Here is a 72,089-nt window from a genome sequence, read left to right as displayed (position 1 = left end):
TTGGCACAACATCAACTAGCCAAATTTGTTGACACACATAACATCTTACATGACAATCAGGCTTCCAGACAGGATATAGTACTGAAACCGCTCTGGTGGAGGTGGCGGAGTCTGTAAGAATGCCAGTTGACGCTGGAGCATCTGCTATACTGATCCTGCTGGATCTGTCAGCGGCCTTTGACACGGTCGCATATTGCATTCTGCTAGACAGCCTTGAACAACTTGGAATTCGGGGCACAGCACTTGCGTGGTTCCAGCCCTATCTCTATGACTGCTCCCAAAGTGTGTTTCTCCCACCTCATCAAGCATCGCCTAAGCCTTTGAGATGCGGTGTACCACAGGGTTCAGCTCTAAGTCCCCTACTTTTTAACACCTACCTTGTACCTCTCTTCAATCTCATAGACACCTGGGATGTGAAGGCTGTCTTGTATGAGGATGACTCCCAGCTGGTGTTCTCTTTTAAGGATCACTTGAAGGATTCATTTACTAGAATAATGGGGTGCAGGAAGGACATTGCCAGCTGGATGAATAACAACAAACTGAAATGAAATGCAGACAGGACCGAGGCCCTGTTCTTTGTTCAGTCTTCCCCCCCTCCCTACAGGACTCCGGTGGCCAGCTGAGCTGGGTACCCCGCCCCTTCCGGCAAAGATGGGCAGGAATCTGGGCGTCAAGTGGGACCCAGACTTATCCTTTGAAACGCATATACGCCATGTCTCGTTGATGTGTTTTGGAAAATTGAAAATGTTAAAAAAATTCCTCCACCACTTGCCGGAGGAAGAGTTGCAGGACAGTAGTTCATGCCACTGTGAGATCTCAGCTGGACTATGCTAACAGTAGGTAAGTGGGTTTACCCAGATACTTGATCCAGAGACTGCAGATAATTCAGAATGCGGTCTGCCACCATATCACCCCTCACATCAGGTTTCTACACTGGCTTCCAGTAACAAAACATATTGAATTCAAATCCCTGACATTAGCTTTTCGGGCCATGCATAATATAGGACCTAGATACTTTAGAAATAGGCTTCGCCCATACCAATCTTCCCGAACTCTGAGATCTAATTCCCACTTTCTATTCTGCGTTGCCCGCTTCGCAAAAGCTAGAAAAGGAGCAAGATCCTTCACAGTCAGGGCCGCCATGTTATGGAATGCACTGCCACTACATCTGCACATGTCGGACTCTGAATCCGAGTTCCGTAAGAACTTGAGAACGTGGCTCTTTGGTCAAGGCTAGTTGCGAGGCCCAGGTTGCTAACCTGACTTTCCGCACAACGCCGGGGCACCTCTGTTTGAGGTAGGTGTTTACTCTATACAAATAACTTTATTATTATTATGTATTTGTTACTAAAAAGTGCCATTACACAAATGCAGGATGCCTGGTCAGTCTCCTATGTCTGGAGATACAGTTATTCTGAGAGGACATGGTTCGCCAACTTTTCCTGTTTAACTAAATTTTATGTGTAGTAAAAAGTAACAAATCCAACTTCAGCATGCCTAGCTCTTGATATTTTTTAATAAGTTTCTCTTCACTTGGGAAATGAACGTGAAAGGGTGAGGAGCACTAGGAACAAGCTGCATAACCCCTGACCGTACTTGTGATCGCAGTGTAAAGGCTATGGTGTTAAAGCAGCAACAGGATCTTCTATTGTTATTTCTGGTCACATGGTGTTATATAAGTTTCTGGCATGTCAACCAACTTTCCCGGATCAACCGACGGATCATCACAGGCTGTTTCTGGAGTTGATGTTGGCCATCTTTGTGTAAACATGAGCCGATGTAAAAAGCATCAGTGAGGAGGGAAAATGAGAGAGGGCAGAGGTGGTGCAGGGTGAAAAGTTTCTGGTGGTGACGATCCGTACTCGAAAATTCTCAGCATACATTTAATGTCAAAGTTTTGCTAAATAATGTTTTCATTTTTCCTTGAGATTGTTCGTGTGATGTCATCAGTGATGTCATCAGTGATGTCACTGACCATGTCATGAATGATGTAATATGTGACATCATCAGCAGTGGATTGCGGGTGCGCGATATATAGTTAGTGCAACTAACTATATATGGAATTTCAATGGTTTTGTGTGAGTAAAATAAGGTTTTCTAAATGCTAATTCCTAACTATATATGGTCTATAACCTATGGTTTTTTCAGTGAATTTTCAAGGTTTTGTAAATGCTAATTCCTAACTATATATGGTCTATAACCTATGGTTTTTTCTGTGAATTTCATTGGTTTTTTAACAGCTAATATCTGTAGCTGTAAAATGTATTCTTCTTTAAATCCAAAAATATATTTTATATGTTTATGAATAATTTTTTTTTTAAATATTTTTTTTTCTTCGTTCCCGCTTCGCGAATCGGGAAGCTTCCCGTTAGCTGACCTTGATGCCGCGAAATAGACCGCGAGCCGGTAAACGTTTCTTTACCGCAAGTGCCGCGTTAGAAAACAACATCGTGACGCCTCCCGTCCGCATGACGTTTCACGTTGTCGCGTGATACGTCATATGACGTGCTACGTTAGCGAACTGGTATGCGAAGCGAGTCGCAAAGCGCAGGTTTCTGGAAGCAAACCGGGAGGCCCTGCAAAGCGCTTAACGTAAACACAGCAGGTCATGTGACTTGGTAATAACACTTTTCATTGGTTCATTTCACTTTTGGTTTCCTAATGATGTAAGACTAGGTCATATAATCTAAAATGAACACTTTTGATTGGTTGAGAACTCTTGTTTTTCCCAAATGATGAAAATCCCTCCTTCTTTCCTCACTCTGACTTTCATCATTGTGAGAGAAAGACCCTTTGTGATCACTGAGCAATGGCTTCTTTAGTAGCTTCAGCTGGTGCTTCCCCACCACCTCCACCACATCCAAGGAAGAGTGGACCACCTGCTCAAGTTATAATTCAACAAGAAGAAGAAGAAGAGGAACAGGACGACGAGCACGAAGAGATGCAGTTTTTGCCTGAGCAGCCCAGGACGTCTCACCGGAAAGAAAACTTCATTTGGCAATTTTTTTAAATTCCCAAAGGTCAGAAAAAAGTAAATGCAAGATACGTAACTTGCCTTATATGTCAAGATAGACTGTCCAGAGGAACCGAGAAAAAATACAGTTTCGGAAACTACACAATGCATCGCCATATGACTAGGTGGCATCCTAACAACTACAGTGCTGCACAGTTTCGGAACGACCTAGATAATCTCCCTATTATGGCCAGAAGATCTGTTGTACCGGAAGTAACGGGACCAGAGGGCAGGGAGATGGTGCCAAATATACAAATGAAATTTGGTGAAGTAAAACACACCTGCGTATTTTGCGATGGATTCATTTCCTACGGAGAAAAAAGCATCACTCTGATCAACAGAGCTATTGACTATCATATGCAAGTTTGTACGAAACGCCCAAAATAATAAATACTTCTTTTTTTGTTTTGTTGCTCCTGTTGAGCCCTTTACAATGAATCGTTTTCATTGCCCCCTCCAAGAAAAACCCCCAAAAATATAAAACTGTTCAGAAAAATTCAAAAAAAGTAAAAAAATGTTCCGAAAAATAATAAAAAAAATATAAAACAACAAAAACAATTAAAAAAAAAGTTCTTTTCAGAACTACCTCCCCGTTATTAAAAAATTGGTACAATATTTGGAACTGTGCCAACCTCTATTTCTCTTAGTTCGCTTCCCAGTTCGCTCGCCGGTACGCGAACTAGAAGCGAACCAAAAACAGTAAGTATAAGGGAAGGAAACAGACACTTATGTTAAAAGAAAGACAGCTATAGGGGAGTAAACTAGAGATACTATTACCCGTAATCCACTGCTGATGATGTCACATATTACATCATTCATGACATGCTCAGTGACATCATCAGCAGAGGATTGCGGGTTTTTTGGCAACGTGCCTTATCCACGGTTTAATAACGCTGCCTTTTGCTTTATATAAGTTTTCAAATTGTATGAAATATATACCAATAGGTCGTTATGAACCTTTAGGTAGTGCTTTTCTTCATGAGGTCTGGTCGCTTCCATACACATACAGATGTTTCAAAGATGATCAAGAAGTTTATCTGAATGGAGAGGAATGCACTGAGACGCCAGATCATTCACTAATGTGTAGGCACATACAGTTACACGGTTCATGCAACAAACACCGACCAAATATGGCTTGCGTGTTGCAAGGCACGCCAGTTCCTGCTATCATCCCCACGTTCAAGTTGTTGGAAAATGGTAGTTATTTGATGCTCAATAATGAAGATTGTTCTGAGTTAATTAAAAGTATTCCTTTTATCGTAACAGTAAGTGAACGGGTTATTTGCTGCAGAAATGTTCTATTTCCTCCCACACATGAACATAGGGAGTTTTCAATCTGGCCACAAATACCAACCTTGGGACAGATTTCAACGGCATGGCAAGAATAAGAGCTCTTTTGTCTCAGAGAGAGGTGGCCTTGAGTTCGGCCCGTGAAACTTTCGTGCTTCACATAGCGAACACCCGTACAGAGGTGCAGACCCTTTTCAATTCAGATTTGCCTTTCAATTTCAGCAAGATGGTTCCGACTATCTTTAACGCATCCTCCACAAAGACCCTGGCGCACTTTTTTAAAGTTGTTACCAGTGGTCTCGTGACTTCATTTGAGAAAATCTTTGGAGTCATCCCTGCTTCCTTTCATTCTATTTTCTCCACTCTGGTTCGTGGATTGGCATTTTTACTTGCATTACCAGCGGACGCTCTTGTGCTTTTTTACATTTTTAAATATGGATGTCCCTCCTATGCAACCTCCCACCCTGCAGCTGCTGACACTGTTCCGCAATCGCATGCTAGAATATTATGGCACAATGCCGTTGGCGATATTAAGCACGGCATATGGATTATCTTTTCGATTCTCCTACTTCACCTGTGTCCAGCCTGTATTTCACTGCCTGACCTGTGATTTCGATTGGGCCATTGATTTGTGTCTCTGCGGACCGGTTTCTCCTGACGTCGACTTTAATCAGCTGATGACTCCTATCATTACTCACGAGTTGGTTTGTCCTGGCGAAAGGATTATGGCTGTGGCATTGATGCATGGACTACTTGGTCCCTGGAATTTACTGGCGGCAGCACAGTCTTTCTTGGAACAGAGCTTTCTTGAAAACCCACCGAGCTGTCCTCTGATGGTGATAGAGGATCCGGTGCTGGGAGAGCACGTATGTTCTTTTCCGCTTTTAAATTGGATGGCTGAACTGTTTTCGGATGAAGACGGTGACTTCCTATTGGAGGCTGTTGCAGCTTATTTTGCATACACAGTTATGTCATAGACCTTTTTCATGTTTGATATGCTGAGTACTAGCATTTCATTGACAATTCATTGACTTATTTGTCAAGTTTTTATTATTTACCTTGCCTATTGGCTTAAGACTCGATAAAGTACTTGGCTGTTTTATTTTTCTTTAGCATTAAATTTTCCTAGTTTTTAATGCTTTACCTTGCGGACCGTCCACATATAAACTTGCAATCTGCTCTCATGAGATGGCACTTCTATTATCTTATTCAGTTCGTTTCCGGATCATGGGGAGGTGTCATCTAGGTCCTGGATATCTTTACACCGTGTTAAGTTAGCATGGGCTCATTACCGGTTTAAACGCCATTTTTCCTTTTTTGCAACTTCTGCACACGACACTTAGTTGTTGCTTTAGCTTTCCACCTAGTAGTTCATCGTGGTTTACATGAGAATAATATTTTATTGCTCTACTATCTGCTTTGCTTGTTAAACTATATCTGTACAGCGAGTGCTAAAGTTTCAAGAACAACACGATACAGAATTGTTATGAGGTCTGATCTCCACGACTTCATACTCATAACATAAGTGCAACTTCTGCCAATTCTGGGCATGAGGCGGGTTTTATATTGCTTTGCCGAACACACATACACAACAGTTGATGCGGTTCACATGAAGAGAGAGCTGGTGTATGCTGATGTGATTCCTTCAAATCTAAGACACTAAAGTATGGGCACGCCCTAAACCAACACAAAGAGACCTTCTTAGCAAATAATATAATATGTGTATTAGGGAGGGTGAGATATAAGCAGCCGCGGGCCGTGGAGGGAGTTACGGTGAGGCAGGGAGGCGGGGAGGGGGAGAAGCAGGGTGGAGCCCTCTCTACCTTGCCCCTCCCCCTCCCCGCCTCCCTGCCCCACCGTAACTCCCTCCACGGCCCGCGGCTGCTTATAAGTGTTGCTAACTCTTATTCATTTACAGCATGTTAACATACTGTCACCATTCGCTTTTTATGTACTAGTAACTATGCTGGTAATTTTGCTACTGATAATATGTGTACTTGTATTCTCCACCCTGCTTCTCCCCCTCCCCGCCTCCCTGCCTCACCGTAACTCCCTCCACGGCCCGCGGCTGCTTATAAGTGTTGCTAACTCTTATTCATTTACAGCATGTTAACATACTATCACCATTCGCTTTTTATGTACTAGTAACTATGCTGGTAATTTTGCTACTGATAATATGTGTACTTGTATTATCTAAGATACTACGCCTGAGAAGACGGCATTAGTAAATAAACATTTCAAATACACATGTGTTCTTCTTAACTCCATGTTCTGGTTTCTAAGAAATATATAACGACCGACTGTTCATGAGTTCCACGTATCCTGAGGTACTATAAGTTCATATTCTGGATTGTCTAAACATTGAGAGTTTGTTATATCCAATGTGACACTGTACCTAGCTTGCTAAGGAGTTTTTGATTACTAACGTGAGTTTTGGGACACCCTAATTCGCCGAGGTTCCAATCCTCTGTCCACAGTTCTGTGTGAGAACAGAAACCCTGCGACAGGGGCACCCCCGACCCTTGCTGGAGCTTCATCACACTTGCGATACAACTCCAGCAATGCGCCACCTTTACGGCACAGATACATCACGCATCTGTGCTGTTTTTGCCCCATGATGCGCCGCATTGTAAATGCAGCACACCATAGGTGACGGAACAGCGGCACAGAATGACTAACACATCCCTGGTGATGCGCCAGTCATCATAAATGTATCCCTATGCTTCTTATCTTGTTAGAGATGAACCGCCATATGTATCATCAAAGTTTTTTGCATTTCCTAAATAGCGAACTTTAAGGAATAAATAGCGATTCTTTACCATTCCTAGTTTGCGATTAGCTATTTGCTAATTACAAATTACCCATTCATTTCCTTCATTTCCATAGGGCGGTTGGACTCACTTTTAGCTCGAACGGCTGAATGGATTTCCACGAAACTTGGCAAAATTGTAGGGACTGGTAGCCCGATGTGCCTTTGCTATGTCTCAAGATATATGCTCCAGTGGTTTTTACGAAAATTAACTTTGAAAAATATATATTGGGCTACATTGGCCTATATATATGTTGGAGCCCAAATGTAGCCCAATGTAGCCCAAAGATGGCCGCCAGACACACAAAAAAACAAATGTAGCCCAAATATCAGCCAGATGTAGCCCAACTATAGCCCAGTGACAGAATGACCAATCAGCTTCGCAAACCTCCGTTACGCGAAGCGGAGCGCTGTTACAGATATATATCTTTTTTTGAACGTTAATTTCTCAAAAATCCACTGGAGCACATATATTGAGACCTAGCAAAGGCACATCGGGCTACCAGTCCCTAATATTTTGCCAAGTTTCGTGCAAATCCATTCAGCCGTTCGATTATTATTATTATTATTTTTTTTTGCCCCGCGGGGCCCTTTTAAAACCTCCACATCAAACCTAGGGGGTCAGCGAGGATCTACTATGCCCCCTTATAGTTATTTCCCCCTTTGTTTTGACCTCCTCTTGTCTCTCGATCCTACCGAGAGACAAGATGGCGGCCGCTACGGACTTTTTGGAATGTTGACAGACGCCGGAGAACCAATCAGCTTCGCTTCACAAAGCTCCGTTGCGCGTAAAGTACGCGTCCTGGGACGCTGCCAGGTCCGCTGTTACAGATATATATCTTTTTTTAAACGTTAATTTCTCAAAATCCACTGGAGCACATATATTGAGACCTACAAAAGGCACATCGGGCTACCAGTCCCTACAATTTTGCCAAGTTTCGTGCAAATCCATTCAGCCGTTCGGGCTAAAAGTGAGGCCAACCGCCCTATGGAAAACTCAATGTTAAAAACACGTTTTGGGACCCCCCTTTTTTCTCGGCCCCCCCTTGACGAACCCCCCCCAAATTTTCAAGGGCTGCTCAGAAACAAAATGTGCCATTTTCCTGAAAATTTCAGCCAATTCCGTCCACAAACGCCAAAGTTATTAGACATAGAATTTTCAAAAATCCCATAGAGAAAAAATCCTAACTATATATACCTACTGGCGACCGCCAGTAGGTAATATATATATATCTGCTCCAAAAAAGTCCCAAACCGCAATCACGCGGAAAATGAGGTGGCAGCACTCCCAGGGTATGTACACATATTTTATTCAAAGAACGTGCTTTCGGCACTCGGCCTTCTTCTGTTGTTCAAAATCATATTGAATGCAACGTTATTAAATCTAGATGATAGGATGTCTATCCGATGCATATATTGCAATGACCTTTTTACCCATTCCAAGATGGCGATCAAATTTTGTTATCGAGTCCTATCTCTATGTCCATATGTCATGTGATGATTTTAAATGGCAGTTGTTTGCCGTGACTTGTGATTCATTACTGAAGAAGGCCGAGCGCCGAAAGCGCGTTCTTTGAATAAAATATGTGTACATACCCTGGGAGTGCTGCCACCTCATTTTCCGCGTGATTGCGGTTTGGGACTTTTTTGGAGCAGATATTATATGTCGGGTGCACCCCCGACAAGGCAGGCACCAGCCTTCGAGTGCGGGAGGCAGGTGTAAACGGAGCAGTCATATATATATATATATATATATTACCTACTGGCGGTCGCCAGTAGGTATATATAGTTAGGATTTTTTCTCTATGGGATTTTTGAAAATTCTATGTCTAATAACTTTGGCGTTTGTGGACGGAATTGGCTGAAATTTTCTGGAAAATGGAACATTTTGTTTCTGAGCAGCCCCTGGAAATTTGCGGGGGGTTCGTCAAGGGGGGGCCGAGAAAAAAGGGGGGTCCCTAAACGTGTTTTTAACATTGAGTTTTCCATAGGGCGGTTGGCCTCACTTTTAGCCCGAACGGCTGAATGGATTTCCACGAAACTTGGCAAAATTGTAGGGACTGGTAGCCCGATGTGCCTTTGCTAGGTCTCAATATATGTGCTTCAGTGGATTTTGAGAAATTAACGTTCAAAAAAAGATATATATCTGTAACAGCGGACCGGGCAGCGCTCCGGTTCGCGGACTTTACGCGTAACGGAACTTCGCGTAGCGAAGCTGATTGGCTCTCCGGTGTCTGTCAACATTCTAAACAGTCCGGAGCGGCCGCCATCTTGTCTCTCGGTAGGATTGAGAGACAAGAGGAGGCCAAAACAAAGGGGGAAATTACCATAAGGGGGCATAGTAGATCCTCCCTGACCCCCTAGGTTTAATGTGGAGGCTTTAAAAGGGCCCCGCAGGGCAAAAAAAAAATAATTGTTTTTTGTTTTTTTGCGTGGGTAGCGCCCGGTTCGCGAACCGGGAAGCGTTCTGGGCAGCGTACTATAAGGAAAAAAGAATGATAGACTTTTCAAATACTGTATGTTAATTGATTGTTGGTTTTGTTGATTATTTTTTTATTTTTTTATTTTTTAAGCAATTATTTATTATTGTGATTGTGTTTGAAAATTTAATAACATTTCTAACATTTAACTAGTTTATGAATTACATATAAAAATGATTAAAGACTCAAAAATTTTTTAATATTACATACAATTTTATTTTTCGGATTGTTTTTCAAAATTTAATAGAACGTCTAGCATTTGACTGTCCGATATGTCCTCTTGTTGAGTGAACATAAGTTCCCACATTTGACCGTCATCATAATGAAGTAAATGATCCACAGATTCTACACATTGAACTAATTCATGGTCCCGTGATTCATCCATGAAATCTGAGTCATCATTGTCCTCAATATCTTTTTCTGTGTTGTTCTCCAGAACAATTTCGAAGGAAACATTCTGCTCACCTTCCATTTTATTGCTGTAATTTGCATAAAAAATAAATATATCAGTAGAGATAGGGCACTGTTGGGTTTAAGTTCAGACAGGTACTTGTGAGTTTATAACAGAGAAGTAATCTATGGGCACTGTATGGTTTCAGGCGTGAAGTAGTACTATTAAAAAGTGCCTGTGAAGAAGCCTAAGTAAATTCATAATTATACCACAGAAACCTAAATCAATCCATAATTATAATAAAGAAGCCTTTCTCAATGTCTAACTCTTACAGAGGGATAGTATATAACTATCTGAAAATGTTTTCAAATTTATAAAATAATATCTCACCTTCTAAAAACAAGTTTAAGTTGTGAGTGAAAATGATCTTGCAATGTAGTTCAGGAAGTAGTAGTCAAAATGGCTGTGTTTCTCTCTCTTCCTTTATATATATTCAGGTACATAACCAATCAAATGTCAGGTAAAAAAAGTAGAAAATGAAAGTAACATTTTAATTGGTTGTCAATTCCAACACTTCAGATGTGTTTTGTGAAGTAATTTACCTCAGGGTATTTAGAGAGGTCTACAGGCTAAATGGTTAAATGGAATTTCAATCAAATTTGTGAAAATGGTAGGCATTGGTATGTAGTATGAGCTAATCTATATTTGGTGAAATTGTCTCCAGTCGCTTTTCTGTAAACTACTTTCCCACCTTTTTTGATGGTGCGCTTCCCAGGGAGCGACCCGGTACGCGAACTGGCGAGCGCCCCGGTTCGCGAACCTTAAGCGTTACGGGAGTCCACCATTTTGTGTTTCGGTCGAATTAAGATACAAGATGGAGGGCAAATAATGTTCAGAATGGGTGGAAGGGGGCACGGTAGACTTATCTTGACCCCCTAGGTTTTCTGAGGGTGGCTGAGGAGGCCCATATGTGCGAAAAAAAAAACATTTTTTTAAAAATTTAGCGAGGTTAGCTCCCGGTTCGCGTACCGGGTAGCGCCCCAGGGAGCGTACTTTGTTGAAAATTAGTGAAAAATGTTAGAGTAAAATAATAATTGTGAGTGATCAGATGTAGGGTAGCTCTGAGAAGAGCTTTTGGGTTCATGGTACATTTAGGTACTTATAAGTAGGTACCAATGCACAGTCTTAAATTCAGAATGAAAATTCTGTTGCCCTCATCTGAGAAGTGAACTCCATCTCCTCTGTAGATATCTTGCATGTAGTAACGCAAGTTATTGTTGTACACGGAGCCCATTCCATGGTCTCTCATGTAAGCTGAAACAGATTTGTTTACATGCTTCCTCGACTTCTCAATTTGTGGACAAAATTGGTTTGACCACCTCCAGTTCTGTCTTTGGCATATATTTGAATATACCAAGGCAGTCTGAGGAAAAAGTGCCATCAATTGCTCAAAGGTGTCCTTTAAAAGCATTTCCAGACCTACCCCAGTCAAAGTGCCCAAATCATTACCTCCACAGTGCACAATTAACAGGTCAGGTTTTGGCAAATGCATAAAGGTTTTCACCAATGGTATCAATTGGTGACATTTTAATCCTCTGTGGCCAAACCACTTAATTTCCACATCTTGTAAATTGAGGTTAGGTAAATTCCTGTTCTCAGCATACCTCTGAGCCCAATAGATGTAACTATGTCCAACAATCCAGACAGAAAACATGGTGAGAGAAGGTTCTACTGCAGTCAGATGAAGTGTGGCAATGAAATGGCAGTTGAAAAAATAAGAGTTTAAAATGAAAAAAACTGTGGAGTTTCTGTGTTAATGAAGCAGTAACAGTGATTGGTGGATTTTGATTGCTGAAAACAGAAAGTTAGGGTGCATGGATGAGCTGTTTGAAAGATGTATTTTGAGTGGTCAAGAAAAAATCATTAAATGAAAGAATGCACTGGATATGAGGTGCACTGAGAGTTCAGAGTTCAATTGCAACATTGTTGTGTGAACTTGCAAACACCAGAGGTCTTCCAAGAGGTGGTTGCCATGCAAAAAAGGCAGAAAGGGCAGAGGGGGGAAGGGTTTTCATTTGAAAAAAAGTGAGGGAAGAGTTTTGATTGGGTGACATGAGAGATATGTGTGAAGAATTACAGCATTTCTGTGCTTTTGATAGCTGCAGACTCTGGAGTGCATACCTTTTGCTCTGCTGAAGACAAATTGGTGTGTTTCTGAGACTGTTTTGAAACTCAAAGTATTTGCTAAGGTGAGAAAAGATTTCTTTAATTTAGATAGAGAATAGTGTGCTTTAAGGAGAAAATTATGAAGAAAGTTGTGTTTTTCAAATGTTGCTTTGTCTCAAGTGTTTTACAAATAGATTTTGTTTCTTTGAGAAAATGTAATTGGAGAAAATGTGAAGTATTAGTACTGACAGGGTGTTATTGTGCATAGGAGCTGTGGAGTCTTTTCAAATTATGACTTGAAAATCGTTTTTGAGGAAAATGAATGGTTATAATATTTATGACAAGGACATAATGGTGTATGCTTCTTTATAAGGCAATTGAGTGTCTCTGATGTTATTTTTCCCATTTTAATGTAAGACCTTTCTCTGTGGAGCAAATTGCTTGTAAATATGCTCCCACCTGTGCATGGCAAATTTAGATTTTGAATGTTTGCGTTACATAGCCATGTTAAAAGTGACACAACCATGCTGGAAAGGCAATCAAAAAACGCTTTCATGTGTCTTAAGGACATTTTAAGTCATTTCTCCATGTGCAGTGTTTTGAAATTATGATTTGAAAATCGTTTTTGGGGAAAAGGAATGGTTTTTAAATTTATGACAAGGACATAATGGTGTATGCTTCTTTATAAGGCATTTCAGTGTCTCGGATGTCATTTTTCCCATATTACATTAAAAGACCTTTCCCCGTGGGGCACATTCCTTGTAAATATGCTCCCACCTGTGCATGGCAAATTTAGATTTTGAATGTTTGTGTTACATAGCCATGTTAAAAGTGACCCAACCATGCTGGAAAGGCAATTAAAAAACGCTTTCATGTGTCTTAAGGACATTTTAAGTCATTTCCCCATGTGCAGTGTTTTCAAATTATGATTTGAAAATCGTTTTTGGGGAAAAGGAATGGTTTGTAAATTTATGACAAGGATATAATGGTGTATGCTTCTTTATAAGGCATTTCAGTGTCTCTGATGTCATTTTTCCCATATTACATTAAAAGACCTTTCCCCGTGGGGCACATTCCTTGTAAATATGGTCCCACCTGTGCATGGTAAATTTAGATTTTGACAGTTTGAGTTACATAGCCATGTTAAAAGTGACCCAAAAACTTGCAAAGGCTTTAAAAAAACACTTTCATGTGTCTTAAGGACATTTTAAGTCATTTCCCCGTGGGCAGTGTTTTCAAATTATGACTTGAAAATCGTTTTTGAGGTAAAGGAATGTTGTTAAAATTTATGTGCGCCATATGCCCCCAAATTTCTTTTTCAGGGGTGCAGCAGGGTGTTCTTGAGACACCCCTGCACCTTTGGAAAAATTCCTAATTTGCGATGAGCTAATTGCTAATCGCAAATTGCACCTTCATTCCTATGGGCCTCCTGGCCCATGGAAATGAATGGGTAATTTGCAATTAGCAATTTGCTCATCGCAAATTAGGAATGGTAAAGAATCGCTATTTATTCCTTAAAATTCGCTATTTAGGAAATGCAAAATAGTTTGATGATACATATGGCGGTTCATCTCTAACAAGATAAGAAGCTTAGGGATACATTTATGATGACTGGCGTAATGAAGTGGACATCACTTACTTCATTGGTAGAGCTTTACATGTATTATCTCCTCTGTATTCTTCATCAAGCGTAACTTTCATCTGCAATCCTGAGTAGGCCTCACCTTAAACAAACCTCTGGATAGGGCACACCTTATCGTCATCCTGAATTAATCATTTAAAATGCTAGGGACAGATTTATGATAGGTGTATGCCTCTTTTGCGCCACTGTGCGTCACTTTTGTGATGCAGCGGCGGTGCAAAAGATTTGCTATGAGGCGACAAAATTACAAATTGATGCATTTAGGCAGATGTGTCATGGTGTAAAAAACACCGTGCCACATGAAACTGATGCAGCAGTGATGCAAAAGATGCACCATGTTGCAAGACAGGCCTCACTTGGGGCCATATGTATGAAGCTAATTAGCATTTGCAAAGGCCGAAGTTCTGTGAATTTCGGCCTTTGCGAATGCTAATTAGACAAATGGTATGTATCAAACAAGTTTGATGCAAAATAAGGAATAGCAAAATTTGCTATTCTTTATTTTGCGATTGCACTGAAGGATTTGCAAATTTTGTGATTTCTTAAATGCAATGTATCAAACAAAAAATATGCAAAAAATGCCATTAAGGATTTGCAAATTACCACCAACTTCTAGTTGGTGGTAATTTGCAAATTCTTTTCAAAAAGCTTTTTTTCCAAAAAACAAAAGGTGACATATGACGCCCATACATGCCCTTAGGGCATGTATGTGCGCCATATGCCCCCAAATTTCTTTTTCAGGGGGTGCAGCAGGGTGTTCTTGAGACACCCATGCACCCTTGGAAAAATTCCTAATTCGCAAATTGCACCTTCATTCCTATGGGCCTCCTGGCCCATGGAAATGAATGGGTAATTTGCAATTAGCAATTTGCTCATCGCAAATTAGGAATGGTAAAGAATCGCTATTTATCCCTTAAAGTTCGCTATTTAGGAAATGCAAAATAGTTTGATGATACATATGGCGGTTCATCTCTAACAAGATAAGAAGCTTAGGGATAGATTTATGATGACTGGCGCATCACCAGGGATGTGCCAGTCATCCTGCGCTGCTGTTCCGCCACCCATGGTGTGCTGCATTTACAATGCGGCGCAGCATGGGGCAAAAATGGCACAGATGCGTGACGCATCTGTGCCGTAAAGGTGGCGCATTGCTGGAGTTGTATCGCAAGTGTGATGCAGCTCCAGCAAGGCTCAGGGGTGCCCCATCTCCACAATGTTGCGTCAAGACCTATGCCTGCTTCAAGCAGGCGCAGGGTTTTGACGTAGCTTTCTCCTATCTGATTGTAAATGCGGCACACCATGGGTGGCAGAGCAGCGGTGCACGTTAACTGGTGCATGCCTGGGGATGTGCCATTTAACATAAATCTGCCCCTTTATATTTAAGTATGTGCAGGGGACACAGAGTCGGTGAGGCTTATCCAAGGTTAAGAAGAGATGAGTCCTGTTCACTGAAAAATTAGACATAGGCTTCACCTGCTCAGCATCGCTGGACATGGCTATATAATAGCTGCAAAATGTTACTCTTGTTAAACAATTTTACTATTATAATCTCTGAGATTTGTCTCTTACTCTGCAACATCTCATTGTTGTTATCTTTCTTTAAAGATAAAGACAACATCAACATGAGCGACAATCAGCAATCAGTTGATTTTGACCTCATCATTGAACTCGTAATAGAAACATCAGTGGATGTTGATCCCTTGGATGATTTAAATCCTGAGGATGAAGAAGAACGTGATGAGGATGCAGATTTGTCCGAATTATATGACATAGGATGGGAAGCTGACGTGCTTGAGCCTATGGAACTATAAACATTTATTTTAAAAATTTATAATAAATAAAAAGTAAAAATGTAAACCGTTTAATTTAAAAATAAAGACACCTTCAAAAACAGGTTATGTGTAGTGTCTTCAATAAAATATTAAAATATGCTCATAAAATTAGATCAGATTCACATATAAAATAGCACAGGTAACATGAATATAAATTCCATTTCTTTTCTGCTATTTCTGTATTCTAAATTTGCCAAGCACTAAAAAATCTTCTATGTAAAAATGTCAAGTAGTGTTTTAAGTTTTTGATTACTGTTATTGATTTACTGTTGGGTAATAGTGGTTAATAACATTTTTTAATATATTTTACCACAGATTCAACTGCAGATCATTTCAAGATTTCACCATGCCAACGAAAGAAAGACTGAGAAAGGCTGCAAAACGTCAAAGACAGCAGGGCAATGAAAAAAAGCAGCAGTCCTCTAATAAAAAGATTTGTCAAGTCACCAAGAAAGCACCGGGTAAGAGTACAAAAACATTCATAAGAAATATTTGTAGTAAAAAAAATATTACTAAGAAAATGTTTCAGTCCAGAAAAAGAGAAGCAATTCAAACGGAAAGGAAAGGCCAATGAAAAATGTTACTGCTAGAGCAAGAGATAACTCTGTGCATGATATTAGAAGGAAACAACAGTTTAGGGACATTCGTAAACGAATGTTCCGCAACAGGATAATTGGCAATTTGTTAAAAAATATTAAGAAAGGTCAACAGAAAGTGGTTTTTTATAAGAGAAAAAAAAAAGTTGAGAAAGTTATTGATCAGGCATTTGAAATTAAACGTAAGTTATTTATTTTGATAATCAATAGAATTAGGAAGCTAAACAAGGCAATTTATGATTTCAAAAGAAATAGTAGATGGAAGAGAATAGTTAATCGTAGTAATTTTTGTGAAGTTATTTCTGGAGAATGGATGCATAGTTCAAGCTGTGAGGCATTTTTTAATGAGGAGAGTTATTTCCAGGATAATGACTTGGTGCATGCAGTTGACACCAGTGGTCGTGCTTATGAAGTGAAAGATGGTTGTCCAGTTGAAAAAGAAAAACTTGTGACAACAGAGGCAGAAGAGGTGTTAGGTAATGAGGTTTTAGGAAGACGTGCTAAGGGTCCTGTGTACACCTGGAAGTGTAGAAGTATTTGCAGTGTGCGACAGGATTCCATCAATTTGCTTTGTGATTTTGTACGGTCATTTAATAAGAAAAGTTTGAAGCAGAAAATGAGGTTGTTGCAAGAATTAGATCCTTGCAGAGTGAGAGAAGTGACAGGTTTGCATGGTCATTCACTGGCTTGTCTTTCCAGGAGAGTATGCCAGAGTGTTTTTCATCATTTCAGGATGCTAGCAGTGCATCATAATAAAGTGAGGAAATTAGTTAGAATGTTGTATTATGCTAAGAGTCCAGCAATTATGCTTAAACAATTATGCGCTGCTCTTTTGCATGGTTCTGAAATAGATGTGAAGAATATATGTGAAGAAATTGAGTTTTGTTACTTTGGAAGTAAAGAGGAGAATGTTGAAATTGACCAAGAAGCGGGTAATGTGGAAGATAGTGTACAGGTTTCCAGTACAGATAATTTCCAGAGGGAAATTGCGACGTTTCAGGTCAAATCAAGTGAGAGGCCAAATTTCACTTGTGTGTGTTGTCGACGCACTTATTATAAGAATCAGACTAAGTTAGTGGATTTATATGCAAAAAGTGAAAGGGAAAATAATAGTGAATGGAAGGATTTCACAACATACTTGATGGTAGAAAATTGTTTTGATTTGGGATTGGATCAACGTGTGTGTACTTATTGTTGTTGCAAATTAAATCAAAACCAGATGCCTGCTAGAGCAGTTCATAATAATCTGGAATTGGTTGAGATTCCTTCTGAATTGAAGGATTTAAATACTTATGAATCTATTTTGATTCAAAGTATCCATCCCTTTCAGGCTATTGTAAGAATGGAGCCAAAGACAGGGAAATTGCCTCCATCAGATTTACAGAGAGGATTAAAGGGAAGAGTTGTTTATTTGCCTCTAGATTTGAAGAAAAACATTAACACAATTGGAGTAGAAAAAGTGGAAGAGGAACCTCTGGTTATCTTAGTTAATGGGGTTCCGACAAAGAATAAGAAAATATGGCAAGATTTAGTGGATGTTAGGAAAGTTAAAAAGGCAACATTGTATTTGAAAAAAAATAATAAATACTATAAGAATGTATATGTTGCAGAAGAGGAAGTAAGTGAGGAAGAGGATAGCGATTTGTGTGCCGGTCAAATTGAGAAAGTAGAACCCTCTACTAGTGAAGAAATATATGAACATTATAGTGTTCATCCTTTGCATTCCAAGGAAGTCATGGGGAATGCTATTGAGTTGTTTCAAATGAAACAAGCCAAAGGGAGTCCCATTAGTGTTTGGGAGGAAAGTTTGGAAGCTCGGTGTTTCCCACAGCTTTTTCCAACAGGTCAGGGTGGAAGATATGATGAGCGACCTCATCAAATTCCTGCTTCTGAATACCGGACTTTGCGATTGTATGCAGGAGATGCTAGGTTTCGACAATGCATTCCTTATTTGTTTCATCTCCTGTTTGAAAGCGATCTGTCTGGACTGTCATATGCAGTGAACCACATCTTGAAAAGTGGTATACACATTCAAAACATCTCGGCAAGTGACTTTATGGATAAAGTCAATGTCCAAGACAGTATTTTGGATTCTCACCTGATTAATCTTATGGCGTGTCAGCGTGGTACTAATGAGTACTGGTACCGTCGTCATGGTGATTTAAAATGTATGCTGAGGAACTTAGGAACTCCCACATGGTTCCTCACTCTGAGCTGTGCCGAGTATGGCTGGGAAGACTTACTTGAATTTCTACGAGAGGCAAATGCTAACGTAGAAAACATCGAATTCAAGACACCCGGAGAACTGTGCTCTTTGGATCCAGTCAATGTATGTAGGTACTTCAATCATAGATTTGAAGCTATGATGTCTTTCATCATGAATAAGAAGAATCCACCTCTTGGAGAGGTGTTGGATTTCTTCTGGAGAAAGGAGTACCAAGCAAGAGGTGCTCCTCATATACATATGTTGCTGTGGATCAAGGATGCACCTAAATTTGGAACGGATCCAGAAGACTCAGTGATGAGTTTTATACAACAGTATTCTACGTGTGCTGTTCCAAACGCAAAGGAGAAGAAAAGCCTAAGAGAAAAAGTTCTGCGTTTCCAAAGCCATCGATGTGGAAAGTACTGTCGTCGTAAATTCCGAAACAAGGACAAGTTCTACACCAAATGTCGTTTCGGCTTTCCACGACCGGTGATTTCTAAAGGAAGAGTAAACAGTTTGATGTCTTCGCTGCGACATAATGTGATGAAGAAATCACCTAAAAACACATACAATTTGAAGAGGAACGAAGAGTCCAAGTACATCAACGACTACAACCCGGTGATTTTGTCCATGTGGAATGCTAACATGGATATACAGTTTGTGGCTGATAACTGTATGGCTGTGGCTCGGTATGTGACATCTTACATCACCAAAAAAGAGAAGACAGAATTGAAGGATATGTGGGAGGACATTTCCCATGAAAAGAGCCTCAGCAAGAAGTTGTACAGTTTCAGTCTGAAGATGTTGTCGCATCGAGAAATCGGAGCGTACGAATGTTCTGACCGGTTGTCTTCAGCAAGTCTCTATGCCAAGTCCAGGAGTATCGTTTGGGCGAGTCTTGGTCTTGCTGCAACGCGTAATCGAGTTCTCAAACCTGTGCGGGAAATTGAGTATTTGGCGGAAAAGGAGCCAAACAGTACCGACATTTTGAAGACCAACATGTTGGATACATATTATCCAAATCGAAGCATTCACCTCGAGAATGTTTGTCTGTATGAGGTTCTTCAAAATTACATATTCAAGAGGAACATCAAAGAAGATACTGAGAAAGGAGTGTATGCTGTAATAGGAAGTGAGGGATGTCTGGTCAAGCAAAGAAAATGCCACTTGGTAAACCATCGAAAATTGAGTGGCGAATCTCCTGAAAAAAAGGAGTTTTTCTATTTAGCACTTTTGCAACTTTTCAAGCCTTGGCGTGCAGAAGAGGAACTGCTTGGAGATTTTCTCTGTTACGAAGACTCTTTCAATGCCGCCAAGGAGACCATAGAATGTCCTGCTTTTCCCAAATATGTAGAAATGTTGAATGCGGAAATTGAGCAGGAAGCAATGATTGCAGCCGAGATTGCCAGAGACAGTTCTCAGGACAGTCAGAGTTCTGCTTCATTGAGTCAGGATCCACTAGGAGGACCTGTTATCGAAAATGAAGCTGCCACTGCTATGAATGAAGTGGAAAGAGCCATGGCACATGCTCAGGAGGATGCGGTTAACTTAGAAGAGTTGGAAAGACAACTCAACGTTGAGCAGAGGAAAATATATGACGAAGTTACCATGCAAATTGATCATGGATTAAGTCATGACAAGAAAGAGTGCTCATGTACGTCGTTGAAGCCTGTCCGACTGTACGTGAGTGGAGAAGCGGGAACTGGAAAAAGTTTCCTTATTAAAGCAATTTCATGTTATTTGCAGGAAAGGACAGAGTCATCGCTGTCTTGTGTTGTCACCGCTCCAACTGGACTGGCACTCCACACCACTTGGAGTCAAGCTAGCCGGGCTGAAGAGAGGTGTTACCTCGAAACCGGTCCGGTCCTCGGATGCTTGATTCCGTTCTGGGAAGGACATGGCGTTTGTAGTTCGGACTGGACTGTTCCCATGGGGCAACAGGGTCAGAGCTGATTTGCATATCGCCATTGTCTAACCCAGGGTGGTGTGGAGTGCAAAAAAACGATGGATTTGGGCCCAGATCTTTTGACTGGGGGAGTGTGTGACATTGATCCACATTCAGTCCATCACTTGTTGTTTTTGCAATTGCCGCCCTAAGTGCGCTGGGGATGCCCAGACGTGGGTCCCAGGCACTCCACACCACTTGGAGTCAAGCTAGCCGGGCTGAAGAGAGGTGTTACCTCGAAACCGGTCCGGTCCTCGGATGCTTGATTCCGTTCTGGGAAGGACATGGCGTTTGTAGTTCGGACTGGACTGTTCCCATGGGGCAACAGGGTCAGAGCTGATTTGCATATCGCCATTGTCTAACCCAGGGTGGTGTGGAGTGCAAAAAAACGATGGATTTGGGCCCAGATCTTTTGACTGGGGGAGTGTGTGACATTGATCCACATTCAGTCCATCACTTGTTGTTTTTGCAATTGCCGCCCTAAGTGCGCTGGGGATGCCCAGACGTGGGTCCCAGGCACTCCACACCACTTGGAGTCAAGCTAGCCGGGCTGAAGAGAGGTGTTACCTCGAAACCGGTCCGGTCCTCGGATGCTTGATTCCGTTCTGGGAAGGACATGGCGTTTGTAGTTCGGACTGGACTGTTCCCATGGGGCAACAGGGTCAGAGCTGATTTGCATATCGCCATTGTCTAACCCAGGGTGGTGTGGAGTGCAAAAAAACGATGGATTTGGGCCCAGATCTTTTGACTGGGGGAGTGTGTGACATTGATCCACATTCAGTCCATCACTTGTTGTTTTTGCAATTGCCGCCCTAAGTGCGCTGGGGATGCCCAGACGTGGGTCCCAGGCACTCCACACCACTTGGAGTCAAGCTAGCCGGGCTGAAGAGAGGTGTTACCTCGAAACCGGTCCGGTCCTCGGATGCTTGATTCCGTTCTGGGAAGGACATGGCGTTTGTAGTTCGGACTGGACTGTTCCCATGGGGCAACAGGGTCAGAGCTGATTTGCATATCGCCATTGTCTAACCCAGGGTGGTGTGGAGTGCAAAAAAACGATGGATTTGGGCCCAGATCTTTTGACTGGGGGAGTGTGTGACATTGATCCACCTTCAGTCCATCACTTGTTGTTTTTGCAATTGCCGCCCTAAGTGCGCTGGGGATGCCCAGACGTGGGTCCCAGGCACTCCACACCACTTGGAGTCAAGCTAGCCGGGCTGAAGAGAGGTGTTACCTCGAAACCGGTCCGGTCCTCGGATGCTTGATTCCGTTCTGGGAAGGACATGGCGTTTGTAGTTCGGACTGGACTGTTCCCATGGGGCAACAGGGTCAGAGCTGATTTGCATATCGCCATTGTCTAACCCAGGGTGGTGTGGAGTGCAAAAAAACGATGGATTTGGGCCCAGATCTTTTGACTGGGGGAGTGTGTGACATTGATCCACATTCAGTCCATCACTTGTTTTTGCAATTGCCGCCCTAAGTGCGCTGGGGATGCCCAGACGTGGGTCCCAGGCACTCCACACCACTTGGAGTCAAGCTAGCCGGGCTGAAGAGAGGTGTTACCTCGAAACCGGTCCGGTCCTCGGATGCTTGATTCCGTTCTGGGAAGAACATGGCGTTTGTAGTTCGGACTGGACTGTTCCCATGGGGCAACAGGGTCAGAGCTGATTTGCATATCGCCATTGTCTAAACCAGGGTGGTGTGGAGTGCAAAAAAACGATGGATTTGGGCCCAGATCTTTTGACTGGGGGAGTGTGTGACATTGATCCACATTCAGTCCATCACTTGTTGTTTTTGCAATTGCCGCCCTAAGTGCGCTGGGGATGCCCAGACGTGGGTCCCAGGCACTCCACACCACTTGGAGTCAAGCTAGCCGGGCTGAAGAGAGGTGTTACCTCGAAACCGGTCCGGTCCTCGGATGCTTGATTCCGTTCTGGGAAGGACATGGCGTTTGTAGTTCGGACTGGACTGTTCCCATGGGGCAACAGGGTCAGAGCTGATTTGCATATCGCCATTGTCTAACCCAGGGTGGTGTGGAGTGCAAAAAAACGATGGATTTGGGCCCAGATCTTATGACTGGGGGAGTGTGTGACATTGATCCACATTCAGTCCATCACTTGTTGTTTTTGCAATTGCCGCCCTAAGTGCGCTGGGGATGCCCAGACGTGGGTCCCAGGCACTCCACACCACTTGGAGTCAAGCTAGCCGGGCTGAAGAGAGGTGTTACCTCGAAACCGGTCCGGTCCTCGGATGCTTGATTCCGTTCTGGGAAGGACATGGCGTTTGTAGTTCGGACTGGACTGTTCCCATGGGGCAACAGGGTCAGAGCTGATTTGCATATCGCCATTGTCTAACCCAGGGTGGTGTGGAGTGCAAAAAAACGATGGATTTGGGCCCAGATCTTTTGACTGGGGGAGTGTGTGACATTGATCCACATTCAGTCCATCACTTGTTGTTTTTGCAATTGCCGCCCTAAGTGCGCTGGGGATGCCCAGACGTGGGTCCCAGGCACTCCACACCACTTGGAGTCAAGCTAGCCGGGCTGAAGAGAGGTGTTACCTCGAAACCGGTCCGGTCCTCGGATGCTTGATTCCGTTCTGGGAAGGACATGGCGTTTGTAGTTCGGACTGGACTGTTCCCATGGGGCAACAGGGTCAGAGCTGATTTGCATATCGCCATTGTCTAACCCAGGGTGGTGTGGAGTGCAAAAAAACGATGGATTTGGGCCCAGATCTTTTGACTGGGGGAGTGTGTGACATTGATCCACATTCAGTCCATCACTTGTTGTTTTTCCAACTGGACTGGCAGCACATAACATTAAAGGGATTACTTTACATCGTTTACTGATGCTGCCAGTGGAGCATGACAACAAATTACAATATCACAAGCTATCTGGAGATGCTTGTTTTGAAGTTTCAAGAATCTTGAGGAAAATGAAACTTCTTATCATTGACGAAGTAAGCATGGTTTCCAATGTCATGCTTGCCTTTGTGCATTTGAGAATGCAAGAAGTTCTCAAAACAGAGTATGATGTGTTATTTGGTGGCAAACACATCATTGTTTTCGGAGATCTTCTGCAGCTGACACCAGTGAAAGGGCAACCTGTGTTCAAAATGCTCACGCATGAAGATACCAGGAAGTGCCTAGGCAGCATTGGCAACGTCAATATATGGTTAAACTTCAATTATGCTGAACTGCATGAAAATATGCGTCAGGCGAAGGATGAAGTTTACAAGACTATTCTACAAGATGTTAGAATTGGAAAAGTGACCGAGCATGGGAAAGAAGCTTTACATGCACGATTACTGTCAAATTTATATCCAGAACAAGATGTTGTGCCTGAGAATATTTTTCAGAAAATTACTGAGAAGAAATCTGGAATATATTTGATGCCAACTCTTGCAGAATGTGCCAAATTCAACAACAAAATGTTGCATTTAGAAAAGCAAGAGATTGTGAAACTGGAAGCTATTGACAGAGTAGAGCATATGGGATGAACAATTATTTTGTCTGAGAATCTGAAAACAAAATTGGATTCATTAGAGAAGAGTATATCTAAAACTGCAGGTTTTGAAAAGACTCTGAATGTGTGCTTGAACTGCCGTATAATTTTAAGAAGGAATTTACATGTTGAAAGAGGTCTGGTAAATGGATCAATGGGTAATGTTGTTGATTTTGTAAAATACAGAAATAGAGATGGAATTGAATTTTTAAAAATTAAATTTGATGGCATTGAGGAAGTACAGCTAATTGGTCGTTGTTCTTGTAGATTTTTGCTTGTAAAAGACTTATATGTTCGCCGTAAGCAGTTTCCTGTTTGCTTGGCATATGCGGTGACAATCCATAAATCGCAAGGTTTAAGTGTAGACAGTGCATTGGTGAATATTGGCAGTTCTGTGTTCAAGGAGGGTATGGCATATGTGGCATTGTCACGAGTTAGAACTTTATCGGGATTGTACTTGATTGAGTGTGATGTCACAAGCATTTGTGCGGATCTAGATTGTGTTAAGGAATACAATAGGTTAAGAAGAGAGTATGCGCCACATTTGCCTCAATATCCTTTGTTTGAGAAACGTGTGGTAGGCCGGAAACGAAGAAATGTGACCAATACTGGGGAGGTTGTAGCAAAAAGACGAAAAGTCGATGAACCTGAAATTATAAGCAGAAACAAAAAGGATTCTGTTGAAGATGTTGTTGGTTTTCAATTTGAAAACAGTTCTGGTGTCAACTGCTATGCTAATGTAGTGGTTAATGTTTTGTTTTCTCTAGAAAATGTAAAAGAAGAGATTGTGGTCAATTCTGATCAAAGATTTTGCAGTTTGTTAAATTCTGTCTTAGAAAAATGTAGCACTGATAGAACAAACATAGAAAGTGTGTCTGAAATTCGAAATCTGTTAGACAGATGTTCAGGCCAAACACAATTCTCTCAAAATATTCAGCAAGATTGTCAGGAGTTTTTAATGTATATGCTTGATGTATTGCATGCTGAAGGTGTAAATGTAGATGTAGATCAGCTGTTTGGGCTTTCTTATCAATGGCAGCATGACTGCGAGAACTGTAGGGTATCAAGTACTACTAGTGTAGACTCAGAAAGATTTATATATTTAACTTTGCCAGACAGTAAATCAGTCTCCTTTAATAAGCTAGTAAAAGCAGCTGATCACAACATGGAGTGTAGCCAATGTAAATCTGAAATGATGTCCACATTATTTATACGAACATATGGCCAGTATGTCATTTTAATGTTCCAACGATGTAGGCCTGATGGAACAAAATTGACAACTTTAATTAAAAATTTTGTGGCTTCGCAGTTGTCAATATCAGGAAGGACTTTTGTAACTGCAGCAATTATATATCATGACGGTCCTTCAATAACATCAGGACATTACACAGCTTATTTAAAGTCTAGAAATGGCTGGTCATTCTGCAATGATTCTGTTTTAATTTTCAAAAAAAAATTGCCGTATGACCAAATTTTAGGGAAAGAATCTCGGGATGTGCTCTGAGGAATTTCAAGAAGTTCTAATGGCTCCTACACGATTTGGCCTTGAGGATAAGTGTAGTTCAGAGACATAACTTCTAACCATAAGACTGGACGTCATGGAGAAATAAGTGCACTTTGAATGAGTTCAAAAAAACTATTTATTTTTATAAGCTAATTGAAGCAGCCAATCAAAACATAGAGTAGAGGGAATGTAAGTCTGCAATGCTGTCTACTGTTTAACATTGCTTTGTGATTAAAAGTGATGTAGAGAATTAAATAATTGTAGTAGTCATAGAGGTAGTGTAAGTCTGCTTCATAGTAAGCAGTATCAGTGTCATAGGAAATGTAGAACATGACTGAGGAAGAAGGGGAAGATATTACTAGTCCAGGATTGTGAAAATGATCTTCAACATTTTAATTCTGAAAGTTGCGGAATCGCCAAATGACGGGATTGGCTTACAAGAAATCCAAGAGTTATAAATGGCTCTGACAAGATTTGGCCTTGTGGAAACTTGTGGTAGAGAGCAAGAAGTCATTTATTGTATGTAACATGTTTTTCAAAACGATGGAGGTTTTCTTTCAGAAAGTGGCGGGCTGAAAGTAATAACAGCACAACAGAGTGTAAGCTGTTCATAGGACATCCTTTGACGTCATGGAAAGTAAGTTAACTTTAAGGAGTTCTGAATTCTGATTTGTTATGTTGTATGGGTTTTTTAAACACAATCATTTTGATTGTGTTTTTTTTTCCCCGCTGTTATATGATGAATACCTTCAAGTCACTGTTTTTAGTGAAATTTGATACATTCTGAGAACAGCAAAAATAAACCATTTAACATGTATAATTAATTCTGTACTGTTTCCATTTATGATGTACATTTAGAACTGTGTAGGAGGCATGGAGAAGGAGAGGCTTCTGTAAGTGTCAAAGTTCTTGCATACAGTTCTCATATTCTACGTAGTCTTTCATATGATAGACTACATTTCCACAATGAGATACCTAAGCAAAGGAAACACAGGTCATATGATTGTGGAATGAGCAAATTTTTTTTCATGTTTTTCAATTATAATACCTGTGTTTCCTAACATTACACACCACATTGTGTAGATGAGGTTTAGGCCTGTTCCTGGAGACAGAGGAGGTCTGACATTTGTTCAAGAGTGCAGTGGACATTACTCACTTCGTTGGTAGGCCTCCACATGTATTATCTTCTCTGTATTCTTCAACAAACCTAAATTCCATCTGCAACCCTGAGTAGGACTTACCTGAAACAAATCTGTGGATAGGTTACACCTTATTGGCATCTTGAAACAATCATTTAAAATGTTAGGGTCAGATTTATGGTGGCCGTGCGCCTCTTTTGCTCCATTGTGGGTCACTTTTGAGTAAAAGATGCACCATGTTGCAAGATAGGTTTCAGTTCATCTCCAGCAAGATACCATCAGTTTAAAATGTATATAATTAGCATTGTGTAGGGGGCATGCAGAAGCAAAAGCTTTTATAAGTGTCAAAGTTGTTGCATGCAGTGCTTCACTTCTAGGTACTGTTTAATATGCTGGACTACATCTGCACTATGGGATACCTAAGCAAAGGCAACACAGGTGATGTGATTGTGAAATGAGGAAAAGAAACTCCACATTTTTCAATTACATCACCTGTGTTTCCTAAGTTTATGAATGACATTGTGCAGATGAAGTTTAGGTCTGTCCACGGACACAGAAGAGGTCTGGCCTTTGTTCAAGAGTGAAGTGGACATGACTTACTTCATTGGTAGGCCTTCACATGTATTATGTCCTCTTTTCTCTTCAAACAACTCGAAATTTCATTTGGAACCCTGAGTAGGTCTCACCTCAAACAAACCTCTGGATAGGACACATCTTATTGGCATCCTGAAGCAATCATTCAAAATGTTAGTGTCTTGCGACACTTTTCTGAGACAACAGCAGTGCAAAAGATGCACCATGTTTTAAGATAGGCCTCACTTCATCTGCATCAAGATACTGTTAGTTTAAAATGTATATCTTTAGGACTGTGTAGGGGGCCTGGAGAAGCAGAAGCTTCTGTCAGTGTCAAAGTTGTTGAAAAACTGTTTGTCCTTCAATCTTTTCCCTTGTCTTTTGTAATTTTTAAATACATGTTTTAATATTTTTCAAATGTTTGTTCTCTCTTTCACAGATTGAAAGTATAAAAACAAAAAGTGAGTAATTTAACGACAATTATAAGGTAAATGTTTTGTATTCTTTTTGTTACATTTCTATCACATTCACCTACTATTAGTTCCACAGCTTCATTTCTTTAACCCTCAGTTTCCTGCCTTTGCTACTTTCCTCATTCCTTTCTCTATTACCTACTTACTCAACTCCTTCCACTCTTTTTCTCAGTCCCTCTCTTCTCATAGTTCCTCACTCTTGTTCACTCACTCCGTCTCTATTACTCTTAGTGTCTTTGACTGATCACTCTTTCACTACTTGTTCATAATGCTTTCTCTGTGTAGTTGAAGCACACTAAGGGGCATATTATGAACACAGCCAATAAAATTATTGCTGTTTTTATTGGCAGAAAACTGGTGCAAAAGTGGTTTTAGCGGCAGATTTCTGCTGCAAAAGCGGCTTTGGTGACATATTTCTGCAGATAAAAGCTGCAAAACTTTTATTGCCTATGTTGATGATATGGCTCTATGTTATTTACATTTCTTTGCTGTTTCAATTAATCTTTTTCTGTTATTTTTTGTTTTCTGTTTTCTATTTTTTCTCTCTGTTATTCCCCATGTTTTAATCTTATTTTGAACATTCACTCACATTCTCCAAGAAACTCTTCTTTGTTATTGTTCTACTCTCTTTTTTTTCTTTCACTTCCTTATCTATTTTGTTTTTCACAATTATACCCTCTTCCGTCTTTTCTTCGGTAAATAGATCTATTAAACAGTATCTCTGGTTTACTCCCTATAGCTGTCTTTCTTTTAACATCACTCTCTGTTTACTTTCCTTATACTTACTCTTCTTTTTTTTTTTTTTTTTGGTTAGCTCCCGGTTCGCGAACCGGGAAGCGAACTGGGAAGCGAACTAAAAGAAATAGAGCTTGCCAGAGTGCTAAACATTCTAGCAATTTTTTTTGAAAGGGGAGGGAGTTCTGAAAAGAACTTTTTTTTAAATGTTTTTGTTGTTTTATATTTTTTATTTTTTTTTGAACATTTTTTGTTTTTTTTGTATTTTTTGAACAATTTTATATATTTTTTGGTTTTTTTGGGGGGGAAACAACAAAAAACAGGCATTGAAAAGGGCTCAACAGGAGCAAAAAAAAATTACTGTCTGGGGCGGTTAGGACAATTGTGATTGTTATAAGCTAGGTTGATTGAATTAATGCTCATGTTACCACATGATATCAATGCACCGCAGTGCAGACAAGTATATTTCATATGCCCAAAATTCTCCTGGATGTTTGGCACGGTTTCCCGTGCCTCTGCTGCTGTCAACGATATTAGCGATGTTGACCTGGCCACAGGAGTTGCTGTTGGGTTTTCTTCCATGTCACGTATCTCCGCCCGGCTGAGATGTCATCAGTGATGTCATCAGTGATGTCATTTGAGATGTCATCAGTGATGTCATCAGTGATGTCATTTGAGATGTCATCAGTGATGTCATCAGTGATGTCACTGACCATGTCATGAATGATGTAATATGTGACATGATCAGCAGTGGATTGCGGGTGCGCGATATATAGTTAGTACAACTAACTATATATGGAATTTCAATGGTTTTGTGTGAGTAAAATAAGGTTTTTTAAATGCTAATTCCTAACTATATATGGTCTATAACCTATGGTTTTTTCAGTGAATTTTCAAGGTTTTGTAAATGCTAATTCCTAACTATATATGGTCTATAACCTACGGTTTTTTCAGTGAATATATATATATATATATATATATATATATGATTTAACTTTTGATTTTCTCATCAACTACTGAACAGATTTACACCATTTAACAAAAAGGCACGAATCTGAACCAAGGGCTACCTTTTTGCCAAATTTGGTGTAATTCCGTTCAGCAGTTTGAGCTGTAACTGCGGCTAAAGGTTCCTATGGGAAATTGCATGGGGAAAACACATTCAGGGACCCCCCTTTTTTATCGGCCCCTGCTTGACGAATCAGCGGGCCATAAGTTTTGAAAAGTTTGCGAAGATTCGTCAATCGGCACCAAAGTTATTGGGAATAGAATGTTGCGTATTTCCTATGGAAAATAGGTCCTAACTATAACTACCTATTGGCGACCGCCAGTAGGTAATATATATAAATGTATATAGTTAGGTGAATACCTCAGTGTCAACATAATGTTTTGAGAAGAAAAAAACAGAAATTCACCAGTTATAGTTAGCAAAGCTAACTATAACTTGCAAAGCTTATGACCTCACATATTACATCACTCATGACATGTCTATGACATAATTTATGATATTGAGGTTGAGGCTGCGGCATAGACCGTAAGGGAATCTCGTGGTGTGGGGAAAATTTATCCCAACCACAATGCGTACGGTACAGAGCCGGCGCAAGGGCCTTAGTCCACTCTTCTGCAAAATTCAGCGCATGCTCCTTTGAGACAGTGTGTGCGAAACTAGGGAGGATCACCTCCTCCCCTCTCGGAGCTGCGAGAACAAAAGGTGGGCGCTAGTCAGCCTCTGCTAACAAAATGTCATAGGTAGTTTTAAGATTTTCCCAAAATACCCCTTTTATGGTATGTTGTATGTCACCTTCAATTAAAAAGACTATTTCATAAAGTCTATCAGGGGAGCTACTCTGGTATCCGCTGTCTCCACAGCAACATATCGGTCGGTCGCTGTCACCTTCAGTAGTGGATGCAGGGCCTCTCACACTATGGTAATCTCTGCCGCGCTGTCCAGCAAGGTCAGAGCCCATGTCAGATTCCGAAGCTGCGTTCTCACTATCTGTGGCATATCTCGCTGTTAAAGCGGCAACTTTCTTTTTCTGAAACTGGGGTCTCTTCTGTGAAGAATCGTCCTGTTTGCCTTTTCCATCTTTCAGGCGGGGCTGGTCGCGAGTCTGCGGGCCACCCCTACCTCTTCCGCCGCCACCTCCACCACCGGACGATGAGGCCGATGTGTCCTGAAATGAACGAGGAGAGCGTTGATCAGGACCCTGAAATCTATCAGGCGACTTAATCGTACTGAGGTCGCGCAAGTCATAGACGCGCTCAGAAGACGCAGGCACTGGTGATGGGGGACGGGACTCCTGTTTCTGTTTTTGTTTACCCTGTTTTTTGTTTTTAGACCAATTTTGCTTTTTGGTCTTGGGTTGATCGTCATTTTCAGACTTCGACCCTTGGGGTTGCTTTTTCTCTTTAGTAGAAAATGGCTTGACACCCAGACTATTACGGCCAATGGTTTTATAAGCAGCCGTGATAATCTTTGCTAACTGTCGGGGTTTATCGGCATCGGGGACCACGAGCAAAGCATTAGACACCTAAAATGTTACCGCGTCTCCCTTTATATTAGAATGGATGAGCTCGGAAACTACGTCAAATGCAGAGGCTCATTCCCAATTCAACCGCAGCCTCAGGTCCGTGTTCATCCTGAACACGCTTAATGACCGTAGGAAGAACAGCCATTGACAGAGTGCCGAAGCACCTCGTGTACAATGCCGCAAAAATTCTACCCCATGACTCGCAGTCACCAGCGTCTGGAATCAAGTCTTTCAGCAAACGAATTGTAAGAATCCTGTGCTTCTCAATGGGAGTCGTGTTAGGAAATACCGCCTCCAGCTGGTCAAATTTCTCGGCAAGCCAGAAAGGCATATCATTCCTATCCTGGGGACGCTTGCCCATAACCGCATTAACCATTACTGGACTCAGCTTCATACCACTAGGTCCGGCTGGAAGCACCGCAACACCCAGGGCCTCGCCCGGGAGATTGCGGGTAATGTATTGTACCAAGGCCCTAATAACTGCAATTGCTGCTGTATGTAGGACCCGTAGATCAGCAACGGGTACAGCAACCGATCGAGGATGCGGAGTAAATCCTGCCAAAACAGGCCAAGTTGCGCCTGGAATGGACAAAGGACCCAATCTAGTTGTCGCTAATGAGTGGGGAAGGGCGCCATTAAACCAAACACGATGCTGCCAAGCATTAATTGGAACTTCCTGTGTCCTATAAGGAACATATTCTGCGGGCACAGCTGAGTGAGTATATGTGTGAAACACACCAGAATTTGCGTCCACTGCAGGAAAAGTCACCCACGAGTAAAAGATCTCATATGGGTGCACAACTTCAGCACTCACCACCATGATCACCGCCATGCCCTCCCAGGCGACGTTATAAGTCTGCAAATGATAGCGTACCGCAATGCGACCATTCTGCTGTGTGTCAACGTCATCCATTCTGACACAGAAATAAAGTGTGACAATACAAAATCTATGTAGCACAACTGGGTAGTAATTCAAACGAAAACCGTTTTTAAGCTTGAATAAACCTATATAACTATAGGTAGGTTTGTCCGACATTACTATTATCCGGGAACAATAGTGAAGGGGTTAAGGACTGATAGAAGTACTACTCAAGTGTCATGTAATAAGACCACCATCGCTTGGGCGCCATGTCGCAGGGATTCTGCTCCTACACAGAACTGTGCATAGAGACTTGGAACCTCAGTGAATTAGGGTGTGCCAAATCTCACCTTAGTATCCAAAATCCCCTATCAGACTAGCAATCTCATTGGTTATTCCATACCCCCAATGATTAGACAACCCAGAACATGAACTTAGAATACCTCAGGTAACGTGGAACACATGAACACTCTTTTGTTATACTATCATACCAGTCCAAAACGAGGAGTAAATGAAGACACGTGCAAGTTTGTAATATTTATTTCTAATGCCGTGTTCTCAAGCGCAGTATCTTAGCTAATACAAGCAAACGTATTAAAAGCAACAAGGTTATCAGCATAGTTACTATTCCATAAAGTACAAAGGGAGAAAGCATGTTAAAATGCTAAAGGGAAGAAGGCTAAATTGCACCTCAATCTTTCCATCCCTTGCTAGTATATTATATTACATCTACAGAAGGTCTCTTTGGGTTTACAAGGATGGCCCCATACCTCTGGTCCTAGTAGAAAGGTATCACATAATTTTCTACACCAGCTCTCTGCATGCGAATGTTCTCCAACTGTGTGTGCATGCTCTGCGCAGTGCATTATTAAACGCGCCAAAATCAGAGGTGGCCACAGCTGCATATGTGTTATGTCTAGGACGTGCGCTGATCAGACCGAACAACAACCACTGTGTTGAAATAACCACTCACTGTTCAGACATAGCTTACCAAGCAAGGCTGATACTATAGGAAAACATATTATGCTCGTGTGAAGCAAAATATTCTGCTAGACTCTAAACATTTATAATATTGTGTGCCGTGTGCAAAAGCAGCAGAGGAAAAATGGCATTTAAACTTCTAATAAGCTCATGCTAACTTAACACAGTGTAAAGGCAAAGCCCATCTCCATGACATTATGACATTTCAAATTATTTTCAAGTTACATCATTTATGACATCACTGATGACATCATCCAATGAGAGTGTTTGTTTAATAATTTACGAATTGGCGAGTAACTACCATATTACTTGTTTTGTCTATTTTGTACAGCCTGTGTCCAGCTAAAGGATGTAAGTCTTTACAAAACCCATGTGCTCCTAATGCATCAAAGGTGTGTAGGGGTATTCAACACTTTATAAATGTCTGCAATCAGGACTAACTCTGTGTCCAGGTAGCAGTTGATGGCTTGTGTCCAGTATGTTCAGCGCATGTTTTTTGGTTCAGCAAAAAAGTTTCCAACAGGGTAAAGATTCTACATAGTAGATACTAAGGGGCCAATTATGATGGCGGTGAATCCGCGACCGCCGGGCCGGCGGTGAGGCCAGCCAGCCCGGCGGTCGCGGATTCACCGCCATCGACCTTAAAATTCCCACTGCCATATTAGGATGGGGGTGGGAAGGGAAAAGGTACCGCGGCGGACGGTGGTCCCGCAAGGCGGGCCTGTTCCGGCTGCCTTGCGGGACCAGGTACAGGTGGTTAATGGAGGCGGTGCCATGCAGGCACCGCCATGGGTATTAGAATGCCTTTCTTTTGCGGCGGAGTTTCTGCCACAAAAAGACAGGCGGAAAATGCCTTTGGGAGCCCGTTGCGGGCCCCCAGGGTGATGGGGGGTGGGGTGCTGCACGTGGGGGGTACCTATGGTACCCCCCTACATTTGCATGTACAAGGTGGCAGGCACCGCACGGTTCCTGCCATGTTGTACATTCAAATGTAAAACATGTTTTTTTACATTGTGGCGTGTGCTGCCACGCGCCACAATGTAAACATTTTGGATGTGCCCGCCAGTGTGGCGAACGCATCCTAATTTGTCGTGCGGGACCGCCACACCTATGGCGGTCGGTCCCGCTTGCACCACGATGACGGGCGGACTTTGGGCGCCCGCCATCGTAATCGGCCCCTAAGTTTGTAAGCAGCAGTTTTGAAAGACAAACACCAGACCTGAAAACAAAACAAGAACAAGTGGATGCAAGAATACAGCTTCTTTCACTGTAAGAGCTAGGGGACTGTTAGAAATTAGTTTGCTGTTGTATGAGTAGATTATGAGCCCACATCAGGCAGCAACCACAATCCTAGTCAGGGTAAGAAGCAGGCCAACCCTAAATTAACCTGTGGTCACCCTCTGGTAGCTTGGCACAGAGCAGTCAGGCTTAACTTGGAACCAAGGCGTAAAGTATTTGTGCTACACTTCAAACAGAAAACAGTGAAAACACCACACAAAAAGGTTCCACACCAAGTTAGAATAATAGAACATAATTTAATAAATACAAAAAGACCAACATGACAAAAATCCAATACGTAGAACTTCAGTTATGAATTTTTAAAGAATAAACTGTAAAATAGCGCGTCTAAGCAATAAGCGCTTACATGGGATATCTGTTCACGCCGGACTGGGACAAAGTAAAAAGTTCAAGCCTAACACAATGTAGCACGGGCCAGATACAGGGACCCAGTGAGGCCCGCTGAACAAAAGTAATTTGATACTGGCTGCATCGACGTCGAAGATGCGGGGTGCAGCCGACGTGATGTGGCGGTGTCGATTCACGCAGTGGTGGCAATGCACCGGTCCAGATCTGCGCAGCAGCGGTGATGCGTCGGCTCTGATGAGCAAAGAGCTCTAATGCAGAGAATCGTCATCAAAGACCTTACACCGGGAAATTGCTGTGCAGTGGTGGTTCCGAAGGCAATGCATTGCAGCTGATCCATGAAGCAGAGGTGATGCACCGGTTCTGGTACATGTAATAGGAGCGATGCGCCTGTTCTGATCCATGCAACAGGAGTGATGCACCGGTTCTGATCCACGCAACAGGGGCGATCACAATTGGGAATTACACTTATAAAATTGAATAATGTAATTCCAATGTTATCCTATGGGAGAGATGGGCCTTGAAGTATTGAAAAAGGAATTTGAGAGTTTTCACTAGCAGGGTAAGTAAAACTTAAAAGTACATGTCCTACCTTTTAAATACATTGCACCCTGCTCTCTGAGCTGTCCAGGGCCTACCTTAATGCTGACTTATATGAATAAAAAGGGATGGTTTGGTTCTAGCAAGAGGTGTATCTTGCCAGGTCGAAATGGAAGGCCATGGTTAGAGGGCTACTTAAGTGGGTGGCACAATAAGTGCTGCAGGCCCACTAGTAGCATTTAATTTACAGTCCAGGTCACATATAGTGCACTTTAATAGGGACTCAAAAGTAAATTAAATATGCCAATTGGGGATGAGACACTATTACCATGTTTAGGGAGAAAGTACATGCACTTTAGCACTGGTTAACAGTGGTAAAGTGCTCAGAGTCCTAAGGCCAGCAAAACCGAGATCAGAAAAAGTCGAGGAGAAAGGCAAAAAGTTGGAGCGAAGACCATCCTAAGGCTGTCAGGTCTAACAGGGACCTATACACTCCCCAAATACTTTGGATGGCAAGGGGCCAGCGGACAACAAGATACTCTGCAAGATAACCCCTGGAGTTCTATGCAAAATGTGCATGCCGGGGTGCATTCTACAATCAAGTTCAAGACATTTAAAAACTGGCCATTTCTCATCAACAGGCTAAACTGCAGCGATGGGAGAAAAAGGGAAACGAGACCTGCAATTCCTGCATAGAAATGGTCAGAAACAATATTAATTATTTCTGCCACCTAATCTTGATCTGAAAGTGCCTAATTCTCTTATTATTCCTCCATCAGATCACTAAGCTGGGCGACCCAAGACTGGCCAAGACCACCACTCTGGTCCCTCAAGCAAAATATCCAAATGTTTCCCATATAGGCCCACTGCAAATACAACACATGTCTGACAAAGTACTTCTTCATGGTGCACGGCCCAATAATGCACTATATAAATAAAATTACAATAGCGTACAATACGAAGATAACCAACACACCTCTTCCAAGGCTACAACATACGATCTCTGTATTAGGCTAGGTAAATTGCAGCACCTGTTATTACTGCTTTAACAACAAAGAATAAGCGAGACCTATTGGCTTTGCCAATGCTTGTTTTAGTGTATGTTCTTATCAGAGAAACAACATACCTCAATTCCCCTTACAAAAGTACTTTGTCAATTTAAAAACTGTAATTGTATGAACCAGAGCAGAGGTCTCTAACCTTTTCTGTATTAAGAGCTACTTATGTTAACTGGAAATCCCCTAGAACTACAAATTAATAAGTCTCCCCAATGCCACATGATTTATCACCAAAATATCAGCTTCAAATTTATTTTGGAAATTCAATACTTTTTCCCCCAAGTATCGGCTTATGAGTTCTGTACACACATTTAAATCTAGAAAACACACTTTTCAAATTGATATACATACATTAATTCAGCCAAGCAAACCCTTCTACCTTATTAGGCTGGACTGGACACAGAAGAGCTACTTACACGTAGCTGGAGTGTTTCCAGACAGCTAGTCATTGGAAAAGCCTGGACTAGAGAGATTTCATTTGTTTTCCAAAAATGTTTATGTTCACACACATTCTTCACAAATTTCTAATAATTTGATAAAGAAAGCTGTGCCTCGACCGTCTCTCCCCTGATGCATTCTGCGAATATCGATCAGTTTCAATGAAGACTGGAGCTTAATCAGAAAGTATGACTCCCCCACTTCAGTTTACACTAAATTATTCAACAAAGGTTTCGAGAGTGATACATAAATTTGTGAATAGCTACTGTGAACGAGGGGAAAGAGCGTATATCTATTTCATCTCGATTAAAAGTCTGCCAAATATTCCCCAAATGTAAAGTGACATTAATATTAATAATCTTCAAATGTTTATTAAGCCACAGGTTTCATGTAATTACAACTGATTTGTACCAAACTGGAATTGTCAATTTTATAACTTTGTTATTAGTATAAACAGCTATACTTGGGCTGGTGTTGAACAATAAACTCGTACCTTTTCTAAATGTTCGTGTATTCATGGATATACTTTGAGCACCTGCCATCTTTTTAGTTCGCTCTCGAGTCCACTTTCCCGACATCGGAACATCTTCCAATTGCTTACGAATATGTATTTTCAGTGCTCTCTGCTGTCTCCGTTTGTGTCCTTTTCTCTGTACCTCATGCTGGCTGTGTCCACTTTTTTTTGCCTCATAGTCTGTAACACGCCGTTACATCTGATTTTGATCTGATCTGCTTTTCTTGCGTCAGTGTCTGCTTATTATGACGTCACAAAACCAGAGAGGTTGCGTAATGTATATACGTACTAGTCATACTAGTTTTACGAATACACTTCAGTGGTTCTCAATGAAGAGATACCGTGTCTATTCAGTTGTGTTAACATAAGATGCACATTCTGATCTGGGGATCTTACAGAATTCAGTTTCATTTTAAAATACAGATTCGGTGATTGACTGTATCATACAAACACCAGGGAAGAGCGATCTAATCTCTAAGTACAGCAATACCCCACAAGAAATGTCCACTCTTTACCAATTTTTTTTCTAGAACTTGTGCTTTATTATATTTTTGCAAAAGAAAAAGAAAAAAAGAATTATACTGTGTTCTGTGCCAAGATCGCAATCATGCCTAAATGATCATTACTCTGGTGTATATTCAGCACAGTAGGTTGCTGTCAACTGCCCTACCTCTCCACCCCACCCCCCTCCTCCCCCATCTGCGCTGTACTCCTCTATCCTGGAAGGAACACTAACGTGACCGATCACAAGGATATCAAAACCTTTCGGACACAATATATAGAAATAGTACCATCATAGATAACTTTATTTCGGTCAAAGACCATAAAAGTGCAAGTAAAATACATACAAGAGAGCACGAGTCAATAAAACAATAAATAAAAAACAGGTCAATATTAAAAATAGATTAAAAATAGTACCCTTCCCACTCCCTCCCATTCACACACTCCCTTCACATATGCTTTTCTAAATTAAACTCGATCTCCCAACCTTTTTCACTTTTCTCCATCTCTACATGACACATTTTCACATTCTCCTTAGGAACCCATTTGCGGTGATCACAAATATTATTTAGACTGTTAGATCCCTTGTATAGTTCTTACATGTACATTCTTTTCTTCTACGCTGATTGGCATCCGTAAATATGCTGTGTCGTGCTGTGTGAAGCCAAATAATTTAGTGTTCCACGTATTTATATGCACATTATACTCAATCTGTGCTTAACCCTATTAATCCCTATGCTATTATTTTTTATCAAATATAGCAGGTGTTTGTATTTGCCTGAGAGGAGAATCACAGATATAGCATTGATATGTAATCAGTGCATTTACTCATGCTGACTGCAATTGCTTGGAAACCATATTTTTCTAAAGTTGGCCTAACTTGTAACCAGATCTTGTACGTATCCCCTGAACATTAAACTTGGTTCATTTGCTGTTGACACCTTCCTCTTAGAAATCCCCTGTTCCCCTTTCAATACCTATTTAGAATAAGGAAGTTCCTTTATGGAACCTGTTTACCTAATATTCTGTCTTCTTTATTTCGTTATATTTTGCATCTTTTTCCTGACAATATACAAATTCATAATGCATGATCATTTGAATGTAAATTCTTATTGTATAAAGTAACTTGCTGATTATTGATTGCATTGTAACCTTGACTACATTTGTTAATAAACCCCTATGGTTTGGACACCATCCTCTCTGTCATCCTTGTGGAGTCATATTGATTTCACTGTAATTGACATGTATTGCTGATGTTAACTTGTTTCTTATATTTCAAGTCGACAACCAAAGGTCCATACGATCAGTGGAGGATCCTTTTTGAATGACTATACTAAGAGATTGAGGTTTAAGAATCCCCTCTTCAGTTTTGTGTTAATTTGACTACGTTGGTGGACTCTAAGTTCAGGACCTGCATTGTCAATTGTTCCTCCAGCTCAGAGAGATCACTAAGATGTGTGTGGGCTTTTGGTTCTTATCAAATTTCTTTTGCACTCATGTCCAATTCATGAATCGTACAGTATAAGGACATGTGGAAGTGAAACGCCTGCAAGAGTTCACCACATGCCAGTTCAGTTTTTTTGCGGTGTCACTACATCACTTCAGCACAAACCATTACCAGCCAGTTCCTTTTCATGTTTTGAAGTTTGCCATCTGAGGAGGTACACATTGGTAGGAGCAAAAAGCGATTGCGTTTCTCTATGTCCACTTTCCGCAGTGAAAAAATTGGCAGTTACAGCCGAAGGTTCTGCTTAGTTGGAATGTGGCAAAAAACAACCCATTCATAGTATAAACTGGAATTGCAGCCCTGCTACTTACTAGCCATGGAAATCGAGGTTGCCATAATACTGGGTCAGGCAGTAGCCATGATGTGCAGCTGCAATGTAATCTGCCTAACCCAGTAGACCTTAATTAATGTCAGACAGGAAAGCATTCACTTTACAACGTAAGCATCTCTCCATGCAAAAAGGTACACACGGTTTGAGGAGTTTCATAAAAATATGGAGATCTTTCGGGAGTATTGGCCCACAAAAGTTCCTGTACTTCATCTAGAATTAAATCTAGATATGTTAGCATTACTTTTGGGTGCAGGCTTTTTTCAAGAGAAAATTCTGGGGGCCTATTCACGAACTGCTTTTTGTAGGATGTTAGTATTTCTAACATACTTCAAAAGGCTATCACAAACCTACGTGCGGAGGTGCCCCCTTTGCATTTTTGTGTCTTTTTCTGTACAGGGATCTCTGTCCCAACCAGAAGGTCTCCTCGCAGATGTAAGTATTCATTTTAGTAGTAAATATAAGGTGGACAGAGGGGAGTAGCTGGAAAATGGGAATACCTACTACAAAGTGGGAGGGGTTCAGGGAGGACTAATGAGGGGTTAAGGAAGAAATAAGAGGGACTTTAGGGAGGGAAGTGCTCCCACCCACAAAACTTCACTTCTAAAGTTATTACAGCCAAAAACAACACAAAACAGTTGTAAATGTAGTCCGAGGTGGAGTAAGTTCCGTACCACCAATGGCCAACCACTGGTCCTGCAACACCCTCCCTTAGAAAATAATGGAAGTAGGGACTTGAAATAAAACCCCATAGGAAATACTGTTAAATTAAATGAGTTACACTAGTTACAAATATGAATACATTTGATGAAATGAAATGTAAAAAAAATCTAAAAAGAAATCACGTTTTACTTTATTTTAACATATTTAAATGCATATTTTTTATTTTAAAAACGAATGTAACATTCATTATTGATTAAATATATAATTAAATTGCTTTCAATTAATTCTGTACATCACTTATAATAACTTTTAGTATGTAATAAGAAATATATGTATTTTTTTACTTTGGGTGGGAGTGTTTTTATAATCTAAATTTCTGAAAAATAATTTACATTTTATCAACATGTTTTTATTGCAGAAAATATAGTACAAGATAGGTATCTGGCACTTGTGAGTAACTTGACACTTAGAAGCTCTGAAGGAACTAGGGTCTAATACAGCAATCATCCTGAAGCCCGCTGATAAGGGCGGGGCGACAGTTGTTATGGACGTTGAGACCTATCGTCGTGAATGCCTCCGTCTATTAGCCGACTCCAGAACTTACCTGAAATTGAGGGAAGATCCTACGAAGGAGATCACAAGAGAAATCACGATAATGGTGGAAAAGGCGAGAACCAACGACTGGATCATGCAACAGGAAGCGGAGTTCCTTGTTAACAAACAACCAAGGACTCCGTATTTCTATGCCTTACCGAAGATCCACAAAGCAGACCCCCTCCCGGTAGACCTATTGTGTCTGTGATGGGGTCCCTGCTGGCACCCCTCTCGGAGTTCTGTGATTTCTACCTGAAGCCGATGGTTCAAAAATTACCAACCTATTTGAGGGACACCCTGGACGTTCTAAACTTGATAAAGGACATGCCTTTCAACCCGGATGAAGAGTTTCTGATAGGGCTCGACATAGAGGCTCTTTATACGAACATTCCGCAGCTGGAAACTCTCAGGGTCCTGGAAAATTTACTTTTTGAGGGCGAATGGCCCTATGAAACACCTCAGGCCTTCATTCTACACCTGGTAGAGATAGCCCTCACAAAAAACTTCCTCAAGATCGAAGGCGGGCTGTATCTCAAAACCCATGGAACATCGATGGGGAGTGTTTTCGCCCGTAGTCTAGCAGGACTATACGTAGGGGCGTTTGAGCAAGTGACAGTCCTGGACACCAATGGACCTTAGGCAAGTAATCTAAGATTATGGCGTCGGTATATCGATGACGTCTCGGTGATTTGGAGGGGCGAGAGAACATCTGTTGATCGATTTCTAGAGTGGCTGAATGCCCAGAATCCGTTCCTCCATTTCACCTCGACCGTCACCAAGACCCACCTACCATTCTTGGACTTGGTGATAGAACCTTGCAATGGCATCCTGAAGACCAAGGTATTCCACAAACCGACGGACAAAAATGGCTTATTGGCATTTGAAAGCTTCCATCCTCGCTCTCTACGGGAGAATTTACCAGTGGGTCAATTCTTCCGGTTCCGCCGGAATTGCTCAGATAGGAATGACTTTGTGACGGAATCAGAGGCCCTGACGCGTAAATTACAGCAGCGGGGATACCCATCGAAGGTGATCAAGAGGGCCAAGAAAAGAGCACTAAATGCAAACCGTGATGCGCTACTCTCCAAAGCCACAAGACCTCAGACGAAAAACCCAGTATTTGTGTCAACTTTCAACACTGCATCCCAACAAATAAAACACCTAGTTTTACAAAATTGGAAGATACTTAATACAGGAGGCATGAATATTGAAACACCTCTCTTTTCCTTCAGACGCAGCCAAAATCCGAAGGATCTTCTCATACACACTAGACCCAGGGATCTGGGTGGAGGAAGGGAAACTACTATATTGCCAGGCCTACCTAGACTAACGGGCCACACACAGTGCGGCTCGTGCAGTGTGTGTCACCTCACGAGTAACTCTAAATCTATAGAGCTGGGTCTCCGCACTCCCTGGGAGCAGAGATCCCACATCAATTGCAACTCCCAGGGAGTTATCTACCTGTTAACATGCCCATGTCAAAAAATTTACGTGGGGATGACGAGTAGAAAGGTGCGTGTGAGAATAACGGAACATCGGAGCACGATAAGGTGTGGGAAAACCAACACAAAACTTAGAGCACATTTCCAGGAGGCTGGAGCAGCTTAGAAGACCTAAGATGGACCGTGATAGAAAGGGTCCAATTGGGTAGACATCAAGCAGAGGATCAGAGGCTCCTACTCCGGCGGGAGCAAAGATGGGTGTATCGCCTGAGGAGCCATGTGGTGGGACATCCATGGCAGTCATTAAGCAGACAATAGATACTTGCAGATGAATGAGACTGCAAATAGCATGTTCCCACCTGGACATAGCAGGAGTGTGAGTGAGTCCTTGGCATGTTATGCCCATCTTTAGATGACACTGAAAACATCCAAGGTCCTACCCTTTTAGTTCCGGAGGTCTATTAATTACCTAGGTACTCTATGATATATAATCTACAGGGGGTAAAGGGCCAATATTTACAATCCATACATCAGCATGATGGCAGCATTTAAGCGACCATCAGGAGGCTAATATCATCATTATTATTATTATAGATGAGGACTTTGGAACGAGAGAGTGAGATATGTATTTAAGGAAGATAACCGAACGGGACTCAGCTAATTGAGCACCTAGCGGTAAAATCATTGCCTCTCGCACTGCTGCTATCATCGTGAACACTTGACATTACTTATAATGTTTTGTGACCCTAGCCCATAATTTATTCAGCAATGCAGATAATGACACATAGGTGGCTAGAACCGTCAAAGTTAGCCGACCCGCTCCTGTTAACTACATTTCCCATGATCCTGAATACGTTGCACGGGCAGAGCGCGCCATGTCAGGACAGAGACGATGTGGTCACATGGGTCGCGGAACTCTGTAGATGGCTTTAAGAACACCGACACCGCGCCTACCAACTGCGTGGTGTCACGGATTGCAGGCTATCAGGAGACGGTGTGCCTACGGAACAGTAAGGAGGGGGCTCAAGGGGTAAATACATGGGCAGCATTCAATAGAAGGTACCCGAGGGCGGCACCTGAGCGCTCGATACATGGAGTGCGCATTAGATCTTTGGTGTGCCTCGGGATACGGGAGAACAAAACGTAACACCTCCACCCGTATTACTGTATTACAGGTTGTGTTCTCTGGCCATCTCCCTGCCGGACACCAGTTCGGGTTTATGGATCTTATAAACTCGGTGAGTAAGCGAAACGGGAGAACACATTAATGAGAATTTTGACAGTCAATTAATTTATGATGCAAGATATGAGTGTGTAGGTGGGCCCTCGTGCACATAGAGAGGGGGGGTCCAGAAGATGCGTTAATGCATACGGTGGTGTTGATGTTGAAAACCTTGAGGCAACGGACGAACAGTTGTGTTCGCTTCATATAACCAGGGGGCATGTCCCAGCAATGGGCAGCGGACCATGAGCAGGTGCTTTGATACATTGCCTAACCAGTAATCGTTTGACGTAGGCTTATTTTAAGGAGGCTCGATAATAGTAGATGGACAGGAAGAGAGTAGACGTTTAATTGGTTGTTTCTATCATCTCCCCTCGTGTTCTTGCAGTGAATGTATTCCCGCACTACAGGGATCAGTCTCCACACATAACTTAGGATGGGTACGGATCTAGCAGACCTGCATGTTCCTTGGGATCCATCATCCGAATTACGGGAGGACCCAGAGTGGCACTGATTGCGACAGTCCTGAAGAAGACCGGAGTGACCTATAGAGGCACACAAGAAACGGTCGAAACATGTTGACTTTAGCAGTGGATAGAGGGAAGCCTTGAGATTCCTAATTTTCTCCTTAAGGCATTTCCCATCCCTTTCCTATTTTTAATCCTGATAGGGGTACCAAGGAAAGTTTAATACAGATACTTGTTTGGTTGGCACCCCTAATCAGTTTTAAGCACTTCTCTTGAACTGCACTTTTGGTCGCACTTACAGTTTTGGTCACTGGGTGCTTGCACGGCTTTCACCGCTATTCATGTTATGTGTTGTATTATGTTGAACTACTCTGGTTGTACGTCCTGTTAAGTGGAATTTATTATTATTTTTTCCCCCTCCCTTATGCTCCGCCCTGAGTGTGGCTACACCAGGGCGTATTGTAAGCAGGCCCAATGATGAAGCATGTCACATACTTCGGTATGTGAGTGAGGGCAGTTTTTCCAAACAGAGCAATTTGCCTGATTGGGGTGTTTGTGTTTTGTGTTTTGTTTGTGTGGTCTACTCTATACACCCCCTCTGTGTGTGTACATTTGAGATTCCTGGGGGTCTGGGGTGGTAGAGTCTAAACCTATATGACCCTCACACCTCTTTTGTGTGGAACAAATAACTTGAAACTTAAACATGATGAATACTCAAAAGTGGAAGAGTAAACTTACATGTGTAGATTTGCTCACATGTAAGTTTACCTTTGTGAATAGACCCCACTGTCTCTGGCAGATTGCACTGCGTTTGCTACAACATTGTTTTGTGTGTTTATTGCTTCAGAAGACATATCATTAAAGTGTACCTAAGTACTGCATTTGGTATCTTGGAACGTGGCTTGCTGGTTTCACCGCATTTTTGTGTTTTAACTTCATTTATTGCAGATTATTTTATTTAAAAAAAATATGCATTTCATTTGAATTTTCTTCGAAGGCAAATGTTAGTGCAGCAGCTGTTTGTTCTGCTGAATCCTGGCAAACTGGTGAAGGAACGGAAGTGTTTTGTAAAGTTTGAGAACTCGTTAGGGACTATTTATGGCAAAAAAAAGAAGCTACATGGAAAAAGCGCTTTTTTAATTGAATAGGAGCTGAAGGCAAGAAAGATTTTGACCACCTCCTTGAGGTAATACCTGGTGTAATGCCTGATGTCTCAAGTTATATGAAAAGGCAGTGAAAGCTCTAGGTTGGAGGATTAGGTCTTATCTGTCCAACAGTTTCCAGACTGTCTGTCTATCTTGCTCCTTATCATTTGTACATTGAAGTAGTTTCCCATGGAGTCCCTCAGGGTTTAGTCCAACCCTTGTTAACGTATTTGTTTGTTCTTTGAATAAAGTGATTCATTTGGCTGGTTTCAACATAATGACTTATGCTGATGATACTGAGATTCTTGTTTCACTGCATGTTTTCGGTGGCAGATTGGATAAGGAAATAGTCTCTGAAACTATAGGCAGATAGAACCAAGATTGTCTTCTCAAGAAAGACTAGGCCTTAAACTGTTACATTTGTCTGGCCCTTCTTACCACTTAACCAATGCCTGTGTCTGGGTGTCCTTTTTAGGTCTCGCGCCTAGCGTTGCAGTGTGCAGCATTGCTCGCGCAGTGAGAGACCTCATGTAGGGGGTTTGGAAACGGACTTAGGAATTGCACAAGCTCGTCCGTATGCTTTTTCTTTTGGCCCAAGTTAATGGCCTTTGCGTACCTCTTTTGACAACACGCAATTGGTCAAAGGCGGGTGCATTGCTCCGCCCATGGCCTATTATGCGCACCGCTGTCATGTGGTTTCAATTATCGTGCCCAGACACGGGCGCAATAATTGAAACCACATGTCTTGCTGTGGCGCGCGAGCACGCACCACTCACGGGCTTCTTCTTTTTTGGATCCATTTCACAGGGAAACAACTAAATGAAAGAAGGAAAGCGAGGCGGGCTGCTCGCACCACTCATTTCCTTCAGCTGTTCCTAGTTTAATTTTAATTTTAATTATTCTGGCGAAATACACGTAGTTCCTGAAATTTGCGTTAAAGTAAATTTGCTAAATTTCTCAAAACTTTGCATTTCCAAATTGTGAATAATTTTCTACATGCTGGAGAAGGGTTCACGCAGAAAATGTCTCACCGAGAGACATGTAATGATGTCTCCATTCTGCCGGTATTTCGCGAGACTTTTATGTGAAGTGCAAGCTTATCTGAAAAAGGTCTCATGAGGTACCGGCAAACCCCATTTCACTGTAAAAGCATAATTTCATTACATTTTTATAAAACTGCCTGATTTCACTTACCCCTGGCAACCCGATGTACATCAAGGGGGCCATGGGTTCCTATACAAGCAGGTAGATTGTAAAGGACTTTGATACATGAGGAGTGGACATCTCAAAGGCCATGGATCCAGTGCCACTGCACCTGCTGCACCAATGATATATAAGGCTGAGACCGCTGCTGGGCTCTAAGAAGCTCGAATAAATCAATTCGGAACACAGGAGTTAGTCCTTTGCGGTATTAATGTTGTACCTAGGTCAGACAGTACAGGTAAAGTGTCAATGGTCAGAGATGGGAACCAAATGTATGTGTGTCTGATTTGTGTTTCTTTACATGTATCTAACTATGGTTGAAAGTTAAGTCTAAGAAGTGGTACTCAGACTGTGGTGTCTCCTTGAGACGTAGATATGGAGGCTTCTGCGCCCAGTACAAGTATCACCTGGGGAAGACATACAGCAAGTTGACGTCACAGCTACTCACCAGCCCTGACATCAAACACTCAAAACAGCTGGTGCTGCAGGCCACGTACCCGCCTCCCCGGAAGGATGAGGGCGCAAGCTCCTTCCATCGGCTGCCGAGGAGCAGACGGCACTGCTGGTTATTTGTGGTGAGTGGGCCCCCTGGACCTTGGGGACCCCTGCACCGCGTGGGATATTGTTATACTAGTGGCAGCGGTGCAAGCTTCTATCACACACACCAGCTGTAGCATGGACAGCAGCACAAGCGTCCATCTCACAAACTGGCATGGACAGCAGTGCAAGCTTCCATCTCACACAAATCAGTCGCAGCAAAGGCCGCGGAGCAAGCTTCTATCACACACACTCTATCACACACACCAGATGTAGCATGGGCAGGAGCAAAAGCTTCTATCTCTCACGCCTCAGCAGTAGCATGGTCAGCACTGCAAGCCTCCATCTCACACAAATCAGTAGTAGCTTAGGCTGTGGTGCAAGATTCTATCACACTCACCAGCTGTATCATGAACAGCAGCACATGTGAACATAAAGCGCGCAGTGAGAATGCAAACGGGTGTCACTTCCTACAGTGCATCAATGTTGGATCATTTTGCATTTCGGCGCCATGTAATATTTTGCATAGGCGCCACGTAGTACTGCCAGCGAGAACAACTTCATTCTCACGATGCGAGAACAGCAACGCCTCTTGCTCCCACAATCCCCCCCTGAGGAGACGCCCTTACTCATGGAGATATTGGTGTGAGATGGAAGGCTGTTGGTGAAACTAACTTGGGGCATGCACACCTGTCATCTCGCACATGTAGTGCGGATGACTTTCGTCCAGTCTTAATTTTTCACTCTCCAGCACAATGCATGCTGGGGCTTGTAGTTTCCTAATATCCAATATTATAGCAAGCCTACAAGTCTACCCTACGCATGAGCAAAAAAAGGCTGTGCTTGCCCTTACCTTTAGGCCACACAAGACTACCATCAGACAAACCAGCCTTCCCCATGTTCTGGTCACTGAAGAACAGTCCAGAAAGAAATATGTACTTCGCCCACTGCACTTCATCCACATCCCGGGCAACCCTTTACCTGCTCACCTGAACAGAGCTCTCATGAGCAGCTCACCCAATCCAGACTCATTCTTTGAAGTCTGGGACTAGTGGTCCTAATTATCTCATTATACGCGCCTTGTCTCTCAGAAAACAAGCATTTGCAATGCAATAGGTCTCGCATTTGCAATGCAATAGGTCTTACATTTGTTAAAGTTAGAGCTGTTGAAAATGACAATGTTTTTTACTTGCCATTGGCAATAGTGCTATGCAAATATAAGAACTCCACTGCAAATAAAAAAACAAAGGTAAACATTTTCAACACCAACTGCTCTAACTTTAACAAATTCGAGACCTTTTGCATTGCAAATGCTTGTTCCTTTACTCGGCAGGTAAAAAAGCTTTCCTTTTTTCCTACTGAAAACCTTTGGGATTCTCCCTCTACTTTCCAAGTCACATTGTACAGTGATTCAGTCTACCATCTTGAGTCAAGTGAACACTTTTATTGCTCTTCCTTTAGGGGAACCCTTATATGTCCGTCAGAGACTCCAGAGCATTCAGAATGCAGCTTATCTGCTAGCATTTGCACCCTTGTTACTGTCTCTGCCTCTCTTAAATCACTACATTGGCCATGAGGACTATATTTAAGTCTGTGCATTACCTTCAAAGCTTTTTATCATTCATAAACATATTGATGCAGTGTCTATCCACCCTGCAGCTGAGATCCAGTGTTGCCCGCCGGGAAAAGTTTACATCTGGCCTTTTTTGATTTAACAATAATATGTATAATATACTTACGTATAGGGACTTATAGCTACCTCTCTCATCAATTGGTCTGTTTTTGAGTCATTCACATTTTGCTTCTGTCCAATACAGCATATAGCATGGGGGACTGGGTCAGTATACTTACACCACTGGTTAACTTCACTCTCAGTGACTGTGCTTTGCTCTCTCACAAAGAGTACATATGAACACAAACTAGTTCCTTTCAGCACCAGTGTTTTTGTTTTATTATATAACTAGCTGCCTGTCCCGACGTTGTCCGGGGATGAAATAGAATGTCTGCAATGGTTAGAATAGGCAAGGCAAATGTATTTTAAAACTCGTTTTTTACCTGTCCAGTTGAGCTGTGCATAGACGGTAACGCTAAGTTTCCATTGCAGTCGAACATATGCCTCCGCTTGTGCAGCCAGTGGCAGGAAGCGCTACAGTGATAGGTGCCTCTGCAGCGCCAACGTTTAGCGCGTGTGGCTGCTGTTAAGTCCCTTGGGCTGACAGTGCCCGACAGCGGCCCCGTGATGCTGTGCGTGTGTTAAACAGCAGTCCGTGGAATGTCTTTTCGCACCGCTGCCACGCAGAATCGCCTCAGCACCCGCAGATGAATGCGTCCACTCCGAAGCCGTGTCCCTCATGCAATATGGGAACGTCTGTGTCCACTCCAGCCGCGAACGTCTTTGTCGGCTCCAGCCGACGCCACTTATACGCCCCACATCGAGTCAACGGCCAACGCCCACAACAATGGTAAATGCAACGCCTACTCGTATTGGAAAGCTAGTCCCACCCAGAACGCTTCTCGCAAGCTTTATAATCCAGCAGGCTTTTGCCGAATGCCCGCCCATCGCTCTATGCACATGCCCATCGCTTTCCAGCACAACACACATGCCCACAATGGACTACTTTGCCCCTAATGTTCTTTTCCCCTTCTAATGTATATGGTGGGCTGCTGTATAGCCTATGTCCAGCTGATGATACTGTCTTTTGCAACGCTGTATTGGGTGTTCCGATTGGCGCTGTGGTTCCGGAGCTTACCCGCCTCAAAAGTTTGGCTCTCTCTTTATAATATTAGTATGGAATACTTTAGTGTTGCCTTTGTGTTTAGAGCCTGTCATGATAGCAGGAGCTTTTGATGTGAACACATGCCACATTCCATCTTTATTAGATCCCATCTCCTTCCAATCCTGCTCTAAATTGCTTTTGGAGTGTTTCACTTTTCAGAATGCTGCTTCATCACAGCATACCAGATTGTGTCCATTTGAAACTGTTCTGTATGAAGTTTTCCTCCTTTAGCCTCTTTTCACTATATTTCCTCATTTCTTACTTTCATTCTTTATTTCTCATGCCTTCCTTATTTCTCTTGCCTTTTTTCTTTATTTCTCTTGCCTTTTTTCTTGCCTTATTTCTTTCTTGCCTTTTTTCTCTCTTTGTTTGTTTCTTTCTCAAAGGCAAATGGCTTGCGTCCAGTGCCAGACTGACTGACTTTCTTAGGTCCATGTTAGCCAAGAGCTTTTGATGTTACTAAAATTACGGGTATAACATTGTTACATAGAGGGGTCGCAGCCAGACATCATCCATCAGTCTGTAGTTGGTGTAATTCACAGTTTTCTTCCACCCAATCTTGCATGCATTAAGAGGTAATGCATTAGCCCACTTCATCCATTTGCTGACTTCACTACAAGTTACGGCATGGCACCCTTTCACAAGGAACACATCCACACCCAAAGAACTTTCCTTCTGTCCAAGGGAGTATAGTTGATGATGTTAAAGAAGGACCTTTAGTGCACTGAAAAATAATGTGAAAACCAGAAATTTATAATACAGTTGTTTACTAGCACAAGGTCTGTGCATATTAAAACCACCCTCAGATAATTGACCTTCTCTACTATGAGTAAATGACATTTAACTAAAGTGGTTTAAACAGATGATAGTTTCCACATCGAAAGTAGTTGCACATATATTCCTTTTTCATTTTGGTGAAAGACTACTCTCTGCATAAACCCGTATTTTAAAGACAAAGCCTGTACATAGTATACTCATGGCCATATACTAAGACTTTAGTTCACTGAAAGACTGGCTTCTCCGTAAAGAACAGTATACAGAGTGAAAATGGTCAGTTGAAGAGTACTGCTTACATGGTGAAGGACGAGACACTATGTTAATAGTTTGCAAAAGGGTACAGTATAATCGTGGTAAAAACCTAAATATGTCATGGGGATTGTCTGTAGAAAGGGATTGGCCTGTCTGTGAAAAGCACTCGACAGTATGAACACTGTAGATATTATTGGCTTCTCATGTCTTGGGTAAGAGGAGACAAACGTTTTACCTTGAAGAGCTGTCTAAAGAAGACAGAGTGTGTGTAGAAATTCAAGCTGTAATATATACTTTTGTAGCAGAGATAAACTACTTAATTGTTCAGCAGTAGCACAATCAGCTTCATCCTAGGTAAATCAATAGGTTAATTAAAATTGCTCATAACTATCAATGAGGTTCTAAAACATTTTGTTTTTCAAAATTACTAATAACCATTACAATTACACTTTTAATATACTTAGGTTTTTTGTGATCTCAGACCATGCTGTCACACTGAGTGGATTATCATACCAAGTATAACAAGCCAGATGTACTCAACACTGGCACAATTTCAAAGAAATGCTTGTCATCCTTGAACTATGAGGAAAAACATTGTTTTGATTTTGAGAAAAATAACCTTAATACTGTGCATGTCAGACTATAAATTGTAAAGAACAGAAATTGCACACCACTATTATTCATACATCATTTTCACTATTCCTTAAAACTCTAAGGCCCACATGCATCATTGAGAATTGCATTCACAAACGGTGCGAATCGCAATTTTCGGCCGTTTGCGAATGCAATTCTCAAATTTTGGATGCATCATGCTTTTCGCGATTTTAGGAATCGCAATCATGTTGCGATTTCTAAAATTGCGTTTGCATTTAAGAAATCGCAATTTGAGATTTCTTAAATGCAATGCATGATAATTTTTAAATTGCGAATTCGCAAATTGGAAGGGGTAAATTAGCATGAAGTTGAACTTCATGCTAATTTACCGAAAACTTTCAAACATGCACAAGTTACATATTTGAAAGTTTTAATTTACACACACACACATGTCCTTGGGGCATGTGTGTGTGTAAATTGCATTTAAAGTTAAATTTCAGGGGTGCAGGGAGGGGTTCTTTGGTCCCCCCCTGCACCCTTGAAATTGCATTCACATTTTGCGAATTCGCAAATTGAAATTCGCAAAATGTGAATGCCTTCCCATTCATTCCTATGGGCCTTTTGGCCCATAGGAATCAATGGGAAGCTTTTCCTTAATTGCGATTCGCAAATTGTGAATCGCAATTAAGGAAAAATAAGGAATAGCAAAAAAAGTTGTGATTTTTTCATGCATTGCCGTTTGCGATTCTAAATTGCGATTCCTTAATTTTCGCAATTTAGGAATCGCAAACGGAAACGTTGATGCATGTGGCCGAAAGGGCCTTAAGTACGAAGGCATGTTTCATTTCCTAAAGGTGCGATTCGCAATTTCAGGCCAATAGGAAATGCAAAATGCCAATTAGTAATGTACAAATGACTGTTTTGGTGTCGCAAAATGCAACTTTTATCCAGTACAAATCGCATTTTAGAAATTGCTAAATAGGAAATGGCAAAAAGGGATTTACAAATAGTGATTCGCTAAAAGCATGTACAAAGGATTTCCAAACTGCAAATAGTCACAAAATGGACATTTAGGAAATGCAATCACTATCAATCCAGATCAGGTGGTAACCAGGGGTAATCTGTAAAAAGGCACCAACAATGCATCAGGCTCTTTCAGAATGGTGGCCCTGTATCTTTTGGCGAGGAGGAGGAGGTGAAGATTTTGACTGGTAGGCAGAGAAACAGGAGGAGACAGGAGAGGATATTTAGGGTGATAGTCACCCTGTTTGAACAAATAGAGGAGGACATATATGAAAAGTATAGACTCGGTAGTGAGATAATCCTGGAATTAATTGTTGACCTACAACTTCAGCTACAGACCCCAACACTCAGAAGCAATGCAATCCCTCCACATGTGCAGGTATTGTGTTGCCTACACGTCCTAGCAGCTGACAGTTACCAGGGGGTCATAGCAGAGGCAGGGTAGTGTCACCCAGTGCTTTTTCCAGGTTCTTTCACAGGTTCCTGGACATCATGGTTAGCAAGGTTAACCAATACATTTATTTCCCAAATATCCCCCAATATCTGCAACTGACCAAACAAATGTTTTACCGGGTAGCAGAGTTCCCCAATGTATTTTGCTGTGTCGATGGGACACATATTGCCATAAGTCCCCCCTCAGCAAATAAATTTATATATAGGAACAGGAAAAGTTCACTCTCACTCAATGTGCAGGTAGTGTGTGATGCCACATGTATCAAACAGACGTCGTGGCCAGGTAGTTTGGTCTGCCCTGTTCCCATGATGCACTGGGCCAGGGACAGACTAATTTGCATAATGCCAGGTTCTGAGCTGGGATGGGGCAGTGAGATAAATAACGGTGATGGATCAAGCCCTGATCTTTGGACTGGGTAAGAGTGGTCTGCTTAATTCAGACACTCTGTTCATCACCACCCCCTTTTCTGTATCGTTTTTGGCCACTATAGGTGTGGCAGGGTATACTCAGACATGAGTCCCTTTCTCACTGCTCCATCAGGATTCAAGCAAGCCGGGCCGAAGAGGCTGAAATGCCAGAAACCGGTCCCCGGTAGCTTGTCTCCTTTCTGGTGAAGAATTGGCTTGGTAGTTTGGTCTGCCCTGTTCCCATGATGCACTGGGCCAGGGACAGACTAATTTGCATAATGCCAGGTTCTGAGCTGGGATGGGGCAGTGAGATAAATAACGGTGATGGATCAAGCCCTGATCTTTGGACTGGGTAAGAGTGGTCTGCTTAATTCAGACACTCTGTTCATCACCACCCCCTTTTCTGTATCGTTTTTGGCCACTATAGGTGTGGCAGGGTATACTCAGACATGAGTCCCTTTCTCACTGCTCCATCAGGATTCAAGCAAGCCGGGCCGAAGAGGCTGAAATGCCAGAAACCGGTCCCCGGTAGCTTGTCTCCTTTCTGGTGAAGAATTGGCTTGGTAGTTTGGTCTGCCCTGTTCCCATGATGCACTGGGCCAGGGACAGACTAATTTGCATAATGCCAGGTTCTGAGCTGGGATGGGGCAGTGAGATAAATAACGGTGATGGATCAAGCCCTGATCTTTGGACTGGGTAAGAGTGGTCTGCTTAATTCAGACACTCTGTTCATCACCACCCCCTTTTCTGTATCGTTTTTGGCCACTATAGGTGTGGCAGGGTATACTCAGACATGAGTCCCTTTCTCACTGCTCCATCAGGATTCAAGCAAGCCGGGCCGAAGAGGCTGAAATGCCAGAAACCGGTCCCCGGTAGCTTGTCTCCTTTCTGGTGAAGAATTGGCTTGGTAGTTTGGTCTGCCCTGTTCCCATGATGCACTGGGCCAGGGACAGACTAATTTGCATAATGCCAGGTTCTGAGCTGGGATGGGGCAGTGAGATAAATAACGGTGATGGATCAAGCCCTGATCTTTGGACTGGGTAAGAGTGGTCTGCTTAATTCAGACACTCTGTTCATCACCACCCCCTTTTCTGTATCGTTTTTGGCCACTATAGGTGTGGCAGGGTATACTCAGACATGAGTCCCTTTCTCACTGCTCCATCAGGATTCAAGCAAGCCGGGCCGAAGAGGCTGAAATGCCAGAAACCGGTCCCCGGTAGCTTGTCTCCTTTCTGGTGAAGAATTGGCTTGGTAGTTTGGTCTGCCCTGTTCCCATGATGCACTGGGCCAGGGACAGACTAATTTGCATAATGCCAGGTTCTGAGCTGGGATGGGGCAGTGAGATAAATAACGGTGATGGATCAAGCCCTGATCTTTGGACTGGGTAAGAGTGGTCTGCTTAATTCAGACACTCTGTTCATCACCACCCCCTTTTCTGTATCGTTTTTGGCCACTATAGGTGTGGCAGGGTATACTCAGACATGAGTCCCTTTCTCACTGCTCCATCAGGATTCAAGCAAGCCGGGCCGAAGAGGCTGAAATGCCAGAAACCGGTCCCCGGTAGCTTGTCTCCTTTCTGGTGAAGAATTGGCTTGGTAGTTTGGTCTGCCCTGTTCCCATGATGCACTGGGCCAGGGACAGACTAATTTGCATAATGCCAGGTTCTGAGCTGGGATGGGGCAGTGAGATAAATAACGGTGATGGATCAAGCCCTGATCTTTGGACTGGGTAAGAGTGGTCTGCTTAATTCAGACACTCTGTTCATCACCACCCCCTTTTCTGTATCGTTTTTGGCCACTATAGGTGTGGCAGGGTATACTCAGACATGAGTCCCTTTCTCACTGCTCCATCAGGATTCAAGCAAGCCGGGCCGAAGAGGCTGAAATGCCAGAAACCGGTCCCCGGTAGCTTGTCTCCTTTCTGGTGAAGAATTGGCTTGGTAGTTTGGTCTGCCCTGTTCCCATGATGCACTGGGCCAGGGACAGACTAATTTGCATAATGCCAGGTTCTGAGCTGGGATGGGGCAGTGAGATAAATAACGGTGATGGATCAAGCCCTGATCTTTGGACTGGGTAAGAGTGGTCTGCTTAATTCAGACACTCTGTTCATCACCACCCCCTTTTCTGTATCGTTTTTGGCCACTATAGGTGTGGCAGGGTATACTCAGACATGAGTCCCTTTCTCACTGCTCCATCAGGATTCAAGCAAGCCGGGCCGAAGAGGCTGAAATGCCAGAAACCGGTCCCCGGTAGCTTGTCTCCTTTCTGGTGAAGAATTGGCTTGGTAGTTTGGTCTGCCCTGTTCCCATGATGCACTGGGCCAGGGACAGACTAATTTGCATAATGCCAGGTTCTGAGCTGGGATGGGGCAGTGAGATAAATAACGGTGATGGATCAAGCCCTGATCTTTGGACTGGGTAAGAGTGGTCTGCTTAATTCAGACACTCTGTTCATCACCACCCCCTTTTCTGTATAGTTTTTGGCCACTATAGGTGTGGCAGGGTATACTCAGACATGAGTCCCTTTCTCACTGCTCCATCAGGATTCAAGCAAGCCGGGCCGAAGAGGCTGAAATGCCAGAAACCGGTCCCCGGTAGCTTGTCTCCTTTCTGGTGAAGAATTGGCTTGGTAGTTTGGTCTGCCCTGTTCCCATGATGCACTGGGCCAGGGACAGACTAATTTGCATAATGCCAGGTTCTGAGCTGGGATGGGGCAGTGAGATAAATAACGGTGATGGATCAAGCCCTGATCTTTGGACTGGGTAAGAGTGGTCTGCTTAATTCAGACACTCTGTTCATCACCACCCCCTTTTCTGTATCGTTTTTGGCCACTATAGGTGTGGCAGGGTATACTCAGACATGAGTCCCTTTCTCACTGCTCCATCAGGATTCAAGCAAGCCGGGCCGAAGAGGCTGAAATGCCAGAAACCGGTCCCCGGTAGCTTGTCTCCTTTCTGGTGAAGAATTGGCTTGGTAGTTTGGTCTGCCCTGTTCCCATGATGCACTGGGCCAGGGACAGACTAATTTGCATAATGCCAGGTTCTGAGCTGGGATGGGGCAGTGAGATAAATAACGGTGATGGATCAAGCCCTGATCTTTGGACTGGGTAAGAGTGGTCTGCTTAATTCAGACACTCTGTTCATCACCACCCCCTTTTCTGTATCGTTTTTGGCCACTATAGGTGTGGCAGGGTATACTCAGACATGAGTCCCTTTCTCACTGCTCCATCAGGATTCAAGCAAGCCGGGCCGAAGAGGCTGAAATGCCAGAAACCGGTCCCCGGTAGCTTGTCTCCTTTCTGGTGAAGAATTGGCTTGGTAGTTTGGTCTGCCCTGTTCCCATGATGCACTGGGCCAGGGACAGACTAATTTGCATAATGCCAGGTTCTGAGCTGGGATGGGGCAGTGAGATAAATAACGGTGATGGATCAAGCCCTGATCTTTGGACTGGGTAAGAGTGGTCTGCTTAATTCAGACACTCTGTTCATCACCACCCCCTTTTCTGTATCGTTTTTGGCCACTATAGGTGTGGCAGGGTATACTCAGACATGAGTCCCTTTCTCACTGCTCCATCAGGATTCAAGCAAGCCGGGCCGAAGAGGCTGAAATGCCAGAAACCGGTCCCCGGTAGCTTGTCTCCTTTCTGGTGAAGAATTGGCTTGGTAGTTTGGTCTGCCCTGTTCCCATGATGCACTGGGCCAGGGACAGACTAATTTGCATAATGCCAGGTTCTGAGCTGGGATGGGGCAGTGAGATAAATAACGGTGATGGATCAAGCCCTGATCTTTGGACTGGGTAAGAGTGGTCTGTTTAATTCAGACACTCTGTTCATCACCACCCCCTTTTCTGTATCGTTTTTGGCCACTATAGGTGTGGCAGGGTATACTCAGACATGAGTCCCTTTCTCACTGCTCCATCAGGATTCAAGCAAGCCGGGCCGAAGAGGCTGAAATGCCAGAAACCGGTCCCCGGTAGCTTGTCTCCTTTCTGGTGAAGAATTGGCTTGGTAGTTTGGTCTGCCCTGTTCCCATGATGCACTGGGCCAGGGACAGACTAATTTGCATAATGCCAGGTTCTGAGCTGGGATGGGGCAGTGAGATAAATAATGGTGATGGATCAAGCCCTGATCTTTGGACTGGGTAAGAGTGGTCTGCTTAATTCAGACACTCTGTTCATCACCACCCCCTTTTCTGTATCGTGGCCAGGTTCCTGGGCAGCACCCCTGACTCCTCCATGTTCCGCCACAGTGGTACGTAAAACCGACTTTTGCAGAGTGAATTAGGTGATGGTTCCTTACTTAGTAATAGAATAGTTGGCACAATACAAACAGTGGGCAAAACTGTTTGTGTAATGTGACCTAGTGGTATTCCTCCTCATGCCGTTAAGGTGACAGTGCATATGCCTTGCGTCCCTGGATACTCACCCCATACCTGACTCCAAGGACAAGAAGTGAGAGGCAGAACAACAGGGCACACAAGACAATGCGCTCCATCACCAAAAAGATCTTTGGGATTCGCTGCCTCCACAAGACTGATGGAGCAATGCTATACAGACCTGAGGCATGCTGTAAGATCATTGCCACTTGTGCCATACTACACAACATCGCCATGAGGAAGGATCTGCACAACATCACCCACTGAGGAGGAATCTGACTTGGATGAAGATTTACCACCACTACAGGTGCAGCAGAATGGGACACATTTACAAGAGGGTCATGAACAGTGCACAGAGATCACCAACAACTATTTTTGAGGTAAGAATGATTGCAACATCTAAGAAATGGAGATGACACAGGATGGTAATGCATTGTGCATAACTGAAAGTTCACCCTTTATTCTTGTTGTTTCAATAATGTTTCTCTCCTAAAGCAACTGTATCCAATGCAGTTGTAACATGGTGGTAATTAGGCAATAAAGTATGCCGTTACAGTGGACTCATGACAATGAGTGCTCAGTGTAGTTACTTTTTTCGGTCTCTGGGTTTGGGTGCCTTGTTAGCAACACTGGCCTGTGGGAGTGGGGGCATGTCAGACCCAGAAGTCTTCCGTCATGTGCTACTGGTATAGAACCCTCCTGCATAGATGTGGCACTGATGCTAGAGCCGTCTTCACTCTCAAGTGGCGGCAGTATTTTAGGGACAGTGAGGTTGTGGGTCTTTATGTTCTCAAGGGCTGTGCTCACTTGAACTAGCCCATGTGCAACATCCCGACAGCAGTGCTCCATGTCATTCTGTATGTTAACATTTCTCCTTGCAAGAGTAGTTGTTGCTTCTGCCAGTTGATTGATGCCTTTTGACAGTCTTTATTTGTTTGGTTTGCAGGTGCTGTATAAAGATGATGAATTTCTTCAGACCCCCAAACACAGGAGAACTTTCTGCCACGTCGTCTAATACATGGTCACAGTGGATTGTAGCTGGTTGCCCCTATAGTGTCTGTGTGTCATGCCCACATATGTGATTGTGTCCCTGCTTCGGGTGGGTCCCTCATCACCATCCACAAACCCTGGTAGTGGTGGAACGGTTGCTCTCCTATCAGTTGGAGTTGGACTGATGGCAGTAGGGAATGCTGATGCACTGACCTCCATTTTGACGTGTCTGTAAGTAGTGTCTTCAGCCTCAATTGTTGTCTGGCACTTCCTGGGTGTGATCTGTGAAAATGCATGCGTATAGTTAGTGTAAATACATGGTTTATGTATGTTCATAATATTGTTGTAACAGTGCTTCATGTGTGACATGTTGGTGATGTATTGGTCTGTGTATTGTAGTCTTCAACCAACAGTATAGCATGCACCTATGGTGTATTACAACTCCCATGATGCATTGCCAAGGTAGTGCAAGCATCTTCATGGAGTCAGATTTGCTGTGATGTTTTATTTGAGGAATTACATACATTACATTATGTTAAGTAAATAGAGGGGAGTTAACTTACCTGGCTGGTGTGTGCATCATTATAGGTGTCAATGTCAGACACTACCACCTAGGGTCGGTACCTCCGTTAATTCAGGGGAGTACCACCCCCACTGCTGAAAGCCAACACAGGCAAAGGACAAAAATAAAAAGATAATAAAACATTTTCATTATCATTTTATTTTTAGTCCTGCAGGTTGCAACTGTGAGCCGAGGGAGGGGTATGACCACCCGCAATGACGCTGCAGCACCAAGGAGGAGGAGGGGAGTGGTGGGCACTACCAAGTGTGCATGGCGGTATGGTCGTGCCCTTTGGGGCCAGCCAAATCATCATGTGCACTTGGCCTTTCTCCACCCCGGCTGTGTTGTACAGTTGAATGGGGAAACCAACACAGTCTTCCAGTCTATGTCTGAGTGCTGAACCAGGGAGCTCAGAACAATCCCAGCACTGCTCACATGCTTGGAATAGTATTCCCAGGAGATTGGGAACTGGGAGCCTGTGCAGTGTGCAGCAAGCTCCTGGCAAGGATGCTAGCATCAGGAGCAAGGTGGCGGGCGTCGGAGCAGGTAAGTCAATTTTCTTTATTTATAATTCTTTTGCTGTTTGTGTTCCCCTCTCCCTGGCCACCACTTCGCAATACGAGGAGCCGCTACTGCTCTCACTGCACTTTCCAGTTCCGGTGTCCCCTCAATGAGTGTCTCCATGGGAGTGGGGTGTTTTGAGAGTTCACCTCCTATGCCACGACCCTCTGCCGTCCTGCTGGCCTCCTTCCCCTATGTCATCAGGGCCGGACTGGCCGTTGCGGGCACTGGGCGTTTCCCCGGTGTGCCGCGAGGGTGAGGGCCGGTTTTGGCTCCCTGGGTGGACGTTTTTGTTACAGGGACGTTTTTGCAGCATAGCTGCAATATCTGCCCTGTAACAAAAACGCCCGAAACCGGCCCTGGCAAAGAACTCTGCCGACCCCCCCCTCCCACAACTCCCCTGGGGGGGGGAGAAGGGGGAGGCGGCCGAGCACTTTGCCAGGGCCGGCTTTGGTACCCAGTGTGGCCCTGTATGTCGTACCACCGTTTGTGGTTCTCTGGGATGGTCCTCTGTGTTACACCAAGGGAATTCACCTTCTCCAAGATGCTGTTCCATATCTTGGTCTTCTAGCTTTCAGGAACAGTGAGAGAGGCCTTCATGAATAGAGGGTCCATACGGGCCACACATTACTCTCCTTATTGGGGAATTTCACCTTCCACTTCCTGCTCCCAGATTCCTTGCAGAAAGAGATACATTTTTCTCAGCTCATACACTACTCAGTATAGTTAAAAATGCTCTACATAATGGCTTGTTCCTATTTTCTTCAATTTTTTGACTTACTTGAGGTAACACAAATAGAACATTCACGACTACATTGCATGCAATAACTGTTTACTCCAGAAATATTAGAAACCTGGCAACTTACCATGTCCTGATGCTCTGCTTTTAATTTTTAATTCACTTCTTATCAACTTTCTTCCCTTCAAACCTTCTGAAAATGTACTACACTTTCTTTTGGGACAAATAGGATGTTCTTCATAGATTGGGTACTGACCAAGACGAGGAGCATACATACTTCTCAATCTATTTTGCTCTACAGCTCATAAGCTGTCTGCACTTATTTTCAGCAACATCTACAAGGTACAGCCCTGCAAGTGATCTAACATGTAAACATGAAACAAAAGACATCCACTCTTTGAAACCCTTTTGGCCTATATTTATATAGTGATGTATCCAGGCTTAATCCTTGAGATTTATGGATGGTGACAGAATAGGCCATACACAGGGGAAACTGTTCTCTTCACACATTCAAATCTTTGATTAGCAGGAACCTAGCACTACACCTACCTATTTGTTTCGTCTCCTCTATATGGTCAAGTCTTATAAAAATGTACTCAAACTCACTTTTAACGGGATATGTGATGAAGTCTACCACATTTCCCATAGCACCATTTGCTAAGCCTTCTTCGACATTCAAATTCACGTCAGAATAATTGTAACATTTTAACAGATGGAACAGATTTACATGGAAGGTTAATGATTTCCTCTTGCTCTAGTTTGAGCATTTCACTAATAAACTGTGCATACAGTGTTGACATGAGAGTTCCTCCATAACAGCTGCTGCAGACTTGTGGTATGAGTAAAGAGTACTTAAAGTACGACTCTACAAAAAGCCAACTTAATTTGTTTTTAGACTATTGTAATTGTAATTCTAATTTATTTCAATGTATTTCCATATTCCACATCTCTGGCCCGTCCCATCTTTCTAGTTAATTCTGTGTATTAGAAATATAACCAAATGTTAACATTGCTAATGCTGTCTAATGATTTTCTGGTTTGTTCTTGGAGGACTTTATTAAATACTGGTTGCCCTTTCACAAGCGTCAACTGAAGAAGATCACCCAACATTACAACATGTTCCCCATCGAAAAGACTGTTGTAGTTTGTTCTGAGAACTTATTGCATTCTCAGATTAACAAAGGCCAGCACTAAGTTTGAAACCATTCTAACCTTATATATAATCAGAACCTTAAATGTTTTAAGAACCCATGACACTTCATGACAAGCTTTAACACATAACTTGTGGTATTCCAGTTTGTTGTTATGCTCAACTGGCAATATGAGAAGTTGATGCAAAGCAATACCTTTTATGTTGTTTGTAGCTATTGTGGGTGTTGTCACAACACAAGAAAGATTACAATCTATCTTTTCATGCACATACTCACTTTTATCAGGAAACCTTTGCCAGTGCATGCTAGCCCATTAACATACATAATTGTAGGTTTGCATGCGGTGCATGTACATTCAGATTAATCGTGCAGAGTTCCATTAAGTACTGACGCATTTATTTCCTGGTACATCTGTAGTTACTCTTCATTTAGTTGAGCTACTAAATTGTCTAAGTCAATGGAATGAGGGCCTCATTTATGCGTCCCCTGCAGCACTTTTGCTCTGTCAGATCGTCACTTTCCTGACGTGCTGATGGCGCAGTGTATCACAGCATATTTACATGGCCATGTTGCTGTGGGTATTCCCACCCAACACCCATGGAATCCGAAGCATTCCCAGGTTTACAAGAAATCGTAAACTTGGGAATGCGTCTGAATCTAACACCACCACAGGGATGGAGTTTGGGAGGCGCAACAAGAAGAAATGTTTTTATTTCTCCTATTTTTTCCTTTTTCTATCTGTGTTGCATTCTGCAGCACACATAGAAAGAGGAAATCACTTAAATTGATTGATTTTTTGCAGGCACCATGGTGCAAGGGTGCATGCGCTGGGGCATGGCAGCCTATTGTGCACCAGCGCAGGGGAAAAGGCAGCAATGCACCGCATCTTACAGAAACAGCACATTCCTGCCCTTTTCTTTTGGCGCAGGGCAGCACAGCCCTGCGCCAAAACCTCATAAATGAGGCCCTAAATATTCATCTGATGCATAGCATTTTCACCTCATTCATAGCAATGACCACCTGATGCTGAATAATAGGCTGGCCAAGAGGATCTTGACTATGAGGTCCTGAACTCTGGCTAGCTTGTAAACTATCCTTGGCACACTCGGCTGCTATAGTCTCAGGTTGTTGAATCTCATCATTCAACATTTTCAAACAGGTAGAAAATACTGAACATTCAATTTGACCTTTACCTGCTTCGAAAACATCCTCATTGCAGTGACATTGACCTAACAGTTCTTCCTCATTACACCAATGTTTGGAGTTGCAGAAGAGCCAAGTAAAATAACTCTCTCTTATCTGCACTTTGACAACTGAGATTCCATTGGTAGATGAAACTCAGTTTGTTGTGTCTCACTAAATAGCCATTACAACCAGAGACATCAAACTTGCCACTTTCAATGTTTTCTTTCACATTGTTTCTGTATGTGTAGAAGTGAACTATTCATATAGACAGTGGTTTTCTAAACAAAGACTTTGATTTGGATAGTAAGTGTTGAGCGTTTTTTTTTTACAGTTTTACTAGTAGTATCTTTTTGACGGAGTCTCTTCTCTCTGACCACCTAGGCCTTGGGCCAAAATCATTAAAAAAATATTATGCTGTGAATTTGCGGAGGATCTGCAACTCTACAGCAAATGTTTAGCAAAAAACAAGGGTGGTCTTCTGGACCTGGGGAAAACATATTTATGGTATTGGGGATGGGGAGTCCTTGGTCACCTTCCCCAGGCTGTTTTCAACCCCATGGATCCAATATCCCGAGGTCTGCATGCATACGTAAAGGGCAGGGGGGGCACACAGTCCCCTTACCCGGGCTGCTTTTGACTCCAAGGACCCCATCCCCGGGGCCGACTGTATTAAATATACAAAATATAGTGCTTGGCCACAGAGGATGGAGTCCCATGGCCAAAATCAGCCTAGGGACGGGGGCCAGATGCATCCCAAAAATGCACTGGACCCTGGGGAATGGGGTCTGTGGGGCCGAAATTGGCCTAGGGAGGAGGGGTGCATGCCCCACTCACCTTAGTTTTCATTACTTACTAGCCCTGGTGGGTGTGGTCCCCAGGGCCTATCAAGGCTTGAGGAGGTGTGCCCTCCTCACCTTTATTTTTTAAAACGACCCTGAGGAATGGGGTGACAAGGGCCTAAGGAAGCACAGGGAAGGGTGCACAAGGACCCCTCCCCATAAATGTATATGGCCCTGGGGAATTGGCTCCCCAGGGCCATAATAGGTTAGGTGAGGAAGGCCACGCAGCCCCCCTCATCTTTGAAAAATAAAAGAAGCCTGGGGTCCCCAGAGCCAGGCTTTGTGACTAACCCTTTGCCGCATCTGGCCAAAGTATGGGTTGGCCATGCGCAGCATGGGTTTGGCTGTGTAAAGCTGTTGGCCATTTCCACTACGCATAACTGAAGGCCCTGTGAAGCATGGGGTTGGCTGCAGGGCCTGGTTAAAGGCCAGGGCCTGCAGCCAATCCCTGCCGCGCAGGGCCATAGGCTGTGCATGTTGCGGCGGGACAGTATTAACATATGGCAATTAAATATTACTTTAAATTTAGAAAAACGTAGACATTCTATAACTATAGCTCATTAACCCCACCATGCACAGTGATATCAATGATGTCAAAGAAGATGTAATGAGTGATGTAATATGTAGGGTAATTATCAGTGCATGGCGAGTGCATTAAATATAGTTACCTTTGGGCACATGTTATAGTAACTTGGGATAAATTCAACTATAACTGGTGAATTTCAGTGTTTTTTGTGAGTTTAAAAACTGGAAATTTTACCTAACCATAACGTTACTATTACCTTTGTTTTTTTTCGGGGCATATATATATATATATATATATATATATATATATATATATATATATATATATATATATATATATATATATATATATATATATATGTATATATATATATATATATATATATATATATATATATATATATATATATATATATATATATATATATATATATATATATATATATATATATATATATATATATATATATATATATATATATATATATATATATATATATATATATCCAAACCTGGTTCTTTAGACTTTGAAAAACAGGCACCGACTCCTCGGGTTGAAGATCAAAGGATTTTAATCAAAAAACGACCAGGCGTGTTTCGGCGGACAGGTCCGCCTTGTTCACTACATCTATCATCACCATGGAAGTGAGCTTTTTTATAGTAGTGCAAAGGGGGGACCCAGGGAGAGCCAGGCGCGAGCCGGTCTCTTCCTGGGTAGGTTCGCGCGAGGATCATGAACCAGGTGGGGTTGATTAGCGGAAGGGTTAAAAGGGGAGTCAGGCTGGCGGTTAGGAACTGCGTGGCGGGAGGCGTGAAGGGAGGTTTGTTTTGCGCCCGTGGTTACCTGTGCCTGGGTCATGGAGGAAGCGGCGGAGGTCAGGAGGGCTGTCCAAATCCTTTGTGCTGCAGGGCGTGAGGACTTGCTAATGCCGGGCGTCCCGGCGGAAGCGTGGGTCGGCATGTCCCGCCCCCCCTCGCAAGGCTGCGGAGGGCGTCGCCAGGGCTGTGGAGGCGTGTCTGTCGCCGGGCCCGGAGGACGAAGAAGACAGCGAGGCGGCCATGCCGGCAGACGGGCCTGGGCTTGTTTTGCCCGCCGTGGAGGCTGAACCCCCGCCGTGTGACCCGGGCGCCCTCCAGCAGGTATGTGAATTCCCGTTTTTCGCTGCTGGTGCACGAGGGGCGCCCGGGGGGCGGCGGGGGCGTTCTGTGGGCCGGCTGACCCCGCGCACAGGCGGTTTGTCTTCTGGGACGTCGGGGAAGCCGCAGGCGGGCCCCAAGCCCAAGCGAGGGCGCAGCATGGAGCAGCATGGGCGCTCGCACTCCCCTCTCACTGCTGCGGTGCCCCTTGCCTCTTTGCCCTCGGCGCCGCCTTTGTCGGATGGGGTCTCCCCATTCTTGTGGCTCAATGGGCAGTGTTATCTGCTCTCCCCTGCTGTGTCGGGGCCTGCCCCTGCCCCCCTCCATAATGTTGGCCCTCCTCCCACGGTTGTTGCTGATGCCAGACACCCCCGTGCCGCGCTGCCGCCGCACCCCCCCCCTGAGGCCCTGCCCCCGGCCCCTGCTGTGGTTTCGGGGGGTGCTGCACATGACATGCTGCTACCCCCGGCCCCCAAGGCTGCTGTCACTGGTGCTCCTGGCTCCCGGCCCCCCCCCCCCTCAAGTCCTTGACCCCGGGTGGTAGGGGTTTGCTGCGCAAGGGGGCGCCCTCGGCTACTGGTCAGACACTGTTCCCGGTCCCCAGGGGTCGTCCAGGTGGGCTCATGGGTGGCCCTGAGGCTGGGTCGGTGGGTGTACATGGTCTGGCGTCGGGGGGTGAGTGCGGTTCCACGGTGGGGGGCAATGTTTTTGGGGCCGTTTCCTTGTCTGGCTCGAGCGGCCGCAGTTTTCACTCTGCGCCTTCGGCTGGGCGGCTGTTGGCTGTTTCTGCGGGCCCGGGAACTGTCCACACGGCTGTTTCCAGTGGTGGGCTTACAGGGGGGCTGTCTGGAGCGGACGGCTCTTCTACAGCTTTCAGTGCACATAGCTTTCGCAACATCGACTGGCAGTTTTATGATGGGGGTATCGGTGATGGGGCTATGCCCAGTGGTAGTGATCAAGTTGCATTTTCTGGGGAAGCTTTCTGTGGGAGTTTTCATGATGATGAGTTGGAAGAAGGGGAATTGAGAGATAAAGATGGTGGGCTTTTGGCAGCACGGGCCCAGGAGGGCGGGTTGGGGCAACCCACTGTTTCTCGTGTTTTGCAGGAGTCTCGAGCGGACCCTGCAGGTGTCCGAGGGGCAGTGTGGTCTGGACCTTCTCAGAGGGATCGTGGGGCTGTCGCACAGCAGTCGGAGCAGTTACCGAGAGGTAAGGATGGGTGGTGGTCTGTGTGGCAACCTAGGGAGAGTCTCCCTGTTAAGAGTACGAGATCTGTTGGTACGGGTGATGGGGTTGTGGTTGAGCGAGTCGCTCTGGCACCACGGCTTGAGCAGCCTGTAATTTCAAATGTTTCTACGGTGCAAGTTTCAAAGGAAGTTTCTACATCAGGGGATGGCGGGGTGGCTGCCACGCGGGTCACGGAGGATAGTATCCTACCGAAAAAGTTGCCTTATTCTGGGGCGGGGATGCCATTGGGGTCCCATTTGTCCGAAAAAACAAATAATCTGATATGGTCTGGGGCATTTGTGGATGTTTTTCGACTTCTCCATAGGGATGTACAGGCAAAAGAAGGGTCAAAGGAGGAGGAATTAGAATTGGCTCGGAGGCCTCGGGTTCCGAAGTCCATAGAGAACTGGACTTCGGCCTTTCTAATTTATGCCAGCGTTTATTGTCAACGTCATCCTGAGAAAGCAATAGACATGTTTAAGTATGCAGATGTCATCCGCAAGGCTCACAGTTATTTTGGCGGCTTTGCTTGGTTGTCCTACGATGACGAATTCAGGGCGCGCATGAGCGCTTTCCCTGAGCGTTCGTGGGGTGAGGTTGATTCCGAGTTATGGTTGCAATGGATGGCATCGGCAAACCCACCTGCTACGACCCATACAGCTAGCGGGCAGCCAGTGTTTTATCGGCCCTTTTCAGCTCGCCCCGCTCAGTTTGGGGCGGGGGTTTGGGGCAGAGGTCAATCAGCCGCCTCTGGCACATGCTGGCATTTTAACAGGGGATCCTGTAACAGACCTGCTTGCAGGTACAAACACGAGTGTTCGCAGTGTGGAGGGAAGCATGCCCTCACCCAGTGTTTTCCCGGCCAGCGTTGGGGTGATCAGGGACGAGGTTCAGGGGGTAGGGGGCAGCACCAACAGTCTGTTTACAAGGGCTCCTACTCCTATTAGGCAGGAGGTTCTTGATCTCTGGCTGGTGGATTATCCAGATTTTGAGGCCGCTAAGATTTTGTCTTGGGGCTTCAAAATTGGGTTTCGGATTGGGTATCAGGGACCCAGGGTGGGCAGGTGGTCGGACAATTTGAAGTCTGCGAAGGAGAGTCCCCATGTGGTGCGGAAGAAACTGGATGCCGAGCTTGCGGCTGGTAGGATTGCTGGTCCTTTTGTGAATTGTCCCCTGCTTGACTTGATTGTATCACCCCTGGGCGTGGTGCCCAAGAAGGCGGAAGGGGAGTTTCGTCTTATCCACCACCTGTCCTGGCCCGAGGGTTCATCAATTAATGACTTTATTGATCCAGCTGACTCAACTGTCAACTATGCTTCGGTGGACGATGCCTTACGGCTCGTGCGCACGGCTGGTGTTGGGGCTTTGCTGGCGAAGAGCGACATTCAGTCGGCTTTCCGGCTCTTGCCCATTCATCCTTGGGATTTCAGTCTGTTGGGCATGCATTTTGATGGTAGTTTCTACGTGGATCGGGTGTTGCCCATGGGCTGTTCAGTGTCATGCTCCCTTTTTGAAACTTTCAGTTCCTTCCTGCAGTGGCAATTCACTTTTGTTAGTGGCCACGTGTTGGTCTGTCATTACCTTGATGATTTTCTTTTCATTGGGGAAGGTCGCTCTGGGCAGTGTCAGTCGGCTTTGAACATCTTTCAGGCTCTAGCGGAGGAATTGGGTGTCCCTTTGGCGCCGGACAAGACAGAGGGTCCCTGTACGTCCCTGACTTTCTTGGGGATTGAAATTGATACTCTGTCTATGGTGGCGAGACTGCCTGTGGCTAAAGTGAAGGAAATGTCTGCTTTCATACATCTGGTGTTGGGGGAACGGAAAGTGGTTTTGAAAACTGTTCAGAAGTTGTTGGGTTACCTCAATTTTGCTTGCCGGGTTGTCCGGGCGGGCAGGACGTTCTGCAGACGTCTGGGTCTGTCCATGTCCGGTGCAAGCCTTCCCCATCATAGGGTGCGCATTACCACCGCTGTGCGTGCCGATTTGTCTGTCTGGCTTCATTTTCTACAGGAGTTTAATGGCGTGTCCTTGTTTTTTGCGGACGAGGACATGGTGTGGCAAGTACAGTTGTTCACTGATGCGTCAGGGGCTCATGGCTTCGGAATATTTTGGGAGGGTCGATGGTGCGCGGCCGGCTGGCCGGCGCACTGGAAGGATCAGGGTCGCAGCATTGCGTTCCTGGAGCTCTTCCCGCTGCTGGTTGCTTTGCACCTATGGGGGGATGAGTTTCAGAATCGCTCAGTCTTGTTTCACGTGGACAATTTGGCAGTAGTACACCTTGTCAATCGCCAAAAGGCTCGCGATTTGCGGGTTTTGCGGCTCCTGCGCGCATTCATGCTGCGGTGTCTGCAATTAAATATTGTCTTTAAAGCACGGCATGTTCCTGGTACTTCTAATTGCATCGCTGACTCTTTGTCTCGCTTTCAGTGGTCCGAGTTCCGCAAGTTAGCTCCTGGGGCGGACCTGGAACCAACAGCGATCCCACAGTACGTATGGGACCTGGGGGATTGAGGGTTCACCACTTGGTAGAGCATTCAGTGGCTGACTCCACCAGGCGGGGTTATGTGAAAGCCTGGAATGAGTTTCTGCAGTTTGGTAAGGTTTCGATGGGGCCGTTCAGGGCTGGTTGGTCTGATGAACAATGCATCTTGCAGTTTGTTTTACATTTGGCGGACAGAGGCCTATCGCCCACTACCATTTCTGGCAAATTGGCTGGGGTTTCTTTTTATGGGCAGCTTTGGTGGGGGAGGGATCCGGTTAGGGGGGTGTTGGTTCGTAAATTGTTGAAAGGTTTGGCCAGGCTCCGGGCTGGTGGTCAGCAGCTCCGTCAGCCAGTGACGTTTGAGTTGCTCCAGTTGATGTTGCCGGAATTGGAGGTGTGTTGTCATGATGCTTTTGAGTGTGCCAAATTTCGTTTGTGTTTCGTTTGGTTGTTCTTTGGGGCATTTCGGGCATCAGAGTTGCTGGGGTTGCGGGGCAGGGTAGGTATGACCAGCAGTGAGGTGGTGTTGGAAAGTGACAGAGTGCGACTTTGGCTGCGGGCATCCAAACCCGACCAGATGGGGAGGGGTAAGTGGGTGTTCCTTGGTAGGAGTGGTGTCCCTGCATGTTGCCCGGTTGGGGAATGGGAAGTGTTTGTGTCCTCTCCGCATTTTCTCCAGGGATCCATATTTTGTCATGAGGATGGTAGTCCTATGGTTGCATCTCAATTGTTGGCTGTATTACGCAAGGTTTTGTTGCGCTTGGGGAAGGACCCTGTTCAGTTTGGTACCCATTCCTTCAGAATTGGTGCGGCGACGGAGGCCGCTCGGTTGGGGTGGGACTGGTCCCAGATCCGACGCATTGGTCGTTGGCGTTCCAAGTGCTGTGAAAAGTATGTGAGGAAATAGTGCATTTTGGCTTGTCTAACATTTCTTTTTCTCCTAGGTCCTTGGCCGTCAGTCGCCGGATGCAAACGGAGGGTGTGGATACTGGGGCACTCTTTTGTTAAACGAGCAGCTTTAGCCGCTGCCAGTCAGCTATGTGGGAGATCACTTGGTCTGAACAGTATGACACACGAAGTCTCCTGGCATGGAACAGGGGGAATGCGCTGGGGTGGGCTTTTTCCCGCCTTGGCTGCTTTGGTTTCACAGTGTTTGGGGGGCCCCCCGGATCTCCTGGTGCTGCATTTGGGTGAGAATGACTTGGTTTCTCTCTCTGGGTTGACTTTGTTGAAACTAATGAAGCAGGACCTGGAAATCATCAGAACCACATGGGTGAGCACCATGATCATATGGACTGAGTTTGTGCCTCGTTTGCAATGGCGTGGGGCAAGGAACCATTCCGCCCTGGAAAAGGCTAGACGGAAAGTGAACAGGACCATGCGACCTTTTTGTCAACACTGGGGTATCTACAGTTTGGATCATTATCATTTAAAAGTCTCTGAACATCATTTATTTTGTGAGGACGGTGTGCATCTCTCAGCTTTGGGTCTTTCTTTTTACCTTCTTGAACTCAGGGATTTAATTAGTAAGGTTCTTCAGGTGCAGTTGTGGTGTGCTCCCTCCTTTCTTTTAGGTGGGGCAGGAAAACGCTAAAGGTTTTCCTGGGTGGCGGGTTTTTGGTAGTGGGGGTGGGCAGCCTGGAGCGGGTTGGCCATCCTGAAGGGTAGAGTTGGGTAGGCTAGGGGTAGTAGGCAGGAGTTTGTTCGGGGTTTTGGGATTTAGGTTTAGTAGGCTCACTGTAGAGTTGTATTATGTAAATAAATAAATAATGAATGTGTTCATGAATTTTATGATGCACCTGTCCTAAAATAAAGTGGCCTTTCTTGCTCCTAAAAGAAGGTGTGGACAATGATTTCTTGCGCGAGGGGGGACCCAGGGAGAGCCAGGCGCGAGCCGGTCTCTTCCTGGGTAGGTTCGCGCGAGGATCATGAACCAGGTGGGGTTGATTAGCGGAAGGGTTAAAAGGGGAGTCAGGCTGGCGGTTAGGAACTGCGTGGCGGGAGGCGTGAAGGGAGGTTTGTTTTGCCCCACCCACCCTCCCTCTTTTTTATTTATTTAAGGGTTTTTTCCTTTTATTTTGCGGTGCTCTAGGCGCTGTTTCGTCTCTTTAGGCTTGCCACTGTTAGGATGGGTGCCTTTGTTCTTTTGGAGGCGGGTTTTTGGTAGTGGGGGTGGGCAGCCTGGAGCGGGTTGGCCATCCTGAAGGGTAGCGTTGGGTAGGCTAGGGGTAGTAGGCAGGAGTTTGTTCGGGGTTTTGGGATTTAGGTTTAGTAGGCTCACTGTAGAGTTGTATTATGTAAATAAATAAATAATGAATGTGTTCATGAATTTTATGATGCACCTGTCCTAAAATAAAGTGGCCTTTCTTGCTCCTAAAAGAAGGTGTGGACAATGATTTCTTGCGCGAGTAACCAATTGGAGGTCAGGTGGTTAGCCCAGGTAACATGTGACATAGAGATAGACATGGAAAAGTTTGTGTCAGATAAGAAGTGCAAGTCATGGTTTAAATAATAAAAAGACATGTAAATAAGTCTTTACATTTACAGTTTTATATACTTGTGTCTGGGTGCTACAAATGATCACATTATTTTTGCAACAAGTAACGAAATTATAGTGTCTTTGGACATGATTAGAGTGACCCCCGCTCCATGTATGTTGTACGTGCGAGTACGTGATGTAATTGACATAGAATACTGAGTTGGACCGTTATAAGAGGATCCTGCGTGCGCGGTTTCTGTAATGTCCGTCATGCAGGTAAGCTTTTCCGACTGTTTGTGTTGTGTGCTCTGGCACTACTGTGTTTTTGCTGCCCCCCTGGCTCACAGTCAGTTGGTGTGTTTGGAGAGTGGCCCCCGCTCAGCATGATTATGGTAGTCCGCTCGGTCTGGGGAATATTCATGACAGCCGTTTTTTAAATGTGTTTTTCTGGTGAACGGCGAGGGCGCGCTTCGCAGCGTCTGTGCGGGATTAACAGACTGTATCGGTGAATCAGACAGGGATCTTGGATGTGGATAATGTCGCGAGCCGCTAGTGGCCCGCCAAACAGCCAATACTGGGTGTTTGTTTGCGGGCCAAGTACTGTGCCTTGAGATGATGCCAATTCTGTGAGGGTTTACTCTGCGCTTGGTGCGGTGAGAAAGAATTCCTATTCCGCATAAGTTTCCTAGGCAATGGAAATGTAGGATCTAGCCTCTGTGGGCGAGCGTACTTATTTGTTTTGGCGGTTCTTACCACTAATCGCTATCTGGATCCACTTGGTCTGTGTGTTGTGTTGGATGCGGACAGGTGGTGCCAGTGTAAACTGCAGCTTATCTCATCTGTGGTCATAGGAACAGGGGACGGGGATCAGACATTACGTTACTTGAGTGTAGGTTTTTGTGACTAGGTGAGTGATCTTGTAGCCTAACCTGGATAAAGTGCTTGTGGAGTGTATATATTTACAGGGGCTTTTTAGGTAGGCTCAGATTTCACTTGTATGAAACCAGTGAAATTCAGCTGCTATAGTTACCTGAGCTAACTATGAACAATGCCCCCGCAATGCACTGCATATGACCTCACAAATTGCATCA

Source organism: Lissotriton helveticus, chromosome 6 (assembly GCF_964261635.1).
Source record: "Lissotriton helveticus chromosome 6, aLisHel1.1, whole genome shotgun sequence".
In the NCBI taxonomy this organism is placed as follows: Eukaryota; Metazoa; Chordata; class Amphibia; order Caudata; family Salamandridae; genus Lissotriton; species Lissotriton helveticus.
The sequence above is the reverse complement of the archived record's forward strand: the minus strand, read 5'-3'. Positions refer to the sequence as shown.